This window comes from Nelumbo nucifera, chromosome 1, assembly GCF_055504915.1.
Source record: "Nelumbo nucifera cultivar China Antique chromosome 1, China Antique-T2T, whole genome shotgun sequence".
Classification (NCBI taxonomy): Eukaryota; Viridiplantae; Streptophyta; class Magnoliopsida; order Proteales; family Nelumbonaceae; genus Nelumbo; species Nelumbo nucifera.
The window spans coordinates 42,782,864-42,854,952 of record NC_142649.1 but is presented as its reverse complement, the minus strand read 5'-3'; the positions used below and the strand labels follow the sequence as shown (position 1 = coordinate 42,854,952).

The window sequence follows — 72,089 nt, the reverse complement described above, 5'->3', positions numbered from 1 at the left end:
GGTTACCGGGTCGAATGGTCCAATCTTTCAAACCGAACGTTCGGCCCGTTCTGACAAAAAATAAAAAACGGTTAAAACCGTTCGAATGATTAACCGTCCAATTCAACGGTTCGCTGACCAAAATCAACTGTTTTGAAGAAAAACAGAACCAGTTTCCTGGTTTTTCTGATCCGACCGTCCGATCCGGTCCGGTTTTAAAAACCATGCAATAAACCACATCTACGATCGATGTTCTAATCCATGTCCTATATTTTACTTTTACTAATGCGACCTTAGGGGGTGTTTGCAAATATGTATGGCTTTGTTTTTCAAAACAAAAACAGTTGCTACATTAGCAAAATTATATTACTTTTGCTGATGTGGTAGTCGTTTTAAGAAAAACAAATTGAGAAAACAAAAATCATAAATATTGTTCACTAGCTTAGCTGGTGTTTGGAGCTGATGCCATTTCTTCCAAAAAACTGCACCACTTCAGCACCGTGTCTGACTGAAACCCATTTTTTCAGACAATGCTGCATGTTTAGTTATGCATTTTTCCGAAAAATGTTTTCTCAGACCACTCCTTAGAAATTGGGAAAGATGTATTATGAGAAAAATGCCATTTTTGGTGTTTTCTTATTTTTTACTGTTACAAGCAAAAATATGCTGATATGACATTGAAAAACACTTATATGGCAACAACAGAAATGATACCAAATAGCAAAAAAACAAAAAAGAAAAAAAAAATGTTTTCTGAGAAAATGGCTTACCAGTAGAGCATGGTTTAATTTTCTCAAATAATACATTTTAAGAAATCTCAAATAATACATTTTCTCAAATCATGATGGTAGAGTGGCCATAGGCCCTTGTTTAATCCTCAACATGTTGGAATGTCCAATGGCCATGTGACAAGCCACATGTTGATGGTTGATGATTGTTTTATGGTTATTTCCATGCAACACTCTCACACACAATCATTCATTTTAAATAATTATCTATTTATTTATTTTCTATAAAAACAAATTTATTTGATAGTTTATTTGAAAACATTTTCATGCATGGAGATACCGATGTTGTTGGATTATTTGGATCCATATTTCAGCTCTTATTGGGTCAATGGATATCCATTTGACCCAGTGTAGACTGGATGACCAAGTGGTTAGATCCTTGGTGAACATGAGACACTTGTCTCAAATCTGATGGAGCATGAATTCTAATGTTAAGGAACACTTATCTCAATTGGTTATTCTAGTAATTGTTTGTTCCTAATATCAGGGAACTTAACGTTGGAGAAGCAACTATATAAGGGATCACTCCCAAGTGCTTCAAAAACATTACATAAGTTCTTTACTAAGAAAGGAAAAATATCCTTTCAGCCTCATCTCTGATTTAAGCAGTTCTTTGAGAGGTTGGTGTCTCGGATCTTATACTGCGCAGCTGCTATTATTCTCTTTGCATGCAGGTTTGACACATAAAGATCTCAACCGTTCGCCTCTACATGTACTTGGAGCATCAAATTATTCGTATGGTCGGAAAATGAAAGCTTTCTTTTGCCACATGGTGGAGGGTCAACTGAAAATCCTTAGCCCTCACTCCTCATTCGAGGAAATGATGAGAAGAAATATGTAAAATCCCCTAGATAGCCAGATGTGATGATGCAAGGTAAATTTGTCAAAATCCCCAAACATTAGAAGAAATTAAGTGATATTCCCAACTTCCAAGTTATCCAACCAAATTAATATCATCCTCCTAAGTCCTAACTGTGCCAGAATTAGTTTAAGATTTGCTTAATTATTTATTTATCCTGAGACCATGAAATTAAATAAAATTCCTTTTACTCCTAACATTCATAATCAGTTAGGAAAAGTTATTTTCTTGTTAATTAAGTAGTGCAGTTTTATTTCTTGCATATTTATGATTTTTTCTTCTAACTTTCAGTGAATTTATCCGTCAAGGGATGTTCAGCTAATTGGTCGGTTATGGAAAGGTAAGGAAGGTTTAATTGGTAGCTAGGAACCTGAAGAGAATAAAAAAGAAGATAAAAGACTAGTTATATCTATCCTTTGTCACTCCATATATTTTATATTATCAATGTTTCATAAAATATCTAGTATTTTTATTAGCTTTTTCTTGGGTAAATTACACATAGCCATCTTGTACTTGTACTTGTGGGTGATAATTGACAATTGACAAAGACAACCCCCTTATCTTCTCTATTCCAGCACTTTGCCCCTTGACAGTGCTATTAGGGTCGATAATGAAAGTAAAATTATTAAATTATCCATTCAAGATTTTATGGATTTGATGGTAAGTTGGCAATAAATATCAAAATTATGAAAATAACCTTTTTAAAATATAAATCATTCATAAGGCATTCTCAAGATGAACTTTATTAAAAGAAAATTGAGAGAAACATGTAAAAATTAGAATTTTAGCAAAATTAAACTAAAAGGACAAATTGATCTCATAAAATGTTTTAAAAATGTTTATGGAAATATCTGTCAAATTAACTAACGGAGTACTAACAATGGGGCAAAGTAGGGGTCTGGATCCCAGGTCGAATGATCCAACCGTCCGAACTGAATAGACAGCTCGTTCTAACAAAAAAAAACAACCAAATTGTTAAACAGTTCGAATGGTTCAATCACTCGGATCAACAATTTACTGACTAAATCAACGATTTTTAGGGAAATAACGGTTCTGGGGTAAAACGGAATTGATCACCCGACTGATTCCTTGTTTTTCTAATCTGACCATCCGGTCCGATCCGATTTTGAAAACCATGCTATATCCTGTAATTACAAGGCATAGTGACTATTGTTATTCCTGCAAACAACCCAAGTGCTCTCCATCACTCTTCTCCCAATTATTGTTCATATATGTCAGTTTCAGTCTTGAAGTAGTAACAAATGTTCTTTTTTGTAATTAATGTTGATGGTATAAATTCCATGCAAATAATCCAGATAACAGTACTGTAAATTAATGCAAAATAAAAAGGTTATATAGAAAAGCTCCAAATTTTTATTTTTATTATAATTCATAGGCCAGTTAGAAATCTAAAGATAAAAGATCCTCCTCTAAGGCTCTAAATTAGACAATTTAGACTCATCAGATGTGTGGACCAAAGGACTGTATGTGATGAAAATCCTTTCATGGGCCACTCTCTCCCTTTTTTTTTCTTCGCTGAACTCAACTCTCTCTATCTATCTCTCACGGGAATCGAGAGAGAATTAATGAAGCAACACACAAGGAACCCATGATGTTCAGAGTTCGGCCTCAGTCAGGGCAAAGCCCATTCGAACAGTCTTTCCTGCTTTGCATTGAGAATATCTCTTATTTCAAAGAGAGATATTCCCAATGCAAGGTTGAAAAAGGCTGTTAGATTGGTGTAGGCACAGGTTTGCCCTTATGAAAGCCGTTCTCTGATCTTCAACAGAAGCCAAGAAAGGGAGAAAGAACCTTGAATCTTCTTCAAAGGCCCAAGAATACCAGATATACACATAGCACATCCATCCAATTAAGTACATCCACGAACCTTCTCTAGTGCCTTTCTCATCTGTTTCTGCCACGCCAAGAAAGGAAGGTGATTAGAATACGTAGAGGGTGGCCCCAATCATTTCTCACATGAAATATTCCTTTTGGGCCCAATACTTTGCAAATATTCCTAGGATGTATTATTGTATTTCCATGTCTCCCAAGGATCATTTGATCGCAGCTGAAGAAGTTAAACTGAATGGCTTATTGCTTTGTCTTTTAGTGAATAAAACATTAAAGAGGTTGGGTTGGCTGAAATTGAAGCTGGGTTACTTAATATAATGTCTAACGCTTTACTATTTAATTGTTTTATTCACTGAAAAACAAGAAAATAAGTCATTCATTTCAGCCACTTGAACCGTTATCAAAATGGCCCCTTAGGCTTCTCCAGTATTTTTCGTTGTGGAAAAATGAGAGATCTTATTGGTTTGATTGGTTTGTTGATATTATTAGTGACACATTGAATTGCTCATATCGTCTCCCGGAAAAAGAAATATATATTGTTTTTTGCCTTTTAACATGCAATTAAAGTACTGATATTGTTATATTGTTATTTTGTTGGTTTCATTGATTAAATAACAACTTTTTTTTGATATGTAACATTAAAGAGAGAGAGAGAGAGAGAAAGAAAAAGAGGACACATTGTGCTTGTTCAGATTGTTGTCCCAACCATTCATTTACTTGTTTAACTATTGGGGATATAATCTATACCATATATAAAAGTGTGAATGTAGTTTGAAACTTTTTTCCTACTAAAATTATCCTTTATTTCTTTGCTTGAGAAAGTGTATAAAAGTCATTTAATTATAGTTTTAATGTCAACTTTAATAGCTACTATAATAACTATATTTGTATATTTAATCCATCTCTAATTGTAAGTGTTGAAAATGTAACTTCAATTATTACTTTCCACCTTATTTAATCCCCTCTCATTAAGTTTTATACTTAAAGGTATGAATTCCCATTTTCTCTTACTAAATCCTATATTTGTGTTATTTTTCACTAATAAACGGTACTAATTAGATTTATGTCAATTTTTTAACAATATAAACTCATATATTTTAAAACTGGCTAAAAAATGTAGAAAAAATAGACTTTATGATATTTTTATTAATCAAATTAAAAAAATAAATGTAATAAAAATAATCATTTTTATTGATAATGAAAACGAACTACATACTTTAGAACTGACCTAAAATGAAATTGTTTTACTATTTGGCAAAGATCAATAGTTCAACTTTTGGGTCAAATGTATTAACATTTAATGTCCTAAGTTAATAATAAAAATTAATAAAATATAAAAATACAAAAATGAAAAAGAAAACATAAATGTTGCAAAGAAAACATTTAAGCACACGTATAATATTCATTAATTATGATATTAAACAAAAAGTAAGTGTGACATATTTGAATTATTTTTACACAAAAATGTAAACAAATATAGAAAAATTTGAATACATCTATAATTCTATATTTACACTACTATTAAAAATATAAATAAGATTGTAGAACTTTCTTTTGACTAAAATCAATGTTTTAAAAACCGACCAAAAAATGGAACCGATTTGGCTCCTAGTTTCTGAGTTAGCAGTTCAATTGTTGCTACAACACTGCTTGCCCCCTTCTTACATCTCTCTAAATCTTTCTCATATTCCAAATAATTTGATTCATTGGTGTATCTCAGATTTTAATATAACATATGTGTTTGATATCTCATCTCTTGCATCACGTTTTCAATTTCTTCATTGGAGTTGTTATTTTTTTTTTTTGTTATTACAATTTAAAAGGAATCATAGAAATAAGAAACTCAAAATCAAAATGGAATAACTAAAAACCCTAACTAATTTTGGTCATTGGGAATAATTAAACAAGATTTGAGATATGAAAGTTTCTTTTATCATTTTTTTTATTTTCTAATTTCTATTTTTAAAATAAATAAAAAATGGAATTAGTATGAAAGAAACCCAAGAACCAGGTCAACATTTTAACGATTAAATTGTCTGGATTAACAGTTCTCTGACCATTTCAATGGTTTTTTTGTAAAATAATGGTCTAGGGCCAAAACGGAACCGGTGACCTGACTAGTTCCCAGGCCAAAACGGTTCGATCATTCAGTTTGGTTCGATTTTTAAAACATTGACTAAAATACTCATTTTTGAATTTAGTCTCTATTTAACTTCAAGGTTTAAATTGTAAATTGAACTACTACTTTTCACTTCATTAAATTCCCTCTATTTAAATTTTACATTTTTTAACAAATGAACAAATGAAAAAAGATTTGTACTATATATAAAAGTGTGGATGCAGAGTGGAAGTAGTTTTGAACTAAAATTACCCTCTATTTCTTTGTTTGATAAAGGGTATGAAAGTCATTTTATTACAACTTTAATGGCTACTAAAATGCCCATATTTGTCTATTTATTACATCTCTAATTGTAAGGGTTGAAAATGTAAATTCAATTATTAGTTTCCACCTCATTTAATTCCCTTTCATTAAGTCTTGTACTTAAAAGTATTAATCAACTCCCATTTTCTCTTATTAAACCCTATATTTAAGTTATTTTTCACCAATAAATGATACTAATTAGATCTATGTCAATTTTTTAATAATATAAACCCATATATTTTAAAACTGGCTAAAAAAACAAAAAACATTCTTTATCCAAGTGATGGCTAAGCAATTTAACCATTCAAATCAAATTGATAAGCCTTTGAAGTCATAGTTAGGTAATGAAAATTTTAAAATATAAATAAATATAGAAAATTATAAAAAATATAGAAAAAATTAGGCACATTTATGATACTTTTATTAATCAAATTAAAAAAACTAACTGTAATAAAAAGAATTAATTTTATTGATAATGAAAATGAAATACATACTTTAGAACTGACTAAAAATGAAATTATTTTACTATTTGGCTAAGATCAATACTTCAACTTTTGGGTCAAATGTATTAACATTTAATGTCATAAATAAATAATAAAAATTAATGAAGTATAAAAATACAAAAATGTTGCAAAAAATCATTCATGCACATATATAATATTAATTAATTATTATATTAAACAAAAAGTAAGTGTGACATATCAGAATTATTTTTACACAGAAATATAAAAAAATATAGAAAAAATTGAACACACTTATATTTACACTACTATTAAAAATATAAATAAGATTGTGGAACTTTCTTTTGACTAAAATACTCATTTTTTAATTTAGTCTCTATTTAATTGTGAGGTTTAAATTATAAATTGAAATACTACTTTTCACCTCATTTAATTCCCTCTATTTAAATCTTACATTTTTATAAATGAACAAAAAACACCAAAAAATAAAATATTTTAAAAATAAGAATCTAGCCAAGTAGGTAGACCTGTCAATGATACTTAAAACTTCACAACTCGATTTGATTATCACATATTTAGATGAAGTGTTTATATAATCAGATTTGGATTTTGCAATATGCATCCGATTAATGATAAAAAGCAAAGGGCATATAAAAATAAAAATAAAAGTACATATTTATAGAAATTTTTGGATACATTATTACTATTGTTATTATCATCTAGAATTACCACATGTAAAGCACGTCATGCTTACTAGTCTATTCAAAATGTGGCTATCATTGGAATAACAAGAATCAGCCGACAAGTAGTATTGAAAAGTCATTTTTTAATCAAAAGGGTACATATGTCCACAAATTGTTGCTTTGTTTTTTCCATCGCGGCTTTGGTTTGAGACACCTTCTCCACAAGTGAGATGATTTATTGTTCCAATCATCTTAAACAAATAAAATGTTCACATGCTTAAACCCCCCTCCTATAAACCTATTAACCATAAATAAGGCTATCAATGGGTCAAGTAAACATGACAGAACTAAACTAAACCAACCCAATTATATAGGTCTAGGTCTGCATTACATGTGCTGATTATAATTGGATTGAAACGGGTTTTAGTTTAGGGATGACAATTTTCCTTATCCTTTTTGAGTACTCGACCTCCTTGACTTGATGAGGTCGAGGATGGGGAATGAAGTCCCCACTCTGCCCTGACTCCTATTATATATATATTATTTTATATGATATTATTTATATATATTATTTTATATGATATTATTTATATTATATATCTATCAAAATATGTTTAAAATATTATTCATATTTTAAAATTTTATTTAAATTTACTTTTCAAAAAATTTTGTTAATTAAAAAATTTTAGGGATTCGGGTCACCGTAGGGAACTTTCCTCCATCAGGGATCAAGGATGGAGGACAATTTTTATCCCCAGCGGGAATTGAGGTAAGGGAAGGGGAATATGATCCCTACCCTGTCGCCCATTCCTATTTTAGCTGTTCCAACCCAATTAAGACTTAAATTGGTTATATATACAATTATACATTAGCATATTGTAAGTACATGTAGACAACCATCACTAAACCTGTGATAAGGAGGGTCATAATAATGCAAAGGTAACAATTACATACGTGCAATGAAGACTACATTCATCGCTAGAGTTAGTACAAATCACATAATTGGTAATTGAAATCATAAAACTTTATGACTCCCAAAACCTTATAAAACCTACAATGATACTTGTGATGAACCTGTTGATCTTCTTATCAATAGCAATGTCGCCCAGAACACATAACTGCAAGAAAAGACACTGTGATGATAGCGGCAAACATCACAATGCAACTAATGAATCACATACTATCTCATTCACCTCATCACTTAACCTGACATTGCACAATGCCACTTAGGCAACGCCTAGCGCCACAACGATGATAGTCTATCTGCGATGCCGCATGTAAATACTTAAGTGTTTTACAGAAGGGTGCCATCCCACATGGTTATGTGTGAATTTTCAAAAAGTGTTATAACTATAAACATACTCACATGCGAACTCTAAAGACAGAGATTCTTAATCCTAGGAGATCTCATGGACATGTGGCAAAACCCTGAGTTGCTTACCCATTTTATGTCTAACAAATTATAACCACTTTTTTGGGACAAGAAAGTTTCCCTTTTGTCATTCCCCTTATTCCCTTTTATAGCTAAACCTCTCCCTCTATAAATAAGAGAGGCTTAAATCCCTCCACATGAGATCACCTTAAGAGCACTACAAGAACCCAAGCAATCCAGCCTTTTGCTTCCTTTAGAGTTCCTTGTTACCTTGTCCTAGCCTATATCCTTACATCCTCTCCCACCTCCTCGATAATCTACCATCTTTTAGGTAGACCTCCCTTGTAACCTTATCTCACCACCCACACATATTACAAGGATACTCCTAGTATGATCTGATGCATGTCTTTGTCATAATGCTTAATATTGTCATATTATCATGTTCAACAAATTTGTAGGTTTATTGTCAAATTATAGGCTAAAAATATAATAATGTCTTATTAATCAGCCCAATAGTCCCAATTAATTATTGGGTCGGTTCTAGGCCTGTCATTACAAACCCTATAGGGTTTGTTTGACGATTGGTTCAACACATTTATTTATGAGTTCAGGTCAGGAATACTCTCACCCGAATCAAACCCGAACCTTTGAAAGAACAACTTACAAAGGCCAATGGACAAAAACACTACCAAATAAGCCAAAAAAGGTTACAAATAATAATAACTACATATAAAAGTTAAAAGGGAAACTCTCTTTTCCCTAGAGAAGTACTATTTTGAGCCAACATAGAGAAATTCCTCATACTCCAAAACATGAAACACTCTAATCAATACACCGTAAATCGATCTCCATTGATAGAAATGTTCAAAGAAATATAAATTATTTATAACTATAATCTTCTAAAACCAACATATCTTGTCTCTTACAAACCCAAATTAATACATGTTTTTTCATTTATATATTATATATGTAATAACCAAAACCACTGGAAAGATGTCCGTAAGTGGTTAAGTTGGTACCCAAAAGGGAAACTACTCACCAAAAACCTAACATATGCCTTGAAATTCAATCCACATAAATTTTTCAATAACTAAATTAAATAAATACTTCCAAGGTAACTAAACTAAATAAGCTTCTTCAATAGGCTTAATGTAATTATTTGACTGAGTCATTACTTGGTATTATGGTATAATTTCAAGATGGCAAGTGTGAGAATGCATGTTCGAGTTTGAAAACAATTACTTTGTACCAAAAAATAATTGCCATTGCCATAGATTAGGACCGTATCCAATCTACCCCTCTAAAATCAGTATTTAGGTGGTGTCCTAATTGGCTAAAGTTGCCGCATTGATGCTTCCATAGCCAACGTCTTCGGACCATATTAGCACATTGCCCATCTAAGAGGATACCTATGCCACTAAAGATCTCACAGAGAAGCAAAATCCTACATGTACAAGGAGAAGCATCCTCGTCGGGGAAGGTAGATTCTCTTGAAGACCCCCCGTCATGGTAAATGACCTTTAACTCTCTGAACTCTCTAGCTCTCTTGCTCTCTTATTGTTCTCCTCACTCGGACCAGCTCGTCCTCAATAACGTGGCCCGATCAGCTTCATCACCTTATTATTGACTTGAGGGTTGGAGTGCCTTCTTGGGGACCTCATCCTCAGGCCTCTGATTCCTTTCTGTTTGCAGATCTCCTTGATGCACAACTTTGTCCTTCCACCTTGGTTTCATCTACTTGGTAGGATTATCTACTACGCGTTCGGTTCAACACACCTTAGATCATACATCAATCACTAGGTAGTTGGGACAACATCAATCACCAAGTAGTCAGTAGCATAATCATCCAACTGAATCTAGAAGCCCTTTGAGGCCTTGTATTCGGTGACAACCTCTTCCTTTTCTTGAGTCACCCTCACCTTGTCCTCCTCCTTTTCCTTCTTTGCTCACTCCCTCGTCTCCTTCAGTTCGTGAACACAACTCTTTAGCTTCTTGAGGCCGTCCTCCTTGTACTCCATGACTTTCTTTGCCTCGATAGGCTTTGCCTTCAGTTGTGCATTCTCAACCTCTCTCGCCTTGGCTAATTGACGAAGGCTGCATATGTAGTCAACCAAACCAAGACCAAGCACACAACTTGTGGAAAGAAAGGTGCCAACAAAAAAATGAAGAAAAAAAAATACTTACAACCATGGTCTGATGCAAGGCTGAACTCGCCAAAAATTCAATAGTATGGCAGATGGCCTCCCTCTAGATCTCGGGTAACATAATAACCTGTGCAATCTTCTTAGCCACACCCTCAGTTCCCAAAGTATCTCCAGTTCAAACACTCTAGGTTGCCATGTAGATGACAACCTCCTTTCCCCCTCTAGTTGCGGCTTGCTCCTAAAGGCTCCCTTGTGGAGTTGACTGCTAACGATAGCGTTGAGGGGGCACCTCCTCAAAATCCACATTGACCATCACCTCTGAAGTCCTCAGCCTCTTTGACTGCCGAGTGGTACATTCCGTGGAACACTACTGAGAGCTCGCATGGTAGTAACAATTGCCACCTTCCTCTGGGTCGTGGCCTACAAATACCTCATCTTCTTAGTGTTGCCGCCGACCATATCTGTATCTGCACGACATGAAAGGGAGACAATCAACACTCAACAGAAAAGCTAAAGAGTGGATGCGAAAATCATGCCAAGTCAAATCTGACCAGCCGAGGGCCGCATCAGCCCGAAATGGATCAACATGGTAGACAAGGTGTACTCCTAAACATGAACCCTCACAATTTGCCTCAAGGATGACAGCCACCTCATCCTTTAACAACTCGGCTTCGGTCAGGGCCTTTTCTTTTGTCCTCGTGATGACTAGCTCAAAAGGGAATGGCTAGCTGTCTCGGTGCCTCATGAAGAAGAAGCCCTCCTTCCAGTGTTTAACCGAGGAAGGAGCTTTGACAAGCACCTTGGTGTTCAACCGAGTTGACAAATAATAATAGCCCTGTTGGTGTTTCATTAAGTGAAGAAAATGTTTGAACATCTATAGGGTGATCTCTATGTCATGAATGGTACAATAACAAAGAAGCCCGACCAAGTACCAAAAGTTGTTTGACATTAGTTGGAAGGGTTGGACGTGGTGCCACCTCAACACGGTCACAACACCCTGATCTAATGAAAACCTTAGGCTCGTGATTAGATTGTGCTCATACACACATATCTTACCAAGATAGATTGAGGTCACCCTCTCACCTATCCCCAGAAACCTCAAGCCAAACTCTTTGGGAATGATATACTTTTCCCTAATCCGGATCATGTCTTCGGTTGACAGCTTATAGGGGGTCGAGGTGAAGTGCTCCTAAACCTCAAAGGGGTGCCTTGCTCCTCTTCGTTGACAGAATTCCAACATCAACCTCGGTAGTCCCCCTGACTTTGACCTCTTTAGGGACCTTAGTTGCCATAGCCTCAGTTATGCCCTCGCAAAACTCCTCGTTGACCTGAGGCACATTGGCATCAGTTTCAGGAACCCTAACCTCGACGGCCTCCTATTGGGGCCTCAGCTCATGCTCACCACCCCCCCCCCCCCCCTCGACGCGAGGTAAAGCTTCTAGAAATCAAAGAAAAGTAAGAAAAGGACAAAGTGGAAGACATCTTACTAAGGTAAAGAAGAGCTTGGAACAGTTGAAGCACCAAGGAAGGATGAATTGAAAATGACAAAGTAAATGGCTTGCCCCCTTCTCCTTATATAGAGGCAGCCAATAGTCAAGATCAAACCTGACCAACGGTCCAAATGTGCTACTGCACTCCGCATGCGTGTAAGATTGGGAAGACAAAATGGTGTGACCATTGATTTATACAATCAATAGTAGAAATCTTGAACTAGCATGTCGGTTTGTTCACTAGTCCAACCAAGCTTTGACCAGCTAAAGAAATCAACTAAGTTCTCTGCTGAGCACTTCAAAAGTTCTTCCACTTTGGGTGGTGCCCTAGTTGGCCAAAGTTGCCACATGGATGCTTCCGTGGTTAACATGTTTGGACTACACAAGCACGTTGACCACCTAAGTAGACAACTACATCATCGAAGACTTCGTAGAGAAGTAGAGTCCCATACAGACAAGAAGCGCCCTCTTGCTCTTTTATTGTTCTCCTCAACTTGAACCAGCTGGTCCTCTATGGCTTTGCTCGACTAACTTCATCCCTATTATTGACTTGAGCATCAGAGTGCCTTCCTGAAGACCTCATCCTCGGGCCTTTGATTCCTCTCTGTTTGCAAATCTACTCAGTGTATGACTTTGTCCTTCCACCTTGGCTTCGTCCAATTGACAAGATTATTTGTTACGTATTCAATTCAACACACCTCGAATCGTACAACATCAATCACCAGGTAGCTAGGACAGCATTGGGTAATGACCTTTAGGCCCTTTTCCATACTCAAGGATGAAGGCAACCCAGCATTTTGTAAATGTAGCCTTCTTTGTAGAACAGTAGAAGTATATCTTTAAAATCATTATAACATAGTGTAGTGGTTTTAGAGGTTTTTGAATTGACAAGAAGAAATGAGAAAGATAAGAGTTCATGATTTATATAGACTTAATTTTGTTATTTTTAATCAATTGTTTCATGGGTTGGGTGGGAAGTGGGGAAGGGGGAGGTGGTTAAAGGGATACATCCTATTTGCTTACCATCTTATCATTCATTTTCATTTTTTTTCTCTCAAAGAAACATCCATTATGAATTACTTGAGTGTATATATGTATGGATATGTATAGAAATTGAGAGAGAGAGAGAAACTGTTCATCTCGTGAACAAGAACTAATTCACTAAGTTCACTCTTGTTTCTCTACATGCAACTTACGCATAATAATAATAATAATAATAATAATAATAATAATAATAATAATAATAATAATAATAATAATCATCATCATCCATTCTCAACCCAAAATATAAAGTATAAACAATCCAAAAAGAGAGACAGAGTTTACCCTCTGCGACCTGCCTTCCCAAATTTAGCGGTTTCTCCTCCAAACTTAGTCATCTTCTAACTGCTGTTTTCCTTCAGATAAGGTACTCCCTCCAACTCCAACTCTAGCCAGCACCCACCCTCAAAAACAACGAAACCCCATCACCTTCATCCTCCTCAGAGAGAGAGAGAGAGAGAAGCCAGCCAAATAGCCTCTTTGGGGGAGATAAGAGGGCAGACGTTGAACAAAGATTTGTTCTTCTCTGTTTTCTCCTCTCTTTCCCTTTCTGGTTTTGCTTTTTTTGGGGTTTTTTCTGCAAAATGTCGGCTGTTATGGGAGCTCTCTCTGGCTCCAAGGATATTCCCTTCAATCCTACTGGAATGGAGAAAGAAGGGGAGAAGAGCATCACCAAAAGCAACAACTGTGCACAACAGGGAGAGCTAGCTGATGAGGATGAAACAGAGAACCTCAGTAGGAAGTTCAGCTCTGCTTCTCTGTCTTCTACAGAGAATGACGATGATGGCATCGATGATGTAGATGATGAAGACGACGACGCCAAGTCGAAAGCTGAGAAAGAATTAGACCTTGGGCCTCAGTTCAGCCTCAAAGAACAGCTGGAGAAAGACAAGGTCTCATGATGGTCTTTTTTTCTTACTGGTTTTTCCCTTGTTTTTCTGGTCTGCATTCTCCATTTTCTTAAATGGGTACCCTTTGCTGATATGAATAGTTTATATTTTAGGATGATGAGAGTCTGAGGAGATGGAAAGAACAACTTCTTGGAAGTGTGGATTTATCTGCAGTTGGAGGTATGCAAATCCTATCCTGTAATTAGAATTCTGTGGATTCTTTTCTCTCAGAGACCCAGTTGAGAATTTTTATTACACCCAAGTTCTAGTTCAAATTCGGTACAACATTTCATTAATTAGAGTGAATTTTGTCGTTCCTGCAGTATTTGATTTCTCAAGCAGATCTGTCACTTTTTTTCTTGGAATTTGAACAGAAAATGCAGAACCAGAAGTTAAGATTCTGAGCCTCACAATCCTGTCACCAGGCCGGCCAGATCTGGTCTTACCAATTCCATTTGCTTCAAATTCTAAGGGCTGTGCATTTGTCCTCAAGGACGGAAGCCGCTACAGACTGAAGTTCTCTTTCATCGTCTCCAATAACATTGTCTCTGGGCTCAAGTATAGAAACACTGTCTGGAAGACTGGTGTCAGAGGTAGAAATTTCCATTTCTCCATTCATTGTCGTTTAATTCTGTAATCTTTCTTCTTCTGGTCTGAGTTTTCTTCCTCTAAAATGTTGTTGATCAATTATTGACAGTGGAGAATACAAGAGTGATGCTAGGAACTTTCAGTCCTCAGCAAGAGCCTTACACTTATGAACTAGAAGAAGAGACCACCCCTTCTGGTATGTTTGCTAGGGGTTCATACTCTGCAAGAACCAAGGTAAATACCCCAACAGAAATCAGGCATCTTTTAAATAGAAGCTGCTTAATTTCTTAACACCCATTTTCTTCTCTGTGTTTCAGTTTGTAGATGATGATGGCAAGTGTTATTTGGACATGAATTACAGCTTTGAAATCAGAAAGGATTGGCCATCACCCTCTTGAGGTTTTCATCTTCTCCCTGCAGTTCAGTCATGGTAGCTTGGGACTGTACTAAATGACCAATTTAGAGAAGTTTCTTCCATTTTAAAGCTGCAACCCAACTGGGTGAATTTATTATAACCCATTTCTTCAGTAGGATGGTTAGGACAGAGTTGGTGATTGAAGCAAAATGGGTAGTTAATTTAGATAGAATTTGTATATGAAGTTCTGTTCTGAATTCTTTGGAACACAAGGGCTCTTATGATCTATTGTTTCCTGTTTTTCCATGGGGAATGTTTGGTCCAGTGTTGAATCTACCTTCTGAAGTTGAAGCTCCTAAAGATGCAAGGCTGTTTGATGGCATTGAAGCGCCATGATCTGCATGCCTCTTCAGTGCTTCCTCTCTTTCTTTATTTCAAGTTTCTATTGTGTACAACATGCTTGCTTATTCTGCTAGTTGGTTTGTTTCTTTGTTTGTTTGTTTGTTCCTCACCTTGTGTGTCATGACTTGGGCATTTACTTCTACAGTTCTACTGTGGGGTTAGTACTATAGCCAGTAAGAAACGCCCCTTAGAATTGAATAATTACTCTTTACAAGGACGAACATGAGATGATAACTTTATGAGCTTGGAGCCCACATGATAAGGCCTGATAACCAGTAATGTTACAGTTCCTTTTCCTCTCTCTCTCTCTGATCAGTCATTTCCTGGGTGGTCCAAGGACCCTTTTTCTACAAGGACTCAGGCCTTGTGAATTTGAATAAAGGAGTGGGAAAAAGCATGTATGTAGTGAGACTCAGAGAGACCCAGGTTCAAAATTTGATGAATGGGAAAAGGGTCTAGGGCCGGTCCAGGCTGCATTGTTTTCCCATTCACGGTTTCACTGTCTGCAGGACGGACGGCCCATCAATCTGGAAAGTGGACTGTCAGTTTTTGGGCTGCCCACTACCCCAAAGTTCACACTTATCCATCAAAAAAAAAAGGAAAAAAAAAAAGAAAAAGAAAAACTGGACCCCAAACCCAAAGAGAAAGGGCAACCAAACAACACTAAGATTTTTTTTGTAATTAACAAGTTTGCATAGAATTTTACTATTGCCACTCTTCCTACGAATTTTGACTCAGTAAAGTGGATCATGACCTTTAAATTAAAACGAATTACCCCCAACCAATAGAGACCCCACTGGTATGAAGAATTTTGAAAGAAATGTTACAGTGAGGACGCTCCTTCATCGTCAGATTGGGATGCTACTGAACTGCCATGCGATCACCTACAGCTACAGGGGAATCAGGGTCCACCAAACCATTAATTCAGTATTTGGGCCCTTATTAAAATATGGGCTAAAGACCTAGAAAAGAAAATTATTTGATGATTGGAACTAGATATCTATAATTTAAAGATCCTCCTTTTGTGATAATAAGGTGACTGGTAAATAAGGCCCGTGATGCTAGCATACTTGCTATCTGCATCAATTCAAATCTGCTAAGGTTTGGGCCCACCGGTGATACTATCAAAGTTGAGGTGTTGAGACACGAAAGTCATGAAAGACTTCCGTATGATTTTTTCAGTCAATCAGGTGGACATTTTTCTCTTGGAAAAGAGAAATGAAAATGAAAAGCCCAATAAGGACGGGAAGATGTACTTGAGAGTTGGGCCCACCATACTGACGCGATCATTATTGTTTTTAATCCGTCGTTGATCCAGCCCAGCCGGTTGGACGTCCTCTGACTTGTTATGTATGTAATAAGAAAAAATGATGGACTCGGTCCCCCTATTTACTAGTTCCAATGGTTGACCATTGACCCATCTAACCTGATAAATGGGTTAGTTGATTATTTTTTGTATTATTTAGTTATTTTAAATTTTGAGACTTTTATGATTTGAATCCATAGATTTTTATTGTTGCAAAGGCCGGGTTTTAAAATACTGAACGTGAAAAGTAGATGCACAACATTCTTTTTGTGTGTTAGAAGAGAGAGAGAGAGATTTAGGGAGAATGATGGTTTAGTTCGGGTCAGAATTTTTAAGTTCAAAGTACAGTTGGGATGGATGTCAATTCGAAATTGATGTCAATTTATGAGGTGCATTTGTGTGTAGAGTGAGGGATTTTTGACATTTTGAATGTTTATAGCTCTTCAATGGAAATCAGAAATTTATATTGGGCCTGTTCGTACTTGTCCATTTTTTTTTGTTTCTTTTTTCTTCTCTAAAAGAATCAGATCAATAAAACTAAAAAAAATAAAGATATCTTTTTAGGTTCATGTCTTAAAAACCAATCATGAATTCTTGCCCACATGAACCCTACCTACACCTACCACGTATCACTACGGTTGTACATTGAGAACATTTCTTGTATAAACTGAGTTAAATGTTGAATTGTTTTTTTGGCCCCCAAATTTTCATTTGGGACAAAGACCGACTCCGAACTTATTTATTGTGCTCCATAGTAAAGATAAAATTGTGAAAATGTCTATTTTATATTTTTATACTTTTATTTTTTTCTGTCTACAATTTTCTGTGTTTTATTGTATTTTCTCTTGTTCTTTTGCAATTCTCTATTTTTTGTATATTTGTGTGTATATATATGTTAAGTGAGAGTTGTTGGGACCAATGACCTTACCTAAGAGAGGGGGGTGAATTGGGTAGAGCTTTAAAAATTAAATTCTTTGACTATAACCAAGTTAAGTTCAAACTCTTCCCCTAAAATTGAAGTTAAAACTTTTTGATAATTAGAATCAAGATGCACATAAATAAAGGCTTAGTGAGTTAAGCTCAATAGTTAATCAAGATATTGATCTCAATGAGTAACATAACTATTGAACATGAGTTGTAGAGAGAGGACTAACCACTAAAGGTGCTAAGAGAAGGACCAGCTACAAGATGGGAGCTAAGATAAAGACCAACTATCCAAGTTGAATCAACTTAAGATTCAAGAAGCTGTTAGATATTATAGGAATCTCAAGAACAAATTAACTGTTGAAAGTAAATATAGTTGAATAATAAATGAACAATAAAGATAAGCAATTGTAAAGAAATAAATGTAAAATAGTTAATGTAAATGGTTAGCAGATGGAAGATGCTAGTAGATAAAGCCCAAATTGCTGAACCAAGAAGCTAGTGCAGTTAATAAAGTTAGTGAGGTTAGTAGATTAATAACTGCACTAGATGATCTCTTGTATCTTATAGATCTAAAGAAAAAGAAACAAAGTAAGCAATGATTGCAAGATCTCAAGTTATTGTGGTTATGAGAGAATGTTAATAAATTTAGTGAACAAATAAATTGAAAAGCTTGAAGAAAATAAAAGCACATACACAAGTATACAAATTTTTAATAAAGGTTTGGCAAACCTTGCCTATGTCCTCTACCTCAAACCATCACTAAGGATTTTCACTAATTAGCTAGACTTCCTGGGTGCCACCAAAGCCTTTTACAACCAGTAGGGCTTCATATGTTCCTATAAGACCTAAACCAATTGGACTTCATGGGTACAAACAAGACTTAACCAGTAAGACTTATGGGTGCCTATAAGACCTTGTGTAGTTAGGCTTAATAGAGGTGCTGACAAGACCTTAATGGTGCCCAAAAACTTTGAACACCTACCTGCTTATAGATGCTCTAAATGGGTAGATATAACAATAAAAGCACAAACTATTCAGTTACTACAGTTGCTCTATAAATGCTCAACTTAGTAAAGAGATCTACAAGTGTAAGGGAATACACTTACATAATAGCAAAAGTAATGCCACAGACCAGCAATTACAATAAGAACTGTAAGCTCTACAGACCTTGAAACAGCAAAGCTCACCCAGTAAGATTGTCGTGGATGTAACCTAATGTAACTTCATTCATAAAGACCCAAAGTCAAAGGCAAAACTCAGGGAATCAACAACTAAAAGAATGATTAAGTATAATCAGAGTATGTCTCCCCCCTAAAGTGACGTAGTAGGCGCATGTGAACATAGGAATCAGAGCAAATTCCACGCATCACAGCCTGACATGTGTTACCATCTCAATGATACCATGATTCAAACCCATAACCATTCGAAGAATATTCTAGAATTCTTGATTCGCGCATATTCCCAAAGAAACCTTACTTTTTCCTATAAATAGTCAGACTCCTAACACAATAAGGGACCTTTCCGAAGTATCCTAGATTCGGTTTGACCTTTGCATTCTACTTGTCTCTAGAACTTAGACCGTCCTCACACCGCCTTCCCCACAATAAGCTCAAGGGCTTCTCAACTTTTCCCATCTCTATCACTATTAAAGTTCAAGAATCTCTTCAACAAAAATAGCTCTAACTAGCTTGCTATACTAAAAACAACTATACAATATATACAAGAAAAGCACAAGTTGTTTTTTACAAACTTGATTTTAATCTCGTGCTTCTTGTTTTTGAATCAAGCAAAATTGCTCTATTTATAGATGCAATGATTGGTTGATTCTACATTTTTGGATAGTCAACTATGTTTTATAGTCAGGCTGAACTTACCTCAGTTGTCATAGTTAGTCAATTATACATTTCTAAGTAGTTGACTACCCTATGGAGCATGATCAATCTTGCCTAACAAAAAACCAACATTTAGAATCTTTGGAAATTCTTATTCAAAGGTTTGGGATATCTTAATTTCGTTGACTTTCAATATGTATTTTTCTAATTATGATCACTTGTTTAAATTCAAGAAAGCCTAAGAACCAAAACTATTCTAGCCATTGATTTCTAAGGTTATCTGTATTGAGTTCAGTTTTGTTGAGTATCAAGAAAGTGCATCATATGCAACTGATTAAATCAAGATCCTAAAAGATTGACACATTTTGAGCACAACTTGATGTAGCTTTCTCCTCAATGAATTATTGTAATAGTTAACCTTTAAGTAGCTCCAAAATTATTTAAGTTTTTTAGCAACCTTGATATTCTTAAATTGCTTGAAACATCCTCACTTGGAGAGATGTGGTGATGGTGTAGAGATCATGTAGCTTAAGCAGATAACTCAATAAAGCTTCCATTTCATCATCTTTGGTAGAGCATTCTTGATTTAATATATTTTTGGCACAAAGAAGCTTACTAAAGATTACCACACTTAATTACACCACTAGTCAAGACTAATGTGATGCACGAGCTTTATTTATAAGAAAAATTGATGATGAATCTCTATGACATTTCTAAGTATGTATACTTTATCCAATTACAATCTAAGTTATACTTTAGTGAGAGTGGCCAATCTAAGTTATATTTTAGGCTTCTAATTTTTTATGCACATGCCTAGCAACGACAACCCCCTCTACCTCTAGTCTCTCTCTCTCTCTCTTTCTCTCCTTGATATTCTCGATGGCACAAACCCCTCGGCTGCCAATGGGAATACACAAGCACATTTTGGTGTTGTTTGGAGTGTGAAGCTCAACGATAGGGAAAGGGAGAAAGTTTGCTTTGATTGCTTCTGTCTAGAGTTTGAGGAGAGTAGGCGGTGGAGTGTGAAACTCAACAACATGGAGAGGGAGAGAGATGGGGTTTTGCTTTGATTGCTTTGGTGGAGAGTTTGAGGAGAGTATAGGTGGAGAAACGAGGAAGAAGATCGATTGGTTGGCTTCCTTGGAAGCTCGAGCCAAAGTAACCGAACCTGCTCAGAGAGAAATCTGTAGTAGAAAAAGCATCAACTGTGACATGGTAACTATTGAAGAGAAAAACACATTGAAGTTGTTGAAGGAGAAGGAAAACCATCAGGGTAGAGCATATCTCTTGCTTTACAATGGATCTCCAATGGTCTGGTAACTACTAAAGAGAAAAACACAATGGAGCTATTGAAGGAAAAGGAAAACTGTCGGGGCAAAGCATCTCTCCTATTTTATGGTGGGTCTCCGATAACTTGGTAACTGTTGAAGAGAAAAAACATATTAGAGCTATTGAAGGAGATGGAAAGATAATCACTCAGGCTTCCATTTCTGAAGTAAATGCCCAGCAAAGCTTCCCCTATCCTCACTCAAATCCGACGAAGTCTAGGTTTTTGGGTGGAACTCTTCGGTGACCTCCTTGATTTACAACCATCTCTCTCTCGCTCCCCTATGAAAGTCCCAATCAATGGAAATTGTTGTCAGTGGGTTTTCTGGGTTTCTGTGTATTTCTAGGTGGAACTCTTCGACAACCTCCCTCCAAGTAAATCTTGTCCACCCAATTCTCCTCCTCCAATAAACAAGCAAACTAGACCCAATTGATTGTTGGCCTCTGGGAAGAGCTTGTCCGATAAGGTTGATCTTTGGGTCTTCTCCCACTTTGTAATTTGGTATCTACAGCCCCATTTTTGCCTAGGCATCCATAAACTCCATTGACCACTGATAGTTTTAGATGAGGAACATGCCTGCAGGCTTGTCTAGCTTCATATGAACAATAATTTTTTTCAATTAGGTTAAATGAGGAAGAAACCAAGGGCAAAAGGTATATCTCATCATTTCCATTTTTATTTAATGACGATGACAATTGACAAAAACAATAGGGGTGGTTTAAGACAATAGTTAAACAGTAAGGGTATAGTTTGCCAATTAGCTAAACAGTAGAGATAGTTTAAGAAATTTGCCCATATAGTTTTGAAAACAGTAGAGATAGTTTAACAATTTTATAAACAACCTTTGTATTTTGACCTAATGAACACCTTTTTTATAGTTTTGAAAAAAAAAGTGCAAATACCTCATTCCCTTGACTTTTTAGCAGCAAAGGCATTAAATTATCAAAATACCCTTGTCATTGTTAAGGCATTATTGTACACAATTTATAGTTTTAACTTTATCCTCCACTAATTTATTTTTCTACACAACTTTCAAAAAGTAAATGTCCTACTTTTTTTGGATGAAGGTAAAAAGGCTAAAGTGGAGTAAAAGGAAAAAAAAAACATTTTTCAAGGTATTTTAGTAAATTTACATGTGAATGAAGTTGGTTAAGGGTAAATTTGATATTTTAAAAAAATTAATGCATTACATCAACATTTTTTATTTGGAATGCTAACAAAAGGAAGTTATTTGCACATTTTCTCAAAACAATAGGGGAGGTTTTTGTTAAGGTCAAAACATTGGGGAATTTCATAGGGCTGCTAGAAAATCTAAGGAGGTTTTTATAATTTTCCTATTTTTAAATGGGTTTTAAATTGATTTAAATTAGTGTAAATACGGTATTTTAAAAAAATAATGCATTACATCAGCATTTTATTTGGAATGCTAACGGAAGGAAGGAATTTGCACCTTTTTTCAAAACAATAGGGGATGTTTTTGTTAAAGTCAAAACATAGGGGAGTTTCATAGGATTGTTAGAAAACTCAAAGAGGTTATATCAAAGATCAAAATATCACAATGTATCAAGGTGTGTCGGCCGATACGTATTGAAAAAAACTAGATTGATATAGGCTAGTATATCAATCCCCCTAAACTAGATTGAAATAAAAAAAAACTAAAAACAAGAACAAGTGGCCTTTGATATAGACTAAATTTAATTAAAATATATTTAAAATTAATAATTTTTATTAGCTTTTGTTTTTATTAATCCTTATTAAATGTAGTTAACTATATTAAGTTTTTATTTTTTTAGTAGAGCTTAAGTTGGCTTTAAATTAGTAAAAGTTAATTACAAAACTAATAGTTGTTAGATAGCTTTGTATTCATTTTAAATTGATATTATTTTTTTAATTTATCTTACTCCTTTTTATTAATTAAGTTATTTTTATTATATTGATATTTTTTATCAATAAAAATAAATAATTATTATTCTTATTTTATGTAAGTAACTTACTAAATTATTCTTACTATGGTTAATTATTTTTTATTATTTTCAAATGGAATATAAATGTATAATAATTTTTATGATGTTTTGTTCAATGTTTTCAATCCATCGTTGAATCAGATAGCTTAACCTTTCAAACCATCACTAGACCCTATTTTTAATTTTGTATTTCCTAAAATCTGCCTTGTTCAACTTGGGCAGTTGAACCATTAACCCTTTTGACCTACTTATTGGGTCATAGGTTATAATATACAATGTATTGAAACTTTTTGGAGGATTTAACTTTGTGCTCAGTTGTCTGATTGGGGATTATCTTTTTCTTTTTGGATATCTTACGATCTTTGCAACCCCACTATACCAAAAAATAAAAACTCAATTGTTGACCTAAAATTTCAATATCCAGTTGTTATATTTATAAAAAATATTAAAAACAAATAGATGGATAGATGGCATATTTCGGTTTGACTTGTCCAACCCGATAGTTAAACAGTTGACCTATGACCTAGAGGCAAAAATTATTCAGCCTCCAAGTCAATTTTTAAAGCACAATTTTATTTGTTGGGTGAAGTAAATAATATTTATTTCGAAATGCAAATTAATTGATTAAATAACTTAAAAATCAAGCTTTTAAATGGAAATAGATTATTTAACCTAATAATATATCATTGAATATCTCCATTTCAATATAATTAACCTTTATTAATAATTTTTATGACAATCTTTATTAATAATTAAAATTTAGTGAAAATATATCTAATGCATATAAAATTATACATTAGACATTATATGGCTCCATACATTAGATATAGATAAAGTTAATGAATTTTAGGCATATAATGGAGTAATAAGAGGAGAGAGAATTAATGGCATGAGTTATTAAAGGAGAGAATTAATGGCATAATTAATGAGAGATAATTAAAAGAGTTGATGGGAAAGAGGAGAGAGTTAATGAGGAGAGTTAAATGTCTTAAAAGTGATTGACCACTTTTGTTTAATTTTAAAATTAAAAAAAAAACAAAAAAAAGATAAAGTGCCTTGTAGAATAAACCAAGCAGTAGGAAAGTGCCACATTGGCACATTCCATTTAATAATTAGATATAGATTAGTACTCTCTATGACTCTGTTATCATCAAAATACATGGGGTCAACAATAGTGACCATCTTATTGATTAAGAATGTAGTGCACATTTGGGAGGGCTTTCATGTAGTGGCTTCTAGTGTTGCAAGGTAGGCTCCACATGGAAAGTCGTGAAGTGGTGTTTGGTGGAAAATCCAAAAAGACAAAAGTAGGCTTACATAAGCTGGAAAATCAACTTTATGGTGAGCTTATTCCTTGTAGTTTCTTCGAAGTGACTCGGTCAACAAAACTAAATCAATACATAAGCTCTCCCAAACAGGCTTTGTACTCTAGGGCTGTAAACGGATTGGACTCATATTTAATCCCAATTCTCTCTTATGTGTTTTAAATGACCAAAAAAATTAGAAGTTTTAAAAACCTAATAATTAACTTATATATGTATAATAAATATAATATAAAGTACTCAAATTAACAATTAAAAACTTCATACAAATACACATAATATTTGTATATTATAAAAACATAATGTATATATATATATATATATATATATATATATATATTTAAATACATAATTATATTACATATATACATAAATAATATTTTTTATTAGACTTGGATTTTAATTGCATCCAATGGGATTAAATCCACATCCAATCCAATTATAAATTAGATGCAAGCTCTAACATCTAAATTCGAGATATTTGGATTCAGAATAGAATTAGGTATTGGACCTTCGAAGTCTATTAACAACACTATCATTCTCTCTCTCTCTCTCTCTCTTCAAAGATTTTCCATCAAGTGACCATGATAGGAGTGACCCATAAATGTAATTATATCTTTTAATGACAAAACTAACCTTATCCAACTGTTCACTCATCTCTCAACCCTCAACCCAACCCAGCCCGCCAAATTCCATCCTTTAGTTCTTACCATAGTTGCCAGGCCCAACTTAGGGGTTAGCAAATGGGTAGGTTCTAGTTGGAACCAACCTTGAACTGACTCTATCCAATCTGTTATTGGGTAGGGTGTGGTTCCAAATTCTAAGAATTAACCCTACCCAAGCTAGTTCTAAGATATAGGGGTTTATCCTACTCGAACTGACCTTGGTGGAACCGACCTTGATTGACCTTGGTGGAAATGGTCTTAGAATGAAACTTGCCTTAAAATAAATCCCAAAATACTTTGAGGATGTAAGGATTTGAACCTCAACACCCATGGTTACAAAGGCCCTAATTTCACTTGACCGTCAAGTAATTTGATCATTTTTTTTTCATTTTAATATTTGAATGTATATAATAAATAATGTAAAAGGTAATATTTACAAAAATAAAGTTATAATAATAAGTTTTGAATCATATATTAATATATCATTAAATCACTCAATTTAATCAATAAAGATAGTATATGCTTTAATTATTATGATTGAACCCGTAGGCCCTAGAACAGATTCCACCCGTAAATAGCAAGGTTTAAAATATCGTTACGTATCGACCAATACGTATCATATCAGAACCTTCCCGATACACCCCTACAGGGGTGTACCGGATCAGGCCATGGTTCAAAGAGTAACCGGGACTTAAACCAACCCCTTTGAATCAGTTTTGAAAAAAAATAAAACATAAAAAAAAACACCAATACAGGTCGATACACCGGTAGAGCATATCAGCCTGTATCAATATTTAAAACCTTGGACCCAAGAACTGACCCCTATAGGGTAGGTTCAAGTTCTTCCTTGGAACCGAACCAAACCGAGCCATACTCACCCCTAGGCAAGGTTATAATCATTCTCTAGTCTTCCTCATGAAGTTCTAGAGTATAGTGCTGCATTTGTTTGCCCATTTATTACAAAGGCTGAAAGGCTAATATGGTAAATTGATTCAACCAACGCTAAATAGACACCGCGATGCCAAACAAGTGAACAACTAGGATAGTTTTTAATGTTACATATAAGAGAATACCAATTAACTTGAGATTCAATGGCACCCAGATGGCTAGCAGCCCAGTGCAGAGGCTCCAGCCAATGCAGGGTGTGGAGAGGGACAGATGTACTTACCCCTGCATATACAAAGAGGCTGTTTTCAAGATTTGAACAATTGAACCTGGTCACCCAGTTCGCAAGCAGATTTGACAAAATTTCCAAACTAAAATTAAATCATATGCTCTATATTTCTTATATACAAAGAAATAACATCAATATGTATATTCATTGGCTCCATTTGTACCCAAAGTTATTTCTTATTTACATCTGTATTAGCAGCAACGAGCAATAACCTTACTACAATGAACAAATCAAAAAGAAAAATCATAAATACAACACTCTTTATTCTGTAGAATAATTTAACAAGCCAAATTTTACATGCAAGCCAATCTTGCCACCTTCTGTTACTAGCTTAGCAGCTGTAACCAGCCAATGCCCAGGGGCATCATGCGGACCCCTCAGCACCTCAATTGTTTCAACATATTTGAGCATCTTCGGGGATTGATTTGGCGATGGTGGGCCATCAGGATATACACCTGAGTTCAGCACAGCAGGCACTTGTTTTGGGGGAGCGGTGGCTGCTTCCCTTTGCGTGAATGTTGTACTGAGGTTTGTGAGGAAACTTGACTTGTGAGAACCAACTGGTGCAACTGCCCACTCAGCCTTACGAATACTGCAGTTGGGCAGGTAAGTGAAGAGCAGCCGAAGATGAAGCACTGTCTTCGGCCACTTCCCCTTGGTGAGGAGCTGTGCACCTGTTACCACAAAAACACCACCAGGTTCCCTCTGCAGCCACTTGGGGTCATGCCTAACCGCTGCTGTGCATACATTTGAGTATCTCTTCCATTTGACTGGCTCCAAGTATTGTCTGCTGCATAAATCATCATCAGACCCTCTCCACTGACATGACCAAGATCTGGTAGAACTAGCCCACAATGATTCTAGCATATGTGGAACACTTGACAAGTGCTGTACATGCAAGGCTAGTTGGTTACATTTCTTTCCTTCCAAGTACAAACGTAGGCCAGTCACTGGTTTCCGATCACTTGAGACCTAAATTGATCCCAAGATAAAATAATTAAGCAGAAAATCTTATGCTATACCACCAAGATATTTTATTCCAATATGGTGCAGAATCAGAAAAAGCTAGAAGACAAATATGACATCACATAAGCATACAAACTTCAACTCAAGGACCAGACTACTCATGAAGCTGGAAAGACCAAGCTTCTCCACATTGTCAACCAAAAATCCTAGTAACTAATCTAAGCTTTCAAAAGTGAACAAGATGTACTTGAATAAGCAGAAGTTAGAATCAAGTATTTGACAAACATCCTTTTAATTGAAAATAAACAAACACAACGCATTTAAAATTGAGCCAAGTGCCAGCAAAAAGTGTGCTAACACGCTATGGGGAGAAGTGCCTGATGTGCATCTGGAAGCTCTGCTATCAGCATGTTAGCATGCTATTTGCTGGCAGCAGATCCTGTCACTTTAAAATCTTACAGAAATTATTGTCATGAACATGATCCTAGCAACATAAGACATACGTTATACAGGTTTGAATAACAAGTCGATATGTATCACACAGTCGAACCTGTCTCTCCAAAATCTTGGGTTATGGGGGACTCAGCTGGGGCAGGACTTTCAATTCGTACAAATATATGGAGACATGGTATATTAGATAATAAATAAATGTTAATTTCCAATTATGCAAACTAGTGATGTTTAATATTTTAGATGCAGTATTATATATCCAAACAAAATGTAAGCAACAAAAGCTGACATACGTGAACTTGTCACATGATATTTGAAATCTCATGTTAAAATAACATATTCCAATCCACATTGCATGAGATTAAAAAAGCATTCCTGGTTGAAAACCACATACTTACAATTTTCAACTGTAAATTGAAATATTTATTTTAACAGTATCTACTTAATAATTTAACTCAAGTGCTTGTCCAATTGAGTACATTTTATTTCATAAGTCAATTAAACATGTTTCTAATATTATATATTCATCTCTTATTAAACAAAAAATAGTTCAAAAATGAGAATTGTTGTCATTAATGATAGAAATGGATACACGCACACAAAAAAAAAAAAAAGAAAAGAAAAGGATAACTGATGTCTAATCCATGACCTGCTGATTGAGTCAAATGGTTCAGCTGTTCAACCAACTGGGTAAATGGTTAACTGAGTCAACAGTTCTTTTTTTTTGTGAGTAAATGGTTTGAGGGTTAAATGGACCTGGAAGCCTGGCTAGGTGATGGGTCAACTGGTCTGACCAAGCCAGTTCAACCATGGGTTGGAAACAATTTTACCAAGTATTACAAATCCCCAGATTTATGCTAAGAATTCATGGTTCTTTAATCACATATTACAGATTGAACAAGGAGAATAGACCCTCAATTATTATGTCAATTCTGGTGCCAAAACATGTCTGACACAAATTCTATCCAATTTTAAGTGTCCATTAATTGCAAACATATGTCAAAGTAATCAAGAAAACTAAACAGACAACTAAGTATTTTGGACTGCCTAGGCAAGGCCAATAGGCAACCTTTTTTGCTCTAGTGCCTAAGAAGAAAGAGGCCAAGAGCCCAAAGGACCACAGAGTGATAAGCCTTGTGGGCAATATGTATAAAATCATTGCTAAAGTCCTGGCTGGTTGACTAAAGACTATCTTACCCTTGGATATCTCTCAGAACCAAGGAGCCTTTGTGGAAGGAAGACAACTAATGGATCAAATCCTAGTGGCAAATGAATATGTGGCAACAAAGAAAAAAAAGGAAGGGAAAGGTCTAATGTGTAAACTAGGTCTGGAAAAAGCATATGACATGGTGGACTGGTCTTTCCTTTTGAGTCATGGAAAAGATTGGTTTAGGTGAAAGATGGAGGTCGTAGATCAAAGGTTGTGTTAACTCGGCACATTTCTCAATCCTTTTATAGAGTAGCAAATAATTTCTTTCCAGCAAAAAGAGGACCATGACAAGGTGATCCCCTATCCCCCTCCTTGTTCACCATTGCTGCTGAGGTCCTAAGTAGGCAAAATCATCAAGGCTCATCAAGAAAATCAATTTAGAGGTTGGAGGTGGTGGTGACTCACTTGCAGTTTGCAAATGATATTATCATTTCCTGTGAGGATTGTGAAGTAGTTTGAGAGATAAATAAAGTGTTATTCTGGGAAGACCTACAGATAGGGAATTTGCCCCTTAATGTCTAGTTCCCTGAACTTTACTCCTTGTCAAACCTTAAGGCTGAACCTGTTGCTAGGTTTGGTGTGCATTTAGAGTTGGGCCTATCTTGGGACTTTGGGTTTAGAAGTGGTATGAGAGATAATGAATGTTGTTTTCTTGGTAGAAACGTTGCTGAATAGAAGAGAGAAGAGAAGAAAGGAACAGAGGAGAGAGATTTGGAGTCAAAAAGATGAATAGATAGTCGAATAGGCTCCTCCACAGTAGGCAAGGGAATAAGGACATCACCGAAGTTAGAGGGAAGAGAAATAAGAGTAGGTGCATGTCTAGAGAAATAGGGTAAACTCTCAAAGAAGGTTACATCCAGAGCAACAAAAACTTTCCGTACAACAGGATCATAACACTTGCAACCTTTTTGAGTACGAGAGTAACCAAGGAAAACACATCTGATAGTTCAAGAGTCAAGTTTATCATGGCCTAGACCCAATTTGTGAATAAAACACACACAACCAAACACATGAGGATGAAGAGGGAAAGGGGAAGTAGAAGGAAACAAGATAGAGAAAGATAACTCACCATCTAGGACTGAAGAGGGCATACGGTTTATGAGAAAACAAGACGTGAGGACTGCATCACTCCAATATATTTAAGGGTAATGCTGACTGAATCATGAATCCAAATATATTTTTGGGCCATACAATTCACGATTTGAATCTTATGATATGATTCATAAATCTTATGATTTTTACGATTCACGACAATTCAAATAAATTCAATTAAGAATTAGTTCTCTACTTTTTTTTTTGTTTATGTTTAGTTTTGCCATGGGAGACTTTTTTTTAAAGCCCTTACTAGAAAATGACTTATTTACATTATTCAAGACCAGAAATTGAGTTTATTTTCTATCATATGTACATTGAAGGGCCATTGTATTTAGACTTGTTTGATTTTCAAATCAAACTTGATTATATCATCTTAGACTTCTATTGTATAAGTGGTAAGTTCTATTGTTTTAAGTACATATATGGTAGATATAGATAAAAAATAGGGTAAAATCACTTTCCTATATATATTTAGCCTTTTAGTATATCTATATTTAATTTTGTTGACAAGTTTGTATCAAATAGAAAAACTATTACGATTTACGATATGATTCACGACTCGATTCAATTCAACTTTCTCTACGATTTACGGTATGATTATGATTTCCAAAACATTAGGAGTGATGTATAATACCGTGAGAGTCAAAATAAGACTGAAACATTTTATGAAGGTATTCTTTGGCATTATCAAAACGAAACACTTTAATGCATACACCAAACTGATTCCTTATTCCAGCATGAAAAAGATAGAAAAATAGAGAGCAATTCTAAACAATCCTACATTAAGTAAATCCATGTCATTCTTGAATAGTCATCAATAAATGTTACAAAGTATCTGAATCCATTATAAGTTGACACACAACTAGGACCCTGAACATACGAGTGGACTAAAGCAAAAGGACTTAAGATGCTCTTATCATATCTAGGAATGAGACACTTTATGATGTTTGTTTAAATGACATGACTCACAATCTGAGTTACAAACTCCAGCATTGGGACTTGTTTTCTCAAAACACACATAGAAGGATGGTCGGGACGACAATGCCATTGATGTGCTGTAAGAGAGGAATGAAGACAATATTTAGCACAGTCCTCCAGCTTCACAACTGCCACCAATCATCTTTCCCGTCTTGAGATCTTGAAAGACTATTTAGGACAAAATTTTACTGAACAATGAAGGGTTTGAGTAAAATTAGTTACAGACAAGAGACTAAGGGGAAACTTGGGAACATAAAAAGCATAGTGTAAACTAAGGTCATAACCAAGAGACACATTACCAGTACCAATAAATAGTAGAAGAAGAACCATCAGCTAAAGAAATAGTTAGGAATGTAGAAAATGGTGACCGAGACAAACATATCTAAGGAGCAAGTCATGTGGTTTGAGGCTCTAGAATCAATTACCTGGGTTGAAGGTGTAGAACTAGAAACGAGGCATGTAGTACTTGACCTCACAAGTGTAGCAATGGTAAAACTGGAAGATGCAAGAGAACCACGCCCACTGCCAAGCAATACCTAACTCCTCACGTAGGATAGAAATTGTGTCTTCATCCTTACCAACATTAGAAGCAAGAGAATCTTCAATCACACAAAGATTCCTAAAGTCACCTTCCGCCATTACATGGTTAGCCCAAGAAGATGGAGGGCCGTAAAGATCATAACAAAAGTTGACTGTGTGACCTCGTCCACAATGTGAGCACTCACGAGCTGAACCACGCCCAATACCACTACAACCACCATCACTTCTTGCATTGCCAACCTCTCTACCACCTCCACGTCCACCCTTGGGCCTACAGCCAAAACCCCTCACACTACCTCCACCTTTACCATGCATACTTCTATTGGGAAAACCTCCTCTGGAGACCACCATGGCTGATCTTTTTGAAGGTGGGGAATGATCACTATGTGGATTTGAGGCTCTCCTTATCGGACAAGGATGGAAGATCACTACTACCTAAGATTTGGGTCCACATTGGTTCAAATTCAGACCTCAACCCAGATAAAAACCTTGCCACATCTAGATATTCTCTTTGTTCTTGTTGATTCTTTAAATCAGTAGATAGGTGTCGATAAACATTAAGCTCATTACTTAAGCTATTCTAAAGAGATGTCATAATTTGGGCATTCTCTTGTACCCATTCATTGTACCCTTATGATTCACTTTTCAATGGACCCTCCTTGATGAATTTGAACTTTCCTCTTGCAATGAGGGATAAATCAACCAACTTAGCCAATGGGATATAATTAGTACTATTAAGTTTCATTGTAGTTAATTGAGAAGTCATGACATTTGATTGCACAACTACTATAGGTTTGGTGCTATCACTTGATGAAGCCATGAATATGAGAAGAGATCGCTAGTGTGTCACCTAGGCAAATGGTTAAACAACTTATGCACCTACTATAGTACACTTTCTCCTTGGGAAAAACACTACGAATAACCACCCTTCTACTTTATAATAGGGATGGCAATTTCACGGGAATTTTCGGGTATCCGACCCGTCCCAACCCTAATAGGACCCGTTTATCAAAACCCTATAGGGTTTGGGATTTTAGATAAAAACCCTATAGGGTTTGGGATTTTAGATAAAAACCCTATAGGGTTTGGGCTTTGACTTTAAGGTATCCGATAACCAATACCCGAGATGCATAAATATGAACCTATTATATTATATATCATGCACAAATTTATAAATTTTAAGTACTAAGATAATTATTCTATTATTAATATTTATTTGTATAAATTTCTTGGGATTAAAATCATCATTTAAGGTAAATTTGGATTTGATAGATTGTTTATTTCATTTAGTTATAAAATGCTAATTTTGAATATTATTTTTTTTAATTTTTAGTTGGAATTGTTAATCATATACATGTATTGATTGTTTTGATGAACACAAAAGTTAATAAAATCTATTTTATTTCATTAAATAACACAAAAGGCAAGATGGCTTAGTAGCTTAAAGTAGTGTTAAGAGATTTGGCGTTATCATTAATTGACTCGGGTTCAAGTCACACTATAAGCATTAAGAAACTTTTTTTAGTAGAAAATCTTTGGTCAAGGGGTTTAATGGGTAGGATGGGTCAGGATGGGTTTAACAGGTTTGGGACGGGACGGATCTGGGAAATTGAGAGGAAAAGTTAGATGGGTTTGGGACGGGTTTGGAATCAGGGATACATAGGGGGGTTCAAGAACGGGTAGGGCAATTTGCACGGGTACACTACCCATTGCCATTCCTACTTTAGAAACACTAGGGGAAGATCACACACTTACCAAAAGATTTTACCACACCACAAACCACCACACATTGAGAAGCACTTACCTCACAACTTGAGACATCATAAGGCTGCCCTCTTTGAACTACCGAATAGAGGGCTTTTAGAAAAGCACCACCAACTCACACAACGTTGCAACTTCAGGCATTAAAGCCTCTTTTCAAAGGGGACGATCAGTCCTCTTGAGTCCTTTTCCTTTTCAACAAGGACTGGAGAATATTCTCTATCCCTAGGGCACAAAAAGTTGAGACGTGAATAGTGTCATGAACAGTACAGTCAACCTCAATCAATAGAAGAAAACTTAGTAGAACTAATGACTAAACTATTTTTAGTCTCAAAACCGATGCTCTGATACCTTGTCTTCTTGGTAGAAACGTTGTTGAATAGAAGAGAGGAGAAGATTTGGAGTCAAAAAGATAGGTTGGCGGCGCTAGCATTATTATTTATATTAGGGCGACAAAATAAAAGAGAAAAATTACAACGGTGCCCTGGTAGTCGACTACTAGGAAATATCTTTGTCTAGTAGTCGACTACTAAAAACAGTATATTGTTAGTAGTTGACTACTAAGAAATCTCTGCGTGTAGTCAACTACTAGCAACAGAGTACATTCTAACAATTCTAACAAATGTGATTCCCTACTTCTCTTGATTTCAACCCTGGAAAAGGTCTACTTGCACCACAATGTTACTGATAGTAGAATTTGGTTCACAACCTCTGATGGTTTATTTTATTGTGCCTCTTTCTTTAGTCTGTTACTCATTTTAAACCTTTGGGGGTGAGCATTCCTATGAGAACATCTTGTGCGGGTAGTGGTGATACCTTATCCCATTTATTATTCTCTTGTCTTTGTGCAAAGAATCTAGGTGTTTTTTGTTCTCTTTGGATGCAAAAGGAGTGTGAATCAGTTTTTTGTTCTCTCTTTGTAGAAGACATAGGGGCTGAGTTTAAGGGGATCAAAAGGAGATTGAATCAGTTTGCTGACTCTGGCTAAACAGGGTGTAACAAGACCACAGTTGTTCTGGGCTGGTTCATAATGGGGTTTTGAGCATAAGGAATAAATTTTCTATGATCATGTTGTATTAATTACCTTTTCAATCCCTCCGAAAGTACAAGCCTTTTGTTGGGAAGTGTTTCTGGGGAAGGTATACACCTATGACGTGCTACAGAAAAGAAGGCTGAATAAGTGCCTCTCTCCTCATATGTGTGTCCTTTGTAAGGCTTGTGGTGAAACCCTACCCCATTCACTAATCTCCAACTCTTTGTTTCTTGTATTTGGGAATATTGTTCTCTCTTTGGTTGCAGATGAGCCCGCCCACAGGATGTAGCAAGTCTCTTCAGCTCTACTTTGCTGAGGCAACAGAAAAAAGGGAAAATGTCTATGGAAGGCAGAGCGGCTGTGGTGCGGACCATCTGAGAGGAAAGAAATCAAAGAATCATAAATGAAAATCAGATCTGCACATTGGATTAAAACTATGGAACTCTTCAGGAATGTCTATAAATAACATTCTTAGGAACTGGACTAAAGTGATACAAACAGATTTACATAGAGAGTGTGAGGATGGTTTTGGAAACCACCTGCACCAAATAAAATAAAACTGAACTTTGATGGAAGTTCTTTGGGTAAACCGGGGAGAGCAGGTATAGGGGGAGTGTTTAGAAATCATCGAGTAGTAGTGGCCCTATTCTCAGGACAGCCTTGGTGACTCAATTCAGGCTGAAACTCTGGCTCTCCTACAAGGATTGAAACTGACTGAGCAGATTGGAGCAGTAGAACTGGAAATTAAAAGACATTAACTCCTGGTCATATCTTGGGAAAGCAAATCAGTTCAACACCTTGGAAGTTTAGATTCGTCTTCACAGAAATTGACCTGCTTGCAAGTAGGTTCAATTCTAGTTTTGGATGGGTAAAAAGGGAAGCAGATGGATTGGGATATGTTCTAGCAAACCAAGGAGCAGAAAGACTTATTTATTCTGGAAAAAAACTGTAGTCTGTTGTAACCTGAGACACTACAATGTTGAAACTTTAAATCTCTTATACTTTAATCAGTAACTAAGGAATTAATAAATATTTAATTGCTGATAATAAAGAATGTTAGATTGAAAATTTTAAAAGGAAAAGGTCAATCAGATAATAGACAGACTACCTGGGTGGAGTTGACATGAAGCTTGGGACCCAAGAAATGGAACTGCAATGAAGGACAAGAAGTCTTTCTTCTTTGGGGCCCAAGAGGAAGCTCATTATACATAGGTGCCCACTGCAAGGGAACTTGAAACTCCAAGAAGTACTGTAAATCCTTAAGAGCAGGTTTGTCTGGGCATGGAAATCAGAGGAAAGTAAATTACAACTTGTCAGCTTTCCATTGGCAAATTGATAATCATATAGAACTAAAAACAAATCCGAAAATATATAAACATCATGAATTTTCACCAGATAGAGGTATTTTGAAGTGCAATTTAAGTCCTATTTCTCCCATCTAATTTGCCTTGCACATAATATGACTTTTCCTTTTTGAATAGTTTCATAGACCGAGTGAAATACATGTTATCCTAACATGCTAGTATACGACAATGAAGACAATGAACTAATGAAAATACAAGAAACTTCTATTTTTCTCCCATCAAAGTAGAACCGAGGTACTTACAGCGAAGATATAGATTAATTGCATGACTAAGATAGCCACTGCCTTGGATCCCAGTAAGAAGAGAAGTGATGGGTACAAATTTAAAGAGTATGGCATCTGGCTTAGCAGGCACTGTCTGGAGCCAACTATAATGGCTGTGGCAATATACATCCCCTCCTCTTTTCGAGCAAATGATGGTCAGGCCCTATTCAAATCAATCCATATACGCTCAAGATTGAAATTGCATTTGAAATTCTCTAAGCAGGAAATGAATACAATGTATTACAAGAGTTTCTGAAGAAAATGGAATACAAGACTTACATCTTTGCTGGATGCTTCTAAAACAGTGTTGGAAATCTGCCTGGGGTTTGACTGCAAAAGATGGTAAAAGACCTCGGGAACCTACAGAACGGGCAACATGCATCAAACAAGCGCATAAATATGATGAACATTAAAGTCATAATGTGAAACAAAAATTACCTTTTTCTTGGATTCTCTAGTTCTCTGCTGTAAAGGAGAAGTGCTCCTATCTGAAAACATAGAATCTCCAAGATCCTCCAAATATCCTTTGAGTTCAGCAGCAGGAATGGATGAGGAATGTTTCTGTTTAACACAAATTACATCCTGACCACCAATAGCCATTCCTACAATTATGTGTGTCCCATACGTCTCAATGAACCTATCAAATAAATCTAGTCAGCAAAGCATCAAATTAATTCAAGGTTACTTAGATTCCTACTTTAACTCCAAAGTCATTATTTATAATTACTTATTTTTGTTTATTTTGATGATCATAATTACTTATTTATAAGAACATAATATTGGGATCTTGGCAAGGCTAATATGTCCAAATATGGATACTAACAAGATGCAAAAAAAAAGGTAAATGACAATCAACAGGTTTGATTTCTTCAGTTAAGCAGATCCTTCTCTTGTGAATCTATTTTCAAAACCATTGATCCTATCTCTCCAATCCCTTTTTGTAATCAGTCAAAGCAGTGTAGGGTAGCCCTTCTCCACCTAAAGTCAAAGATTTTTTGCTAGGAAGCCTTAAAATGATAAATAACACAAGAGAGATGCTCCAGAGAAGAAGACCAAATCAATATTTGTCCCTTGATCTGTGATTTAAAAGGCGCGCCTAGGCGCGCCTAGGCGCACAGGCAAGACACATTTCAGGGTAGGCGCCTCACCCAGGTCCTAGGTGCAGCCCTTTCAAAAGGCGCACGCCGGGTCCGCCTAGGCGTGCGCCTGGTGCGCCTCAGCCCAAGTGACGCTTTTTTGCTTTTTATGTGTCTAACGGCTGGGCCGAGGGCTTCGCCCCCTAGACCCCTGTGCCACACCCATCGAGGCAAGCCCAAGCAAGTGCACATTAGGTCTTAATCTTAGTTCTCACACAATTGTCTTACCCCCTATTTGGTAATTTTGTTCATTCATTCATCCTAATAAAATGTCTTCTTAAAAAGCAATTAAAACTATAAAATCATTATTTTTTTGTGTGAGAACTAAGAATTTAAGACCTGATGTGGACTTGTTTGGACTTGCCTTGATGGACATAGTACAAAGGTGGCTCGTAGAATCAAGAATGTAATATGTTTTACATCACATTAGCTACTTGAAGTAATGCAATTGAGGAAAAAAGAGATTGGGGGTTTTATATGCTGGAAAATGTTTTATATATTTGATTTTATTTTTAAATTCTCATTTGAATATGCTTTACATGTTATATTTATGTATTTTAATATTAGATAATAGGTTTTTTTAAAACTTTTATTTTAAAATTAAAGTTTATATTTCTACTAATATTATGTTTAATATTTTTTTTTTGCATTTTTTTAATTTTTTGGCAATTTTTTATTTTTTTGATTTTTTAGCCTTTTTTTTATTTTTGCGCCTTGCTTAAAAAGGCACGTGCCTCGCCTTGCACCTTGTGCTTTTAAAACACTGTCCTTGATGCATGTCTTCTGTTTCAAGGATGGTGAGAATGCAGATAATATTGTTATCTTGTTCCTTTGCAAAGCTAATGAAATCACATCTTTTTTTTATAATTAAAAATAAAAATACATAAAAAGGAAAAAATGATACAAACTAGGAGGGTGATAAGATATTACCAAACAACAGCAACAAAAACAAAAGCATACCTATCTTCAAATATCCAAATTACATATTTGAAATCCACCCCCTCCCAAAGCTATCACCAGAATCAACACACCTGGCCTTAGACAACTCAGAGAGAAAAAGACTCAACCAAACTGTGATATAAAAACCAGCAAACACCATCAGCTTGTCCCACTTCCAACCTTGACTGCAAAAAGGTCTCTCTTCCTTATTCGAGCCCACGCACCATAACCCGAAAATTCTACTAAAGTTCTTAACCTTTTCCCCCCTCCCCCCAACTCATTTGCGGACTCTACAACAACCCCCCATCACTCTACTAAAGTTCTTAACCTTTCTCCCAAACCACACCCCCTTCACTAAGTGCTATCGATTTGTTATAATCTTCCTGATTTCCATTTGTTTGTCCACTAGTCAATCAATACCCATTGTCCCCTTCTTAGAGTTACTATCCTTTGAAATCTCAACTCCATTCCCCCCTAACTCCCCCCCCCCTCTCCTCTTCTTCCTCAATCTGATCTTGTGTGACCACAATTTTTTTCAAAACCCATGTTCTTTCACCTTTCCCCACTCCATCAACAAATTCATCCTCCACCCCAGCTTTGTTTTCTTCACCTTCCTTCTCTTTTGTAAACTTTTTCTCATCCCCCCCCCAAGAAAGACTTCAACGTTTTGATTAGATGAGACTAAAACGAAGTCCTCTTGACCAAGCGTAACTCCACAGTAGTTGCTTCTATCAGTGCAGTTTGAACAAGAGAGAGAAGGAAATGCACACATTGTGGGAGAAAAGGACACAGTTGACTTCTGTTATGATTTGCATGGCCCACCATCTACATGGGCTAATCATGTAGCTGTTGGTGGTGGTGAAGCCAGTGATACTCAACCAGTTGATCCAACATCTTCTATAGTCACAACTACTTCTGGGAAGGAGATGACGAGTATTCCAAGAGAGGAGTATGAGAGATTCCTTCAAGCCACTTCACATCAGAATACTGCCACCCTTGCTCATTCAGTTATAGCTTGCCTAGCATCCAAACCTTCACCTTGGATAATTGACTTTGGAGCCTCTGATCACATGACCAGGACTCTAGGTGTGTTTTCCTCCCTTTCTCCAACCTCCACATCAAATAGTGTTACCCTTGCCAACGGATCTACTTCCCCCATTTACGGTGTTGGTAATGTTAACACATCTCTTTCTTGGTCTTCTGTTTTATACGTTCCCAAGTTTCCTTTTAATCTTATGTCTGTTAGTAAACTAACCAAATCCCTCAATTGTTCTATCGCATTTTACCCTTCCTCTTGTGTTTTTCAGGATCTAACGACGGGGAAGAAGATTGGTGGAGGGCAAGAAGCTGGCGGATTGTATTACCTTGACGGTGGTGGTTCTACAATTGCACTTCAAACCTCTTTGACTCCTCTTCAATGGCATTGTAAACTCAACCATCCATCTCTTAAAGCTCTCAAGCTTCTTGTTCCATCATTGAGTCATATGTCATCTATGCAGTGTGAGTCGTGTCAGTATGAGAAACACCATCGGGTTTCCTTCAGTCCTAGAGTTGATAGTCGTATGTTGAGTCTTTTTGATTTAGTTCATTCAGATGTTTGGGGTCCAATCAGAATTGAGTCTTATAATGGTTACAGATATTTTGTTATCTTTGTTGATGACTATTCAAGAATGACATGGCTTTATTTAATGAAAGAAAGAAGTGAATTATTTTCCATTTTCCAAAAGTTTCATGCTGAAGTGCTTACCCAATTTGGTGTTTCACTTAAAATTCTTCGTTTCGACAATGGCAGAGAGTAATTTCTTTCTTCATTTCAGCAATACTTGGAACAACATGGTATTATTCATCAGGCATCTTGTGCCCACACCCCTCAGCAAAATGGGGTGGCTGAGAGGAAGAACTGGCATCTACTTGAAACAGCTCGGTCTCTTCTTCGCCATATGAATGTTCCTAAATGTTTCTGGAGCGATGCAGTACTTACTGCTTGTTTTCTCAATAATCGCATGCCCTCGTCCATTCTTGATGGTCGTTCTCCGTTCTCTATCTTATTTCCCACTTTGTCTCCATATCCCCTAATTCCCAGGATTTTTAGGTGTGTGTGCTTTGTTCAGAATCTTGGTCCTAGTCTAGACAAGTTGGATGCTCACTCCATTAAATGTATCTTCCTTGGCTCTCTAGGACCCAAAAAAGGTATAAATGCTACAATCCTATTACTCGGAAATCCTTTGTTTGTCCTGATGTTACATTTTTTGAATCGGTGCCGTATTTCTCTGGTCCTGATATCCCTCCTCTTACAGAGGTTCCTCTTCCTCTTCCGGTTGATAATTCCATTCCGGTGGTTCCCATTATGCCTGAGCCTCCACCTTCCCCAATGCAGAAGCGTACTGAAGACCACCAATCCGTCAAGTGTATACTCATCGACAGAGACCAGCACCTCCACCACCTTCTACTCCATTGGCTGATCCAACTCCTTCCACACCCGAATTGCCTTATGATCTTGACCTTCCTATTGCATTGCGGAAAGATAAGTGTAGTTGCACTTTACAATCCAATTATGTTTCTATATCTCACCTTTTCGCTTCCCATCGCGAGTTTATTACTTTGTTGTCCTCTATATCCACACCTAAGGATGTTCAGGAGGCTCTTACCTTGCCAGGGTGGCAAAAAGCTATGGAAGAGGAACTTTCTGCTCTTCATCACAATCATACATGGGAACTCACCAATCTTCCCCCAGGTAAGCATGTTGTTGGTTGTAAATGGGTGTATAGTATTAAGTATCTACCAGATGGGAGAATGGAATGCCTGAAAACCCGTTTAGTTGCAAAATGGGGTGGAATGAGACAATATCAAGTTGACCACTTAGTATTTAGCTATGACTCTGTGGCTAGGAAGATCTTGCTAGTAGTTTATGTGGACGACATAGTCATAATTGGGAGTGATAGAATTGGGATTGATAGATTGAAGACATTCCTACAAGATCACTTTCAGACAAAAGATCTTAGAAAGTTGAAGTATTCCCCAGGTATATAAGTTGCTAGGTCAAAGCAAGGCATAAAACTCTGTCAGCAGAAATATGTTCTTGACCTGTTGGAAGAAACAGGATTACTAGGTGCTAAACCAATTGAAACTCCCATGGAACTGAATGTGAAGTTGGGAAGTGACACAAGTGAATTGTTTGATAATCCTGGAAGGTATAGAAAGCTAGTGGGAAAACTGAATTATCTATCACTATGTCTGGTATCTCATTTGCTGTCAGTATAGTAAGCCAGTTTACATAGAGTCCTCGAGTGCCTAACTAGGACGCAGTTCTCATCCAACCCAGTTTTTCATGAGAACTAAACACATAGAGATAGATTGCCATTTTGTAAGGGAAAAAGTCATCAATGGTGTGATAGGCACAGAGCATGTGAGAACAGGTGATCAATGGGCAGATCTATTAAACAAAAGGGTTGAGTTCGGAAAGAGTGAGCTATATATGTAACAAGCTGGGATTATATGATATATACTCTCCAACTTGAGGGGGAGTGTTAGAGTCGACTAAAGAGGGGTATTTTAGTCTTTTCCATCTTAGTAATGTGTTAGTTATATGCCTCCTACATATGCAGGGGCATTTCTGTCTTTGTATACTGATTTGTTAAATTTAAATAGATGGTCGACTGGGTTAGACTCTTGGTCTTCTTAGTTCGACACTCTTCTCTTCTTCTTCTTTCCCTTCTCTCTTTTCTTTCTCTCTTCTCAGTTTGACTGGACAGTTTTCACAGATACATATAGTTTGGCTATGTCAGAAGGGGTTGGGATAGGGTACAATGGCTGCAGTCACCATTTGGGGCTATCTGGAAGTTGAAAATATATATACACATTTTTTGTGATTAATAACACACAGTTACCAATCAGTAAGATTTTTTTTTATATTTTTATAATAGAGGCCATTACTTGGTGTAATGAGTGAAATCTTGGGCTGACAAGCATGAGGACATGAGCTATGAGGGTGGCCTCTTTGTGCAAAAAAATGCCAAAGCTTAGGACCATAACCAGTCTACCCATTCAAAGAACCCCGATAACTAGAACCAACATTGGGTATGGCCCTTTCTTTCTACCCTTATAACGTAAGTACTTTGTGGCTGCCATAACCGAACATTTTGGCACCTGCATTTTTTTTCCTTCTCTTTCCATTCTTTGCTCCAATTCTTTTCTAGTTTTGTATACTTCTACCAACCTGAAGCAAGTTGTAAGACAATAGCCTTAAAAGCTATGTTGATCATTGGGAGACTATTTAGAAAGTTTGATATCTTTATAGTCCATACCTCATATAGGATATCATCCTGAAAATTTGACAAGGACAAATAACAATAACTCACACCAGTAAATTTCCCTATCTTTTTTATAACCAATATTCAAGAAAAGCACTGTATTATGCATGAGGAATGACAAGAAAATATCTACCTAGATAGTGATGCTGGGTCCCAGTTAGGAGGGACTGCCTTCCTCACTTTGTCTTGGAGAACTAAAGGAGATGCCGTTAGGTGCAAATAGTACATGGAGATGAAGTAACCATCAAAAGCAAGATATTTATTGTCTGTGGCATCCTTCAACCAGGCTCCATTTAATTGAAAAATAGAATTAAAATAACCTGAAGGAATTTTTCCTTGTATGGAAGATTTCTGATTAAAAAACTCTGACATCTGCAATGAAGCAATATAAAGCCAAAAATATTAGAAAGTAGACTATGCATTAAGTATAGAACTCTAAATTTGCATCTACAATAAAATACAATACATAGATTACAAAACAAAGGATAAATTGCACTTTCACCATTCTAAAGATATTCATAGTCAAGCAAGACAATAATTAATCTATGAAATAATATTTTATAAGCACTGCAGAGGTAAAGTGCCTTCAACTATAATAGCAGGTCATTTGAAAGCATCTGAAGTGGCTGAATTGAAAAGCTTATTGCTTTGTCTTTTATTTTCATTTTTTTTTTGTTAGAATAAGGCAATCAGATCTTTAATAGCTTTTGAAGTGGTTAAGTTTCAAAGATGAATGGTGGTAAATTAGTAATCCCACATGGTGGTAGGAGACATGGATGGGGTTGTGAAGGAAGCTGCTTAGCTTTACTATTTGTTGCATCTGATGAGTGCTAGGCAGACAGCTATCCGCCTCTCCTTTCTTTTTTTGTTTCATTTTTTTGTCTTGTAGTAAGTAGTGCATTATGCAAGCAATATATGATGTGAGCATTTGGAGGTGGTATTTTGGGTCCAGTTATGATGCTTTGATCTGTGGTTTAGTTTATTCTCTTAGTGTTCATTAGGGTTTTTAGCGGTTGTTTCTTTGCACATTATAGCCTTCATGCTGAGGGTTTGCTGCCCTCTTGTGCCTCTTCCTTTGATTTTTTCGTTTTTTTATCAGCAAAGAAAATTTATTAGTACAACAGATTGGAACTCCAACCACCCAATAGTACAAGAAGCATTATACCAGTGTCCAAAATTACAAAGAAAATTTCGTTTTTTTCATTTTTGCTCGAGTATTTGCCATCCCATTTGCAGTCCTTACCCAATTAAAGGTGATGTTTTAATTCCTTTGACAGGCATTCTATCTCCCTGAAGGAATGCCTGTAGATCCGGTATTTGACAGCTACTTCTTGTCCAAGAGAGAACCAATTTTGAGTCCCCTTCAGCTTTCAGTGAACCTCAATTGCAAAAGCTACATTGCTTTGCAAATCTTAAACCTAGCAGCAAGGCCAACAGTTCAGCTTTCAGTGAATCTCCAACCCAATAGCTCCTGAGTATAAGGCCACCATTGCCTCTTTCTTTCATTTATATTATAGGCCCAGTAGGATCCAGTGACTGCAACAACTAAATTCCTGCCACTGGTTTAGGGGCTAAGGAGTCAGTTTCTTGGGCTATGAGAGAATCCTTATTGAAGGTAAGGGGGTCCCAAAACAAAGATCAGGTAGACAAGGAACAAGGAAAGATCTATGGCCTTTGGCAATTGACCAAATAACAGAAACAATATTATTGGCTTCCAGAGAGAAACTGACATTCCATTAGGATGCAAGTTTAGATAATCAAATAATGGATGTCCCTTAAAAGACTGTTATCCATACATCTATTACTTATCTGTCCTGAAAAAGCAAACACTGGGGGTAGGTTTAATCTAATTTATTTATTTATTTTTTTTTTGTAAATGGCTTGTGGGGCAAGTTTCTTCCTCTGGAAGCTTCTTTTGGAGAACAATTTTGGGACCTTGTAAGGCTCTTTTGGAGAACAATTTTGGTTAATGAACAAAGAAAGCTTCTCTGCGGAATTTGGTGTGATTGCCAAGTTGGGGGTGTGATTGCCAATTTTTCACACACATATATATTAATGTATATCAATATATATTAATGCATATATTAATATTATATATATTGGCGAAATAATATATTATATCATACATCTTCTAATATATTATATGATATATAATAAAATTCAGTTTATTTGATTTTTCCGGTTAATAGAATTTGTACTCCTAAAAACCAAAACTTTTGGTTTGGTTTTAACCAAACAATGCTCACACCTAATTGTATGAAAGGCCTCAACCATCTCTTTTGGAGATGGCACATGAAGTACTGGAGCAAGATCAACATGAGAGATATGATACCTATGATGCAACTGGGGATATCACCAAGAAGGTATAAGTTGAAGGGACAGATTTTCATGGTAAGATCAATCCTCGATCTTTTTCCAATTGGCTTGCCACCTTAGAAAGGAATTTTGGTTGAGTTCGAATCTTCTCCTCACAACACATCCCAGCTGCACATTGAGAACATCTTTTGTACTAGTGTATTTTTATTCATGGGAGATGTTCCCAATACATGGTTGGTGTGAGGTGTGCTCTATGAGGAGTAAATCCCAATTCATTTCGATTGGTATGATATGTTAGATGAAAGGAGGGTTAAGTTTGTTGTCATGAAGCTTGTTGGACAACCCTAAAAGTGTCGTGCACTAGTATAGAGAATGATTTAAGAGATGTTGAACAACCATCCATTATCTATTGGAAGGAGATGAAGCTAAAGTTAAAATGGAAGTCTTTTCCTTATGATTATCAAGACAATCTCTTTGATAAACTCAACAGTTTAAAGCAAGGAACCATGTCGGTTGTGGAGTATATAAACAAATTTGAAGAGAGAAAGTTTGGTGTAGAGGAATTGAAGATCCACGCCAACTTTCACATTTGGACTGAGGGTTAAATAACCAGATGGTTGTTCATCGCTTCTATGATGTGAAGCCTTCCAATAGCCTTGAAGATTGAGAAGTGCATGCGACAACCTCATATTAAAAAATTTCCTTCTCAAACTGGAGAGACAACGGCTAGAAGACCTGTTGACATGTCTAAAACCATGTGGCCATCACCACCATATGGCACCACTAATCGGCCAAATGGATCTAAACTTAATGATCCATATCATCCTAAAGGAAATCCACATATGGTATATCTCAATCAAAGGGAGATAAGAGGCCAATCTGTTTTAGTTTCCAAGAACATGGCCATATGGCTTATGAGTGTCCTACAAGGAAGGCTTTGAATGTGCATATTGAGCAACATGAAGAGAGGTTTGAACCACAAAGCCCATGATCCATAAAATTACGAGTATGACTCACCCAAGGAGGATGATTTTGGAAACTATGATGGTGCTGATTATGATAAAAATGCTTCCCTTGTAAATGTGGTGAGATGAATACTTTCTACTCCATAGAAAGAGGAGGATTAGAGACGTACTACTATTTTTCAAACTTTGGTTAGTTGTGGAAGTCAAGCTAAAAAGCTTATTATTGATGCTGGTAGCTGCATGAATATGGTGTTTGAAGCAACTATTGAGCGCTTGAGGTTGCCAATGGAATCACATCCTCACCCATACAAAGTTGCTTGGATCGACAACACTTCCCTTCCGATAACTAAATGGTGCTTGGTTTCTTCTTCCATTCATCAGTATTCAAATTCTATTTGGTGTGATGTTATTCCCATAAATGCTACCCACATTTTACTTGAACGATCTTGGCTATATGATCGTGATGTGTGGAAAGCTAAACACTTTTGACTTTATGTTTAATAACCAACAAGTTATTTTTAAGGCTAATGTCAACAGAACAAATTAGAAATGATGATAAAAAGACATCCAAGCGTGCTACTAAATCAAAGAAAGCCTTACACATGATCACCAAGAAGTTGGAGGTAGAGAGAAAAGACAGAGGGGTTATATATGGTAATAGTAGCCAAAGAAGTAGAGAAAACACCACATGTACCACTTGCAGATGCACCGCGAAAAATGGACATGTTCCTGTCAGATTTTTCAGATGTAGCACCAGAACAATTCCTAATGAGTTGCTACCAATGCGCAACATCCAGCATGCTACTGATTTTGTCCTAGGCTCCCAACTTCCCAACTTGAAAAGCAAGTTGATGAGTTGTTGTCCAAAGGTTTCATCTGAGAAAGCTTTAGTCCGTGTGCAGTTCTAACACTTTTTTTTTTTTGAAGAATAAAATGAAAATTCATTAAAATAAAAGGTAAAATACAGCAGATGGTGATAAGAAATCACCAAAAGCAAGAAACACCCTCAAGAAACCCAAAAATGGCCCAAGAATACCACACCTTGCAAACATAAAAATTACCCAATCAGATCCAAATAAAGATCATGGGTCAGACCCAATACAAAATCCTCATTAAAACAAGGACCATCACCCTTCTCTAAACAAAAACAAGAACCCTTCCAGATGCCCAAATCAGTCTTCATCTGTGAGTGCATCCTCTTGGTTTGAGTATTCCCTGTCCCATTCCTTACTCCCTTTCAGATGCACTTTGTTTTTCATTTTCTCTTCCTCTTTTTTTCTTTCAAATTCTTCAAAAGGCCTCCTAGCAAATTCCTCACCACACCAGAAGAACAGACCCAAGCTTTTCTCAATTGTGACCTCTCTATCAACTATTTTTTGGATAGTCACCTTACCTGAAACTTCATCAACAACATCATTATCCTGCCTTAGCCATATCGGACCAGATTCAAGGTCAACATCATTCACCTTGTTTTCCTGTTGTTCCTTCAACGAAAGGGGGGCCATAAACTGATTTTGCACTATTACCTCCCTATGATCAGTACCAATTGTCCCATTACCTCTCACCCTTATCCTTCTGTACACCCATTTATATTCATTTTGTAGATCCTGCCCCTACCAAGCCGAGTTTTAGTCTTGAAAAGATCTTCGTCACATGAACGATATTGTGAGTTCTCATATTATGTTATTTCTTGCTGATTATCCCACTAAACTGATCCTCCTCTTCCATTTTGCTCCCTCAACACAAATCAACACCCAACCTTCCAATCACAACCTCCTCAAATTGTAGGTCATCTTCGACCTGACTTAGAACCCGTCCACCAGAAGACTCACCATCATCTAAGTCTTCCTTTCCTACAGCCTTACCTCCATCATCGTCTTCAATTTTTGGCTCCAGCCTTACCCAAATCAACACCCAACATTTCCTCCAGCTTCTCTATTTCAGTAGAGTCTAGCTCTTCTAAACTCGGAAAATCTCAAATCGCAACTGTCCACTAAGAGTGTCATACTCATAGCCCCTAACTCAGAGTGAACACAAATCCCATTAGATCCCCTACTGACCTAAGAATAACGTCCAGCATTGCCAGTCATGGGAGAAAACAGATAGTCGTTGAAAATCTCTTTTGTACCATCTATAATCCTCTTCTTGTCACATTTGTCAAACCTGGTGATCACCCATACCCATCTCTCTTCCTCTCATTTTCTAATCTCAACCGAGACATTCATTCTTATCGCTCCCTATTTTTTTCAAATTTGCTTTTTTAGGCCTTAGAAACTTCCTCACCTCTTCCCTTTGCCTTGCTCTATGTTAACTTGAAGAAGTGTTGTATCATGGTGCCTAGTGTTGTATTTCTTGGCCTCGTTGTTTCGGCTAATGATGTGAAGACTGATCTAGACAAGGTGAAGGCCATAGTTGAAACAGAGAATTAAGGCATTACAGGAAACCCATGGAAAGGCATGAGCTGTTACCTCTTCTAACAAAGTATTACATCAAGTTAAAACAGGAAAAAACAGAAATAAAATTACAGTGCAGCCCAAAATAAATGTTCCCTTGAAGCCCCTTGCTTAGCTAACCCATCCGCTAAGGTATTTGCTGATCTTCCCACCCAAAGAGAGGTAACAGTCATGCTTCTTGTGAGCCAGTTGACTTTCCTCAATAAGTCTTTGTATCGCCACATAGCTGAACCTGGATCTGTCAGCCATCCCACAACAATTTTGGAGTCTCCTTCAATTGCCAAATTCTGAACTCCTAATTGTTCTACAATCTGAATACCTTATACAGCCGCTAAAATCTCAGCTCTATTAGAGTCTCTTATTCCCACAGGGCCTGAAAACAAGGCTAAGATGTTGCCATCCTTATCTCTCAGCACCCCTCCTATCCTCGATGGGCCTGGATTTTCTTGGCTGCTACCATCAAAATTCAGCTTTACCCAACCTTCAGAAAGAGGCACCCACACTGCAGATTCCCTGTCCTTCCTCGTATGACTATTAGCCAGCGCTATCCAGTTTCTCCAAATATCATCAAAAGAAAATGTATGAAAGAAGTCCACAGTTCTCAACCAATGGATGGCCCTAGTCAAGATACAATCCTCTACAGCCTGAATGCTTTTTTCCTTTTCTTTGAATAACCTTGCATTCCTTTCTTCCTAGATTGTTCACAAGGCAGCTGCTCTAATACATCTCCACATAGTTTTTCCTTTTTTTGTAGGCCACACAAAAAAGAAAGGATCAAACAGCTGACTTAAGTCTGTGGTCAGATTTCACCTACACCCAAACAAAACAATAATCCAACTCCAAATAGCAACAGAAAAGGAACAAGATACAAGTAAGTGGGAGCAAACCTCACCACTAGCCCTGCAAAGTACACACCAGTTAGGGGACAAACACATGAAAGGCCTTTTCTTCTGCAAGCAGTCCAAGGTATTGATCTTTCTATAAAACACCTACCAGTAGAAAATAATAATTTTAGGTGGAACAGGTCTAGACAATATCTCCTTGGTCGGAAAACCCAACTGTCCCGTGGAAGAGCAAAGGGCCTTAAAAAAGGAAGCACATGTGAAGTAACCCTTTGGATGAGGGGACCATAATCTCACATCCAATCTAAGAGGGTCCAAAAAAACACTGCCAAGAAGAGACAACAGGTCTGAAACACTACTAAGTTCATTATTCCTCAAGCCTCTACGAAAACCAAAGTCCCAACTTAAGGATGAGGGTGAGGCATGTGTTGGGAGAAAATGAGAGAGAGCTTTTTCCTTGTAAAGGGAAACGGAATACAGGGACGGGAACCGGCCCTTAAGGGCAAAGGTACCCACCCAAGTGTCTTCTCAAAATAAAACAGAGTTACCAGAGTTGACATCATACCTGACAAAATTGAGAAATTGAGGGAGGATACTCTAGATTGCTTTCCACTGAGTTGCCAACGTAGCTCGACATGATACACCAGCATCCCATCCATTTTCCAATCTGCCATGTATACTAGCTATCACTTCATGCCACAACCTCTCCCTTTCTAATGGGCCACCTCCACAACCATTTTCCTAAGAGAGCTTTATTCTTGAGAACTAGCCTTCCTAATCCCAGGCCACCCTCCTCTTTACTCCTACAAACTATTTCCCAGTTAATTAAATGATCTTTCTTTTCCTCCCTTGGCTCCCAAAGAAAATTTCTCATTAATCTCTCCAACTTCTTAGCCTCCCTAATAGGAATCGAAAAGTAGAGAAAAAATAGACCGGTAGGTTTGCTAGGGTGGCTCTCAATAAGGTCACTCTACCCCCTAGAGAGATGTAGTTCTTTTTCCAAGAAGCTATATTTTTTCTCAAACTTTTCCAAAACCGGGGTCCAAAAACTACTCTCCTTTGGGTTAGCCCCTAGAGGGAGACCTAGGTACTACAAGGGACAAGAAGAAATGGGACAACCTAAACAATCTGCCACAAACTCAAGAACCCTCTCACTCATATTAACACCTACCACATAACTCTTATCTAGGTTTATCTGCAGATTGGAGACATTCTTAAAGTGTTGTAGCAAGGCTCTGAGATTCCTCACTTCTCGCCTATCACCCCCTTCACAAAAGATTATAATGTCATCAACAAACTGTAGGTGGGTCACCCGTACATTGTTTCTTCCTACCCTCCAACCTCTCACTGCCTCTTCCCTATCTGCCTTAGAAATTAATCTACTGAAGACATCTGCAGCCAAGGTGAAAAGAAAAGGGGAGAGGGGGTCACCTTGTCTAAGGCCTCTACAAGTTGGGAAAAAATCTTTGACCACCCCATTAACCAAGACTGAGTAATGGCAGGAGCTAATACAGCCCTCTACCCAATTGCACCATCTATCTCTAAATCCACAACACCCAAGGACCTCTAGTAAAAAGCTCCAAACCACAAGATCATAGGCCTTTTCTAAATCCAGCTTACAAGCAAAACCTTGATTCCCCGACATTCTCATGTCCTCCATACACTCATTTGCTATTAAGATCTGATCCGTTATTTGCCTTCCTTGCACGAAAGCACCTTGTGCTTGACTAATGATGGAGGGTAGCACTACTCAAATTCTCATAGAAAGCACTTTAGCCAAGATTTTATAGATACTTGTCACTAGGCTAATCGGCCTAAAATCCATAGGGTCCTTTGCATCTATCTTCTTTGTGATTAGGGCTAAGAAGGTAGCATTAACTCCAAGGTTTACCTTATTCTTGTCTACAAATTCTTTAAACACCCCAACAAGGTCTTCTTTAACCACATCCCAACAGTTCCGATAGAAAGCCATGGTGAAGCCATCTAGACCAAGTGCTTTGGATCTACCCATTGAAAACACCGCCTGTCTGATCTCCTCTTCACTAAAACCCTTTCTAACCAATTTACTTATTCTTCAAGCGCCTAGTCCAATCCAAACCTTCCAATCTTGGCCTAATATTCAACGGTTTCCTAGATTGATTTGAAATGATCCACAAACCATTTGGCTATCTCATTTTGGTTTGTGACTTCCTCCCCATTCACCTCTAAACTTAGCCACAAAATTTTTTCTTCTCCTCCTATTAGCCAATGCATGGAAGAATTTTGTATTTCCATCCCCTTCCTTAATCCATTTGTGTCTTGACTTTTGCCTTCAAGAAATTTCCTCTCTTAGAAGAACTTCTTCCAATTCCCTCTTTAGGTTTCTTCTCAAAACCCTTTCGTGCTCACTCATAATCCTTTGGGCTTTTTTGGAATCTAGTTCCTCAATCCTAAACACCAAGTTAATTTTTTGCTCCTCTACCCTTCCAAAGTGCTCCCTATTCCACTCCTTGATTTTGGATCTCAATCTTTTCATCTTTTTGTGGAATCTCACTCCCTTCCACTTCACCCCTCTCAAATCTTCTCTCCACCATTCCCCAACCAAGTGCGCCAAATCTGGGTGAGTTAACCACATATTCTCAAATCTAAAAGGTCGTGGACCAGAGCCTAGTATTTCAGGACTTAACTAGATAAGGCAGTGATCAGAAGTGACTCTAGGTAAAACTCTAGCTATCAAATTCCTCCAATGGTTCTCCCACTCTTCATTAAAGAGGAATCTATCTAATTTCGAACAAAGGGGGTTTTCTTGGAAACTAGACCATGTAAAATTGGCTTGTAAGAGGGGTAAATCCTTTAGGCCACAAGTATTAATGAATTCATTGAACTTTCTCGTGTTGGTTGTAATTGTTCTTTGGGGGTTGTTAGATTCATTATAAAAACTAATTACATTGAAATCCCCCCCCCACACCAAGGACCATCCCATAGACCTCATATACCATACAACTCTTCCCACATCTCATTCCTTTCTCTGCAAGTGTTTGGCTCATAGACATTGGTTAGAACCCAGGTGAAATCGTCCCCCACATTCTTGAACTTTAAAGACACAAAAAATCTCCCTATGAGAACCTCCACTAATTCTACAACATCCTCCCTCCATAAGGTAACTAGACCTCCAACGACTCCCCAAGAAGGAGCCAAAGTCCAACACTATGTCTGGTTTCTCTCTTCTTAGTAAGTCTTTAATTGCCCTTCTCTTTCTTTCACTCCCCAAACCTCTCACGTTCCAGTTGATGATTTTCATTGAAAAACTTCCTTCAAAAAACCCTTCCCAAAAGACTCCACCTTACAGTAGAATCTTTCTTCTTTCCCCTCTACCACTGAATTCGTTATCACCCTCAATATCTGAAATTAATCTCTCAACTTTCTTTTTCCTTTTCGTATTACCCTCGGTCTTCCTAGTTGATGCACTATCTTTGACCACCTCCCCCCCCCACCCCAAATTAGAGCTTCTGTAGCAGTCCTTCTTCTGAGGAGTTACCGCTCACTCCCTGTGATCTAATCCCTCCTCCTTCTCTTTATACTCTAGCAATGCACATATCTACTCCCATATCTTCTCTAGTTCCTCCTCCTGTCTCTCTTTATGTGCCACTTTTCCCTCTCTTAGCTCACTCTTGGAGTTTCTTTGGGTAAAGAAAGTGCACCATGCCTGGCTGCAAGGAACATGTTAGCCAACACGTATCATATAAATAAAATAGAAACAAACGTAAAACCAAAAACATCAACAAAAGTGAGTTATCGAAGCTCTACAGCTTATGCAAATTTCTTGGACCAGTCCCAACCATTCCCTCTTGTCATGAAAATCAAAGTATGGATCTTAATTTATCTAAACTTCATATCGAATTCATTCTTCATCTGAAATATATATTGTATAGCATCTGGATACTTCAAAATGCACTTTTAATCACAGTAATGTTCATCAGGCTACTGTAGCCCACCCAAATAGTTCGACTAAGGCTGAGTTGAGATGAGTTCAGTAGGCTTTGGACTTGGATTTTGGTGACAAGAGGTCCCAGATATTTCTTATCAATCGATTGGAATTAGGCTCGTGTCATTTTGACAAATGAAGAATTCGAGTGCTGTTGTTATTTACTTGATGTTGCATCACATAATGTCCACAAGTTCAGTTAGACATAGTGACAACAACGGACAATCAAGTTAGATTTTAAATCCACTTCTACATCCTTACTACTTCAGTCAGTCAAACGATCAAATAAATTTTTTTTCAGTCACAGATCCCATCTCTTCTAATGAGCAAACGCCTAACATAAACAACTTATTCAAATCAAAACAAAAAACAGAAATAAACTCATCACCTTATTGAACTCAAGCACATCAGACATGAAGCGAATTCTGTCCCCTTTATCACACCTGATATCATTGGAGACCCCAGGAATCGTCACCCCTCCAGGAATCACAATGTCCCTCCTATTCTTCTCATCCAACACAACCAACCTTCCATCAGGAAACCCCTTGGCATACTGCAACCTGAAATCATTCGTCAAATCGAAGCCCAACCCTAACGACTTAAAGGCTCTGACCTCAATCGGCTCCTCCATCAGCCCCCCACCAAAGAAAACCCCAGAACAAAGATTCTGGTGAAGAAGAAGAAGAAGAAGAAGAAGAAGAAGAAGAAGAAGAAGAAGAAGAAGAAGAAGAAGAAAGGCTGACTAAACCCTATAAAAGGCGATCAAGCAAGGGATTCTCTTAGGGAAGGTTTGAGAGTGGAATAAGATTTCTTCCTTCAGGAGGTGTGGCCTAGTATTGACTCCAGCAGAAGCCATTTACGACTGAAAACAGAGGATTTGAAAAACCAGAGGAGGCATGGAAATCGATTAGAGTGAATTTAAAAAAGAAAGGCATATCGTCTGTTTACACAAGAATTGACGTAAACATCTCCGCAACGTAAAGCGACGCTCTTTCCCTTCTCCTGTTCAAATAAGCAGACTCCTCGATGGTGGACTGTTGGTTCTTTGGCTTCTTCGAAGATTCGCGCGGATGGAGGCCGGAGAGTAGAGACGGTCAGACGGATATCATGACCGCGTCAAATATCAAAATGTGACGCAGTGGCGTGGGACCCAATAGTAGGTTGTTTCCTTCTGGTGGGGCTCGCTTTAAAGAGCTGATTGTGGGGAAGGGAGACCGGAGAATTTTGATTTCGTTTTGCTACGACAGTATCATGGCGCCGAGCTAAAACTAAAACCGAGAACCATTGGCCATAGATCTACTGCACTACATCGAGATCGAGGGCTTCGATTTCATTGTTTCCGCGTATTTTTATGAGACTGTCGTAGCAAATGTAGTTTGGAAAACTTTCGGTCAACGTGGATTACCTACCAAAGCCTCCGTCTTATGTGCATTTAAATTGAAGGGGAAATCTATCGAACTAGTGTCTACACGTAGACTAAAACTTTCCTAATGTTTACAAAATCCTTAAAGTATCCTTATGTTTTGTAACATTGATAACTCTGCCCCCTATCGTTAGTACGCCGTCACCTTCCGTCCACACGTGATTATAATGTGACTGTTATAAATTTTGTAAAACCCAATTTTGCCCTTTGTTAATGAACGACAATTAAACAAGGAAATTTTTGCAAGTCTAACAAAGATGATTGGAACTATATTTGCCCAATTTTGCCCTTTGTTAATCAGAGACGACCTTTCGTCCTCTTATCTTTGCTTATCTCGTTTGTTCTGTTTCAAAGAGTATAGTCATTTTGACGAGTCTTATATGAACTCTAGTCATTTTTCTCACCTACTTTTGTTTGGTTGTAATGCAAATAAATTTGCATTAATGCAAAATTATGGCAGTACAAATGATTTGAGTTTAAATTCTAACCTATTTTTGTTTTAAATTTTAATTTATTTTATTTGATTGTAGTACAAATGAATTAAATTAAGGCATGAAACAGAATAAAGTAAAATCCAAAACAAAATTAAACAAGAATTTACATTTTTTGCATTTATACTGGTGCAAATAAAATTGTACGGCAACCAAACACAGCCTAAATGAATGGTTCCCCCTTTTACTAAAAAATAAAAACAGGGAATAAGAATGTGAGCATAATGGTATGACTAATATGATATACCATAATGTAAATGACAAGATATGGGAAAGCCAACTCGTTAGTCTGAGAGATGACAAAATAGAATTCATTGCATTGGTCAATCATTGGTGATAATTTTGAAAGAGTTTTGCTTTGATAAAATGCTTTCAAACCCAAAGAAAGGCGAAGGACAAAGCCTTTCACAAACACAAATTGAAAATTTTCAGGTTTTGAATCTGGCTGTTATAGTGGGATGGGATGGGATGGGTCTACACCTGGCTTCGGAAGCTTTCAAGAAGGTTGAGGGTTTTCATTTTAACTATAATAGATCAAATACAGGTTTTATTTATGTGTTTAGGGAGTCAAGGTGTCATATTCAAATCATAATAGAGATGTGTGGCTGCAATTCACGGCAGATAGAGAGTGGGTAGGAAAAGCGAATAGGAAATCCTAATTTATTTACGGACCCTTAAAATATTCAACTGACTCCTTTGTCTTCTCCTCCATATCTTCATAGCCAAATCCCGTGAACCGCTCATACCTATTCTTTTTCTTTTCTACCTTTAAAATTTTTATGCTATGTTTTCTAGTGACCAAACTAGGAACTCACCAAAGGGTAAGGGTAGGGTTTTCACATGCTTTATCTGCTAATTTATCCCTAGAAAACGGTTTAATTGGAAGATTGGTTTTCTTCCACTCTTTGTTTTCCAACGTCAAGTTTGATGTCCTTTATGGCCTCATTTGGGGCCTTCAAAGTTTTGAATGCAGGTTTAGGCTTTAATAGTTGAACTGAGTTTTCACCCCTAGACCCTGATTCAAGATGCAAAATCAAAGTGCGTTTCAGCTTGGATCCCAAACTCAATGTTTTTTCTGTTGTGATTCATCTCTAAATAGACTATGGGTTCTAGCATGAATTTAAGGTATGATTTTGAAATTTTCTATGAGATTTGGAGGGTTTTGATTTAGCTTTGCTATTGCCACACTGTCAAAGGTATGGTGATGTCAATTGTCAGAAAACCTAGGGATATTTTAAGAAATTTTGTAAATAGTAGGTGAAGTTTATTTCTATTTCTTAAAACTTACAGGTAGTTTAAGAGACTTCCCCTAAATTGAACTATAGAAGGTGTTGAGAAGCTTATGCTGCATGACACGCTATCATGGGTGTGGGGAAAAGTGTAATTGCATTCAATAATCTTTTGACCAAAAAGACAAAAAGTGTTTTAATGGGTTGACGTGTCATAGGGAAGAAATTAAGCTATTGGGGCCCAATAGCCAAAGTATTCTCAAGTAGTTGTAATTGGATTCAGATTGATTCATTTGCACCCAATTATAAAATCTCTAAATCCGCATCGGCATCTGATTATCATATTGGATTCGGTTTTAGAATCATCTTAGTGTTTAAAATGATGACATTTTATAAAAGTTAAAAAAAACTTAATTATTTTTAATTTAAATATGTATAATAAATATATATATATATATATATATATATAAAATATTAAATTTATTAATTATAAACTTTATATAATTATATATATATATATATATTTTTTTTTATGAATTCAAAAATTTCAATTTGAATTGTACCATGACTGGTTTCGAGGATGTAAATGGATCAAGTTGACGAATAAACCCACATTGACCCGACCTTACAGATTAGGGTGGGAGCCTACAATTTATGTGGGTTTGACCCCACTTCCATCTCTGGAGGGATGTTGAATGACTAACTCAGTTATTGGATCATCAGTATAGCATTGGAATATTTGTATATAAAAACTTAGTTGAGAGTTGGGACATGGCAAGAGGGGTTATTTATTTGATACCCATTTTCATTTAATTAGTTTGGGACCCTAACCCATTTTTAACCATTGACATCCCACGGTGATCATTTCATGTGCATTGGAAGGTTAGAAGTGGTACTAATTCTAAAGTAAATAAGAGTTTTTATGAAAGGGTTATTTTATCAAGTTTAATAGAATCTTTTTTTAGTCATTTACTAAAACACCCTTTTATTTTCATGGATTTTCTAAAACATACCCTATAGTTTGAGTTTTGTTAAAATACCCTATAATTTGCAACCAATTTACTTAATCAACCTTCCATTAGATGGAAATGGAAAAATGATAGTTTTAACCTTAACATCCACTAATTCAAACAAATTTAATATACAACAAATAAAAATGGATTTTTTATTATTGTCCCTAGTAAAACACGGGCAATAACTCCATCTAGTAAAATTTGTTGTTTGTTTGAAGAAGGAAGGCATACCATTGTTACAAAGAACCCTGGATGTCATTATTCTCTCCTCTTCATTCTATTGAAGCCAAACATTTTTGATAGATTCAAAAATCAAACTTTGTTTCTTTCTAGAAACTTGATATGATGTTTTAGGGGTACTATCAAAATAAAAAGGTATGGGCTCATATCCTTAAAACATTTTCCACTTTGTTTATATTGTCAAATTATCATTTTTAGACAAAAATACAAAGGATTCTTAATAAAATGTTGATTAAGTAAATTGGTTGCAAACTATAAGGGTGTTTAAGTAAAACATAAACTATAGGGTAGGTTTTAGTAAATCCATGAAACAACAAAGGGTGTTTTAGTAAATGACCCTTATTTTTTATGTATAATATTTGATTAATATCATTTGCATCCATATCATAATTTTATATAGTGGCCTTATTAATTGGTACGTCAAAATGATCAAACTTCTGTCCATGAATAATTTTTAAGAAGGGACTTCCATGTGGGTGATTTTTCCATTTTAGAGAAAATATCTTGAAGTCTATGGCTTAGGTTGTGCTTGGATAAGTTTTAGAATTTATGCTTTTGAAACCCAATATCATAAATCCCCAATTTTAGGGCCCATTTGGTCAATATAAACTCTTGTTATGTTTGGTTTGAAGGAAAATGTAGGGAAAGGTAGGGAAACCTTTACAAACCTTGTATTGGATTCCCTATCTTTCCCTTCCTTTCCCTACCTTTTCCTTCAAATCAAACATGGCCTTGGTGTGCAAAATTTGTGTATTGAGAGTATAGATACTTTGAATCATGCCTAGCCTGTTAGGCCAAGCCCTTTAAAAATTAACAAAAGTTTACCCAATTAAGTTGCACCATCACTTCATTGTGGGGTTATTTTGAGGATATATCATAATGGTTAGATAACAAGGACAACTACTCATAGCTAGGACCACGGTGTGTTAGGCATCATTGTTATTTCTACCTAACTGGTTGATCAATACAAATTGGAATAGAACTGTAATTTGAGGGTGTTCATGATTGAAAGAGGCATACCTTAAAAATGTATGTATGACATGAATGATTTTGTTTTCTAAAACAAAAACAATTGCCACATTTTTGTTGATTGACCATTGTTTTTAAGAACAAATTGATTAATGTTGTTGAATACCCCATATGTTTATAATTGAAAGGTCAAAATTGATATATATATATATATATATATTCATTTGAGTGGGTGAAATCTAAACATTCTATTTGAAATACATATTTCTCACCAATTTGTATTGATCAACTCAAAACAATTTCAGGTAAAAATAGCCATGGTACCAAATACAACTTACATAATGGTGACATATCATGATATTTGGAATAAGATAGAGGAACAACAATATTAAACTAAATATGGAAGAAGTTACATAATATTGAATTTATGGAGAACAAATTAAGAAACAATCTCATCTTCAATGACTACCACCTATATATGCATGTGATTAAGAAGAACCAAATAGAAATGGGAGTCTATTGAGAAAACTACTCCAATTTTGTCTCAAAACAAAATAAATGAAAAAAATTAAACTATTTTAGTTGGATGGAAGAATCTATAGTATGACCATGTAAAGATTAACATCAATGCATCTATCAATGATGAGGGATATTCTTCCATCTATAAAATTGCAAGGATCTACTTACAAAAGTACACGCCTAGAAAAACCTAACAAATCAGTTCGGATCAAGTAGGAACACATGATGAACACACTAAATGAGAACTCAGAAAATATTTTAACACCTGTAACTTAAAATACCCCCAACATACTCTTGGAAAAGTTTAAAACCAACTTTTGATAGAGCATTTATTGAGTATCAATATAGCTAAATGGACCAAGTTGCTTCCGAAGACATGCAAGAAAGTAGAGAGTCTTGAGGTATTAGTATGTAGGCAATGAGTTGTTGGGCCAAGCAGAGGAGGTTGGTCAACCAAGAAAATGAGAATCAAGGAGGCAAGAGAAGGTTGTATAGTACATACCATTTTTCGAGGATGCCATACCTATATATAGAGGACATGTCATGCTAAGGAATCCTGATCCTGCAAGGAGACGATCATTAGGGTTGGCTTGAGCTTCTCAATGTCTTGTCCTTATCTAGTCATGCTTCATAGACAGTAGAGCCTGGCTAGTTGGTTCGGTAGTCGAGCTAGTTCACGTAACTAGGGAGCTCTCTAGTTTGTTCCAAGATACGTGGTGGCACGAGCTTAGTCTGCACCTATGGCCCTCAACATTTTCCCCCACTTTTGTGACAGAGGTAATCATCTTGCTTCTTGGGAGGTTAGCTTGATTGAAGGAATTAATGTTATTAAATGAGAGAAGAGTCGGATCTGAGCTGTATTGTCATTCTTCACCCATAGTGTGTAGGCTGTACACATTCTCTTGGGGGTCATGTCACTTTTGAGTTAGTGTGTTACTTCATCTTTCGAGGCATCTATGAGAGTGACCCCTTCACAGCAAGACTTATATTGGGTGTTAGATCAAGATGAGATTTGGACCATTGATGGTGGACTAATCTAGGCCTTTAAAGTTCTTATGTAAGAAGGAGTCTTGAGCAATAGGACTTTGTCATTTGCTTCTAGAGTGCTTGAGAAAGTAGAGCAGAGCTAGGTCGATAGTTGAGCTTGGCTTCGTTGATCAATGTCTTCTATTAGTTGGTTCGATAAGTTCCCTTACCCTACTCTTTCATTATGTCTTTTAGCTCAAGTTCTAGTTCCTAATTTGGGCATTCTGGCTTGGGGTTGGAGTTAACAAGAGGCCACTCCATCTTGGTAGTTGAAACCAAGGAGGTTGAGGTTAGGGAAACTGAGGTTTATAATCTTTTAACAGAGGATTAGGCCACTTTGGGATAAAGGCAGAAGAGGCGGAAGCCTAGAGTCAAGTTGTGTCTTTGGGTGCCAAGGGTAGGGAATATAGAAATGAACATCGTCAATGTGGATGACAAGATCAAGTGTGAGTCTGAGGCCGATGTTGACTTTATGTGTTTTAGTGATAATAAACTCATTAAGAGTACTAATGGTGTGTTAAGTATGTAATTAACTTATGTAAATATTATCTAAGCTCAATTGTATTAAGAAATATTGGTACTAAAGAAAAAGATATGGAAGTATTGTTTGTTTCAACTGTTTGAGATTTATAATCTCTACACTAACTATTATCTTTCCAATGAGGATGTTCCAATGAAATTCAAAGGGAGATCTGGAAAGCTCATGGCTGGTTCAAAGAGAAGGAGTCACCACCCATTTTTTGAAGGAAATGTGCCCTTATTTCAGCTACGAAAATTTGATTTTATTTTATAGATAGTAACTCCATTTTTCTATGAAAAATACACTCAATCAAGAGATTTTAGATTCGAATGGATTAGGAGATGGAAGGTTTTGGGCACCCCTCTTTCCAAGTTGCATGTAACAACTTAATAATATAGGGGTTGTTTAGGATTAAACTTCAAAAAACAACTTCAAGCAAGAAGGAGCAAAACACCAAAACCTTAGGAAAAGATTCTTAACTTCCTTTAGACTTGGTATGAGGTGATGTTATCAAGAGTTATGTACTAGTTGTCCCTCTCATCTTTACCTTATTCTTTGATCCTAACTAAAATCTGGAATGATCTAAAACAAACTAAAGAGATAGGGAAATAAGTTCTAGAACTTACTTCTTGAATGTAATCTTGATTATTGATATTCAGTAGTTAGAACAATTTGAAAATGATATTTTATAGAAGATTTAAGTTGGTAAGATGCCTCCACTTGAATTACCAAAAAAATGGGAGAGGATTCCAAGTTATTTCATAGTCAATCAAAGTTTACCAATGTCTACTAGATTGGAGAAGCTTTTTATGGGGCAGGTCAAAAGCTCAAGGACTGAAGATATGGAGGTTTTTAGTGAAAAAATGAGAATGATGTTCTTGCAAAGGTTGGGAATACTTCTAGCTCATCTCTTTCCTATTAGGCTTGATTTGGGTCCTTTTACAGAGGTAAGAGGAAAAAAACAAGTCTAAGACTTCAACTAATCACAAAAGTTAGGTCTCAAGAGAGTGTTTTCATGAAAATGGCAAAAAGTTCAAACGAATAAGGTTTAAAGTCAACATTTCTTTCTTGGTGAAATATTTTTCCTCAATTTGGAATTGATTTCCATGGGGTTGTACGTATAATAAGAGTTTTGGGTGTGCCTATCACAGTAAGCTCATATTTAGGGCTCTCAATGACATAAAATATAAATTTAAGTCAACCATAATTATTATTTTGTTTTCTCCTAACTTTAAGTAGGGGTATCTTTGGGTTTTTGGGTTTTTTTTTTTTTTTAAGTCTACTAGGTTCAATTTTATTGGCCTAGGTGTTTTAATAGGTCAAGTATAAGGTTAACATAAACCCCACCCTCTTGAGGTTTCAAGTTGGGTAAATGAATGACCGATTTAATCTGATGCATCAACATAGAATATTTCTACTTTAATGATCAAATGGGTGAGTTAGGTTATGAAATTTAATGTACTGGGAGATTTTTTAGGCCATTGATCATGGTGTGAGGTCTGATTGGTTAGATAAGGCTTGGATGATGGATATTTATGCTTAATATACTTTAATCAATGAAATTTATTAAAACAAAATATTTGCTTGATAGTGAGTCAAATGTGAGGGCCGTGGGATGAAATTTATGGTAGATGAGGTTGGAGATGTAAATAATGACCCCCTCCCACAATCTCTAACACAAAGACTCCAAAGGAATGACTTAGCAAGATGGTCATCATTTAGAGATCAAATTGGATTAGACATGTTTTGTGATTGGAGGAGAATGCATCGGGGTCATATTTGATGATGTGTCTTTAAGTACTAGAACCTCATCGATGTTGAACCATTGTTTTTATTATTGCATGTGTTCTTTAATTAGCTTTTTGAACATGTTTGTTGTATTATAAACATCTTTAATTAGATTTGTCAATATGTTAATTGAATTTTTGACTCATACATGTTTTATTTCTTAATTGTATTTGTTAATCACACGTATGCTATTTATTTATGGGATGTAATGCTTATTAGGGATGGTTTTTGGAAAAGATACTCAAGTTTCATCTACTAGGAGCAAAAGGATAAGGGTAAGGACATCCTATCTATCTCTCACTCTACCTTTACTAAGCATAAAAGAACTCGACAACTTTGGTGGAGTGATGCAATGGATAAAGCATTAATTTAACTACTTGCTCATCAAGTTGCCTTAGGCAACAAGTTTGACAAGGGATTCAAAACATCAACACACACTTATGTATGCAAGGAAATAACAAATCGATTCAAAGTTGAACTAAAAACACCACACATTAAGAGTAGGATACAAACCTTGGGAGGAGTATCTACATGTAAATATAACATATGTAGGCCAATCCACTTGCAACTAATGTAAAGGGTCGTGTCACGGAGATGTATGATAAAATGCAAGTGGTATTGAGAGCTGACCAAGCCACAGGTGAAGATGCTAGAGTAGGTATTGAGTTGGCAAATGAAAAATAGATTGAAGGAACTAGTTATGATGAAAATGATGTAGATATTGATGATGATGCCTCAGCACTGCTACTTATCAATGAGGGGATTCAATTAGAGCCCAATACATAGCGTAAGGCAACCTCTTCAACAAATACGAAGAAGAGGGTCCATAGAAGTAAGATGAAATCTGACAGAGTTTATAAGTGCAAGTGTTCTGATGAATGAAACAATAAACAAAATTGCAACTGCTCTCACAGTTCAAAGTGAGCAAGAATTTCTCAAGGAGCTATGGAATGAGGTCATGGACCTGGATGGTTTTGATCATGAAGAATTAGATGATCTGTTTGGCTACTTTGCTTAAAATGATAGGGAAGCCAAAATATTTCTTTCTAGAGATATGCCTCGTAGGGTCAAAATGGTCCAATCCATCGTCTCTAAGTTGACTTAGTAAACTAACTTGGTAGTGAGAGGAGATACTTTTACTAATGTAGACATGTTTAAACCACTTTTACCACTCATTTTATTCCTTTCATGCTTTGATCTAATTTGATTTATAAATGTTTACTCTATTGATTCTTTACATAACAAGTCTAAATAGATGCCCTAACTGAAGGAAGGGGAAATCCATCATATGGACGGCGAAACCATGTTGGGTGGTAGGGTGAAATTTCAAAAATTTATTTTTTCCTTTCGGGAATTGTATTCTCAATTTTAAAAAAATTGCATTTTTCAAGGATCGTTTTGCACCAAACTGGACTAGATCTGAAACCACACGTGTAGTTCCCAAAATAGGTGTTCATGCCCAAATATGGTACCAAAACCCACTTCCACTAAAGATGGCGTAGCTTGAGATGAAGCAGGTTCAACAATTCAATCCTTCAGCAAGAACTGCAATCCAACAACTTGGATCGAGCAAGGGAGTATGAGCAAGAAAACTTATCTAATTTTCTTGCAAAATCAGAGGTTCGGACTGATCTCTATCAGTCAAAGAATTGGAGAAAATGGGTGTGTATGGCGGCAAGAGTAAAAGGAGGGAGAGAGAACTAAGAGCAGTATTGTGTGAACTAGAGCAGTTCGCCCTCTCTTATTTATAGATCTTAAAGAGCAACTCTCCTAATCTAATTAGGAGCTTCCTAATCCAAATCTTTATTTGGATCTGGACTCTTTAAGTGGATAAGGCTTATCCTCTTATCCTATATGCTGATCCAAACCCATATCCATACCCAAATTCGCCCATGTCACATGACTGCTTCCTGCTAATCCAATTAATCTTTGGGCTTTAGGCCCATTAAGGAGGTGGCTCACATCCCTTATTAATTGCTGGCTAACTTGGCTCTCTTTGTATGGCGTGGGACCCTAACAATGACCTCACAAAAGTCCATATGGGTTCAGCTTAGCTTCTGTAACAAAGCCTAGCCGAATTCACTATTGACACAGTGAACCCCTGAGTCCATTACTATGGCCTCTTAATGGGCCCAACATTTACACTAAATGGTCCATGAGTCCAGCTATCCTATGAAGGCCCAAGGACAATGGACTTAAGTGAGATATAGCCCATCAGGTATAAAAGCCCTAAATGGTCTTACACTTAACCTCTCAGCCCTTAATGATCAAATACTGCTTGACAAGAGATGACCTCTCCCTCGGCTGCAAGGTACAGTGTTGCACTCTCTGCTCGGATGAATATAGATTATGTATTTTGATATTCAACCAAATCGTGGTGATGGAATTCTTTTCAGGGGTGCTTTAGTTCAGGCAACAACAGTAATTCCTTATCCTTGTCTGTCTAGCTTTTGCAAACAAAGGCTATAAACCAGATGTTCAATATCATATTTTATTGCACAATTGTACTAGACTGCATCAATATCTTAGTTTAGAACACATCTTTTTTGCACCAACTAGTCAGAGCCTGGGCACTAGTTGGTAACAAAGTTAATGGGTTTTGAGGCACTAGTCAATAATAGAGCTAATGGGTAATAGATTGGCCTCACTAATAAAGTTAATGGTTTTTCTTGACCTCAATTCTAAAACGAGATGTTAATTGGGTTGCATAGGTCATTGGGCAACACAAGTTTATTTTATAACTTGGACATAGTTCACTAGTGAAGGAAATGATCATTTTTTGCGCAAAAATGAGAAGAGGTTAATTTGTATTATTATAAAATATCCAAACATTCACAATTTAGAACCCTCATTTTGCATCGGTAGTTGCCAAACAAGAAGTGTGTAAATTAATGCTAAATCTAGTCCTTAAATGCATGCACCTAAACCAGATGTGTGATGTTTTGTTGTGGGTATTTTTTGCATTTACACTACTCCCAAACACAACCTTAGGCTTGATTTGGGTCACTATTTATAAGGAAAGGGAAGGGAAACCATGTATGAAACTTACCCATCACAAGGCTTGGGCTTTAGGAAAGCCTATACACACAAGAAGACTTAAAAAATTTTGTCTAATAAGCTTTTTCCAAAGGATCTTCGAGGGTTTAATCAATCAAACCAAGATTTTCACAATTTTTCTATGGTTTCTCATGCTCAATGGGGTTATTTTCAAACCTATGTATGTCAGGTTCGAAGCTGACTTCTTAGTAGCAAAAAACATAAATTTGAGTCATTATGCCAATTTCTATTTTCAAGAAGGGTTATTTTGGGTTTTTGGGTTTGTTTAGTGATTTGGCTTGTTCTAATTGGTTTAATGAGAAAGAGGGGTTTAAGTAAAGGGCAGACATCAGTCCCCACTCTCTTGAGATCTTAGGTTGGGACAAATGGAGGGGTAATTTAATTTGGTGCATCAAAATATTTTTTTTTTCTAATTTAATGATCAAACGGATGATTTAGGTCATGAAATTTGATGTACTAGGTAATGTGGTGGTAAGGTCTGATTGGTCGAATAAGGCTTGAGTGATGGAGATTTATGACTTGACATGCTTTAACTAATGGGATTTGTTGAAACAAAATCATAACTTAATGGTGGGTCAAACGATGGAATTTTGGGATGAAATTTGCTGGGTATGAATTTTTTTAATGCCCCAAACCAGATCGAAGAGACAAATCTTTTATATGAGGTGTAGATTGAAAGATTTTGTTCAAATTAAGGTTTTAGCTTTTGATTCATCAATTAATAAGAAGGCTTGAAATGAAATTTTGCTTGTTTAACAACTAAATAGAGGAACTAGTTCATGAAATTTAATGTATTAGGGTTTTTTGGGCCTTTGAATATTTTGGTGAGGTTTGATTGATCAAATAGGGATTGGATGATGGAGATTTATAAAATTTGATATGTTTTAATCAATGAGATTTACTGAAACAAAATCTTAGCTTAATGGTAGGTTAAACAAGGGAATTTTGGGACGAAATTTGGTAGGTAAGCATTTTTGAATGTCCAAAATCTGATGAAAGAGACAAATTTTTTATCAAAGATGTGGATTGAAAGATTTGGTTTAAATCAAAGTTTTAGTTTATTACTTATCACCCATTGACAAGGCTTGGAATAGAATCTTGCTTATTTTAGAAGGAAATTAAGGAATTTAAGGCTAAAATTGAATAGGTGGATCGTTTTGGGGATTTTTGACTTAATAAGAAGTGTTTGGTTATTCGAATTACGACTTGTGCACTTTAACCATAAATATCAAATTAGAAACTTTGTTGACCGAACAGTTAAACAAGGGGATTTTGAATTGAAATTTGGTGTGTAGGTATAAATTAAAATGAAGAGTTATGTGGAAGGTTTAGATCTGAGAAAGAATATATTGATCTTATTTGTCTAGTTTTATTCATTCAAGGCTATTGAAATGTAATATTTGCATATTTGAGGTTGATCATCATAGATTTAAGGTGATATTTAGAGGTTAATCGTATCTTAGTATTCTCGAGGCAATGGATGTGCTGGATTTGATTTTGTTGAGTCAAGGTTCTAACATTGCATCTATTAGGACAATTAGAGGGGAGGTTGGTGTGATTAATGGGATCTTTGGAGTTGGATCACAAAATTTAACATGCAACTAAGTTTTAGTTTCCTAAGTCTAGGGATTGTGTTTGATCAAGATACTGAAGTTTATGTAGCATTAGATGTTGATCTCAATATTCTTTTTAATTTGTGATTAAGTTTATTGGTGGGCGTTTGACATGCGGATTGTGCCAGAAGAGGGACTTTGGGATTTTGGCAAGTATCAAGTTGATTTGGTTCTTTAGTTTTGGGGTTTGAAAAGAGGGTATATAATGGTAAGTCAAAGGGACTGAGCAAAAATTGGGTACTGAAAATAGTCTCTAAGGGGCTCGTCCTTCTTTTTTAGAATTGCCATAAGTGATGCCGAGGTCCATTGATACTTCCTACTATTGATCAAGTGATTAACGAAAATTGTGGAGAATTCTTCCCATGACTCAATTGACTTTGGCTCATTGTATCTTTGGAGGATCATGAGTGCTCGAAAATTCTCTAGGTAATCCATGGGGTCCTCGGTGTCATTGTAGGTCTTCATGTTTGACATAATGAAGTTTACTGGGAGTGACTCATTTTGAATGTATGTTGTGAATGGTGGATCCTTGGATAACTTCTACCTTAGGTTAAGTCATGACTTTCTTCCTTGATCGTTGAGAGCCAAGCTCGCATTTCCTTTAACTCCTCATTAAGTTTTTGCTTCCATCTTGGTTTTGGAGATTAGTTGTGTCCTTCCGTAATTGAGTTGGTTCTGGTCTTGTTAACTATTAGAAGGGGTTTGCATTGGATGGAGCCCCCTTTGGTAGGTTCCAAGCATTGTCCTAGGGTTGTTGGTTCTACTTCTGGTTGTTTTGGGCTTCTAGACCATGGACTCAATTACCAAAGGCTTTGAGGATTGTAGTTGTTCTAAGACAGCTGTTTTGCTTTGCTATTGAGGTTGTCAGGATCTCGATCTTGTTGTTGAGGTTCTTCGTGATCACGAGATAAAAGGGTGATGAGGTTGTTGATGTGACGCTGGAGGTTCTCAAATTGTTCTTGCATTATAGGTTGGACTTCTTGAGCTGGTTGAGGATTTGGTAGTGGAGGTAAGTTATCATGACATTCCTTCACGGTGGTAGAGATTTGTTGAGAAAGAGTTGATTGTAGGAGTCCCTGTGGGTGTTGGTGTGTGTAGGCATAATGAGATGGAATCTTTGCTTAGTTCCTAGGATGGTGCCAATCTATTGCAGTCTAAATCCGAGCAATAGATAAAGAGGAGGAAAAAGGGTAATCGACATGAGTAAACAAACCAAATTGCTTCCAAAGACCTGCAAAAAGGTAGAGAGTTTCAAGATATGTCATCGGGGTGAATTCTCTTATGCTTAAGTCAATAAGTAAGCAATGGGTCATAGACTGAGAAGAGGAGGCTGGTTGGTGAGGAAAGTGAGTTAGTGAGGAAAGCGAGAAATAGGGGTGTTCATTATATGGTTCAATTTTTCAAACTGCACCAAACCAAATAGTAAACTAAAATATATACATATATAATATATAATAAAATAACTTCTCAAAAACACACTCTCATTCTAACCAATTAGCATACCAATTACAATGATTCAATATAATGATTTTATGGTGACTAAAAAATAATATTTATTTATGCAAGCATATATGTCGTTTGGGCTTTCTAACTAGCTTAAGCCTAATAGAGTGCCCCAAACCGTATTAGAAATCGCATCAAACCATAATAAAATAGTTTCCTTTGGTCTAAGAAATTTCTCTAACTATATTTAGCTAGTTTGATTTGAGATCTACTCTAAACCACACTAAACTGAATTGTGAACACCCGTTGTGAGGAAACAAAAGGGTCTAAAGAGGGTTGTATTGCATTTACCTTTCTCCAGGGATGCCATTCCTATATATAGAGTAGGTGTAATGCTTGCTGAAGAATTCTAGTCCTATAGGGAGATGGCCATTAGTGTTGGCCTTAGCTTCTTAATGTCTTGCCCTTATTTGGTCGTGGTTCATGGGCAATCGAGCTAGGTTGGTTGGTTCAACGACTGGGATAGTTCGAGTAACCAGGGGACTCTCTGGTTTGTTCTAGGGTTTGTGGTGGGACGAGCTTGGGCTGCACCTATGAGCTGAACATTACTAAAAACTTTCTAACTTAGTGTCTTACACTTCATTCTTCTTCTTCTTCTTCGTTTTTCTCTGCTGTTCAATAACTTTGTTGTTCTTCATGCTATTCATAAAACAATTGCAATATACACCTAGGACACCTATTAAGGAGATGTTTGGTATGAATACTGTTTATTCAATAAACATTTGTACTTGATTTATCTTCAAAATCGAGGAAAAGTGGTTGATAAATGTTTTTTTTACCGTTGATTAATAGTTAGGTGCCATTAAGCGCCATTAGACACCATTAGGCGCTACATAAGCAAAATAGTAAATAAACACCTTGGTGTTGGGGGAATGTTAAAATGAAGCTTTCTCAATGGTTGACTTGCACGTACATTGAGACAAATGTTTATTTGATAAATAGATTTACCAAATAATATTTTGGGACAAACGCCTATATGGCACCGTTTATAGGATAAATGAAAGCCATACTAAACACCATCCAAGTCTCTCTCTCTCCAAACTCACAAATTTGAACCCCTGAACCTGGTGGATGATGAAGTATTTGAGGCTTTGCTCTAGTGCAAATTGTTGGGAGTGCAAATAAAAAATATATAAAGATTAACTCTTCTTTTGAATTTTACTTTACCTTGCTTAGGTTTTTCTTCATCTGCAATTCAAACAAACAAATCAAGGTAAAAGTGGAGAATAAAAAAAAATCCAAATTTATACTTCCACACTTTTGCACCAGTCCTAATATAATTGCACTGCAAACCAACTAGGCCTATTTGTTTAAAATGCTTAGATTGAAAATTAATATTCTGTTATTTTTTAATTTGGATAAACTGGGACAGTCCCAAAGTGCACATGTGGAGCCCGGTGCCTAGTGCTACTTAGTAGGTGTATGTTTCTTTCTAGTGGGTCTCCCACTTGATGTTGATTGGCTGTTGGGAACGTTTGTGAACATGACACGTCAACCCATACTGTCCCAGTGTGTCTTTCAGGTCAAAAGAATATTGAGGGCACAAATTATTCTTTTACCCCACCCATGTCAATGTGTCATGTCCAAAAATGTCGTCATTAGCTCAGGCTGTTGGGGGCCAATTAGCCAAAGGCTTTCTGCGAAAACCGGTGGGAAGTTTGGTCAACGGAAATTACCTACCAAGCTCCGGTCTGAATGTGCATTGAACTACCAAACACAGTTGATTGTTTTGTCTAAGAGAGATCAATGGATTAAGATGGTAGAACTTGCATCCAATTAACAATATCATATATCTATAATATAACCAATATATTTTTTAATGAATTGTTGACAATCAAATTCTTTAAAGGTACTTTTCAAAACCAATAAATAAAAACTAATGATCTCATGCCTAATAGGATTATCTAAACCTGAAACAGGTTGGTCTACGATGAGGTAAGCTTCTCAAAAAAGTCAAAATCAGCTCACAGTTTGGGGGGATGCCAAGTGACATGAATTTGATCCCACAGCTCCTGTTTGGAGGGATGCCAAGTGACCATCCCAACAATTAGGTCATCGGTCGTCATGCTTTTATGAGAATAATCTCGACAACTAAGTCATCGGTGGTCATAAATCATAATGTTATTGGGTCAACTGTTGGGTCATTTTTTTTCTTCTTCAACTGTTGGGTCCAGTCCAAGTCTTAAAATACTGAAGAGAGAGAGAGAGAGGCCCAGATTTAGGGCTTGCAGTGCATCTTTGCATGGTTAGTTTAGACTTTTAGCCATGCGCAATTGCCCACCCTAGAAGGCTGATCATGCCATAATCCACAAGACATGATCCATGTTGGACGGGTCAGAATGCTTGCTATATAATGCCACTTGCCCTGGCTTCTGTCATACTTAGGGCCATCAGCTCAAAGTTTTGTCCATTTATTTTCCTCTCTCCGCACTCTGCTCATCACCTACCATTCAATTAGTTTTTTTTTTTTTTTTTTTAAATATATAAAGAAGATATGTTATGGGAGAAAACATGCATAAAATAAAGAGTATAAAAATATCGATTTATATATTTTTTCTCACTATTTCATATCAGGTGCAACGCATGTCTCTTTACCCATCACTTTGAATAGAATGATGTTATATAGCATGAGATGAAATCTTTTAAATTTTCAATGGATCCAAACCCTAACCTGAATCCAGTGTATTTAAAATTATTTATTTATTTATTTCATATTAATAGAACACATATTACAAAGGGATTAAGGGATGGGAACGGAGAGTACATATAAGGTGAATTGGCCTTACCATAGAGAGCCTTACCATAGAGAGCCTACAATTACGTGGATTTAATCCCGCACCTCTATTTTAGGAGGAATGATGAGTTACCATCTCAACTACTGGGTTACTGGCTAATTCTTCAAATTGGGCAACCCAACTTGTGGTTCTAGTATGTATCATGCAACAGTATTATTCGAATAAAAAAGGATTTAGTTAATATAATTTATTTATTCAGCAAAAAAAAAAAAACAAAAAAAAGGGTGTTAACTTTTAATCAATGTTTTCAACCTAACTTGATCCGGCTGGTCGAATTGTTTGAACTGGCACCTAGCCAAGATTCTAGGTCTGGTTCAGTCAAGACTCATTAGATGATAAAAAACTGTTGACTTGATCAAGAATCGTTCAACCCATCTGGTTCAACCATTGATCTGTTTGACCCATTGATCGAATCGCGGGTTGCACACTCAATGCATGCGAAACTTTCGGATGCCATAACCGTTTGATCCTGCTATTTTCATGAAAAACCCTTTTTTTGACTTCAAATTGCAATTTTTAATATTTTTATAAATAAAAAAAATTAAAAAACATAAATTAAATATAAAATAATACATATAACAGAACTGAAACTTATTTATACATTATTTTTTACTAAAATATATATTTGTACACACACACATATATATATATATATATATATATATTTATATATATATATATTTTATTCACCAATCAAAAGATTAATCTCATCCAGCACCATAACCCCTAAAAAATCATACTCGGATCTCTTGGCAATAAACTCTTCTCACATCCCTACCCACAAGATACTATTGACTCACATTAGGAATATTTTCCTGGTCATTCATAGGGAAATGTTCCCATTATGTATTAGTAGTGTGTTATAGGCAATGATCAAAATTTTGATACAATGCACCCTGTATCAGACATATCAAATTGTATCTTTTGATCCCTAATACACCCTATATATTATATATATATATATATATATATATAATACATCTCTACTGATACATGGAGGTGTATCAATACTTCGAACCATGGCTGTGGATCGGGATGTGGCAAGAGTTTAGGAGATCCAGAGTGAAAAAAGAATCTGGAACAATCGACAGATGGGAAAAAAAAACCAAAACTGAAAATAAGACCATGAAGACTTCAAACTTGCACCCCTAGAAGGCATTTGACACTGTCTATAGAAAAGAATACACGTAAAATGTTTCTTGACAACGCTATAATAATTGTCTTTCCAAACATGTTTCAGCAATATTTTCGACATTCACTGAGCTCTTATTCATGGTTTCAATCTAAGTTTGATTGACCAGAACTTTTGATCATTTTGTCTTTTCATTGAAGGAAAGATGTAGCATACTGGCAAAATCCTTTTTCTCTAAACACAGTCTTGGGTCAATTTCCTTTGTCTTCAGATTAGTCCTTGGCCAATTTTCAACAACTACTCTTTAAATTTTGTTTTGTTCTTAGATTAATGTAGGGCCAATT

The 72,089-nt window shown here is 36.3% G+C and overlaps 2 protein-coding genes across 3 annotated transcripts; one reads left to right on the top strand and one right to left on the bottom strand.

Moving 5' to 3' along the window:
• Positions 1-13,366: 13,366 nt before the first annotated feature.
• Positions 13,367-15,417, top strand: LOC104587974 (rho GDP-dissociation inhibitor 1-like). The gene is made up of 6 exons (XM_010245757.3): positions 13,367-13,983; positions 14,094-14,160; positions 14,355-14,573; positions 14,678-14,802; positions 14,886-14,967; positions 15,249-15,417. Exons 1-5 carry the CDS (start codon positions 13,675-13,677, stop codon positions 14,964-14,966), a joined length of 801 nt encoding a protein of 266 aa, XP_010244059.1. The 5' UTR covers positions 13,367-13,674; the 3' UTR covers position 14,967; positions 15,249-15,417.
• A 10,508-nt stretch (positions 15,418-25,925) lies between these two features.
• LOC104587973 (MACPF domain-containing protein At4g24290-like) lies at positions 25,926-53,540 on the bottom strand. 2 transcript variants are annotated; one of them, XM_088896571.1, is made up of 8 exons: positions 52,816-53,540; positions 42,021-42,259; positions 35,941-36,139; positions 35,782-35,862; positions 35,482-35,665; positions 34,984-35,150; positions 33,927-34,249; positions 26,652-26,814 (listed from the first exon to the last, which is right to left on the bottom strand). In XM_088896571.1, the coding sequence occupies exons 1-8, from the start codon at positions 53,056-53,058 to the stop codon at positions 26,790-26,792; spliced, it is 1,461 nt and encodes a 486-aa protein (XP_088752697.1). In that variant the 5' UTR covers positions 53,059-53,540; the 3' UTR covers positions 26,652-26,789. The 2 variants fall into 2 exon arrangements, with proteins under 2 accessions (XP_010244057.2, XP_088752697.1); XM_010245755.3 differs by lacking the exon at positions 33,927-34,249 and having other exon boundaries at positions 25,926-26,814.
• Between the last annotated feature and the right edge of the window lie 18,549 nt (positions 53,541-72,089).

Excerpts from the sequence above, each read along its gene's own strand:
- LOC104587973 (XM_010245755.3), bottom strand. The coding sequence starts at position 53,058 with ATGGAGGAGCCGATTGAGGTCAGAGCCTTTAAGTCGTTAGGGTTGGGC. Across the intron at positions 42,260-52,815 it reads ATGTGCTTGAGTTCAATAAG|ATGTCAGAGTTTTTTAATCA; the intron begins GTGATGAGTTTA and ends GCTTCATTGCAG. Across the intron at positions 36,140-42,020 it reads GACCCAGCATCACTATCTAG|GTTCATTGAGACGTATGGGA; the intron begins GTAGATATTTTC and ends TTTATTTGATAG.
- LOC104587974 (XM_010245757.3), top strand. The coding sequence starts at position 13,675 with ATGTCGGCTGTTATGGGAGCTCTCTCTGGCTCCAAGGATATTCCCTTC. Across the intron at positions 13,984-14,093 it reads AACAGCTGGAGAAAGACAAG|GATGATGAGAGTCTGAGGAG; the intron begins GTCTCATGATGG and ends TTTATATTTTAG. Across the intron at positions 14,161-14,354 it reads GGATTTATCTGCAGTTGGAG|AAAATGCAGAACCAGAAGTT; the intron begins GTATGCAAATCC and ends GAATTTGAACAG.